Source organism: Antechinus flavipes, chromosome 3, assembly GCF_016432865.1.
Source record: "Antechinus flavipes isolate AdamAnt ecotype Samford, QLD, Australia chromosome 3, AdamAnt_v2, whole genome shotgun sequence".
NCBI classification, from domain to species: domain Eukaryota; kingdom Metazoa; phylum Chordata; class Mammalia; order Dasyuromorphia; family Dasyuridae; genus Antechinus; species Antechinus flavipes.
In genome coordinates this window covers 485,451,098-485,523,186 of record NC_067400.1, presented here as the reverse complement: position 1 = coordinate 485,523,186, position 72,089 = coordinate 485,451,098, and positions in this window count along the sequence as shown.

The following is a 72,089-nucleotide window of genomic DNA, read 5'->3' as shown; positions in this document are numbered from 1 at the left end:
ATGAAAAGTCCATGAATGTGTATACTGCATACATTTTTAGACTTTTAAAATAGACTAATAGATTTTGCCGATTTTTTTTGGCATATCATAGGCTTATTTCTTTTTTCTTCAAAAATATAATTTTTTATATGGATGGGTCTTTTGGATGGAGATGGGAAGAGACATTGTGCATAAAATATGCACAATAAAAAATTAAAGATAGCAAAACAATTTTATTTTAAAAAATAATGCCTTCTCAAAAGTCCATACCATTGTCTATTCTGTGAAAGAGAGAAAACAATGGCAAAATAGGAAGATATCTGCCAGAATGATATATGGCAAAGACTCAGTGCATTCTGGGTCTAGTACAGTAGCTGGGAAGACCTGGCAGAAACTCTGAAGTACTAATTAAATGGACTCTGGCAGTACCACTAACTGTTCTAACACATCACTTCGTGTGAGGCTGCTGTTCTTGAGGCTAAGCAATAGATTGCACTGCTTGGAGCTCTAAGCTTGTTTTATTTTAAATAACAATCAGCTTGACAAAAAGATGGAATTAGTAGAGGTTGTTCTTCATCTTCTAATACCACAAAAAGGCAAGTTATAACAGAACAAGTCAGAAATACCAATACCCCATCTGCTAGAAACATGTCCTATGCCTTGACTAAAGTAGGCAGCTCTTAGGTGTTAGGTAATTTTTTCAAGTTACAAAAAAGGCAAAAATCAGTCCCTTTCTGTATTATCAGAAAGGGGAAGTTGTCAGCAGCTTTGGGGACCAAGAAAAGCTTCCTGCAAAAGGTCAGGCTTTAATTGAGTCTTGAAGGACATTAAGGTAACAAAGAGAAAGGGTAAGTAAAACATTCATATGTGGGGATCAGACAATGGACACAAATGGAAGAAGAAGATGGAGTGTCCTTTACAGTTGAAAATGGACCATTGTAGCTGGATTATAGAATTTATGGATGGCACAAGGTATAAACAGGTTAGAAGGGTTGAAAGGGATCAGGGTGAGACAAGATTTAGGTGCTAAATCAAGCATAGTTGATGGTAGAAGAAATAGAGTACCACTGGAGTTAATTGATCAGGGCAGTGGCATGGTCAAATTTTTGTTTTAAAGAGTGTCTTGGAAGCTGAATGGAGGATTGAAGTAGGGACAGACGAGGCAGGGAGACCAATTAAAAGTTTAGATGATTGATGATGAGTTTCTGAACTAAAGTTGTGTTGTGTGAATTAGGAGGAGGGCTCATTTAAGAGAGAGGTTGTGAAAATAAAGATGACAAGGTTTGGTGCTAGATTGGATGTATGGGATAAATAAGAGTGAGAAGTCAAAGATTACATTGAAGTTGTTGTCTGGTTAATGAGGGAGATAGTGGTGCTCTTCACAATAATAAGGAAGCTAGAAGAGGAGAGGATCTTGAGGAGGAGGAAGAAGATACTGGATTTAGTTTGGACTTGTTGAATTTGAGATGCCTACACAATAGCCAGGATATTTAGATCTATGAGTCATCTGTTCAAAGATACTAACTGATGAGATCATTAAGTGAGATAGTATAGCACAGAAATAGAAAAGAGGCTCAGAATAGGAGGAATGATCCATGTTTGGAGGGCATGACACAGTTGTAGAACCAGCGAAGGATTCTGAAGATTGGATGGTTTGATAAGGAGAAGAGGCAGGAGAGAGAAATGTCATGAAAACCTAGAGAAAAGAGTAACCAGAAGACTTATGAATCATAAATGTACATAAAGTAGATTAAAGACACTAATCATTTTATGCTGTAATGATATTAAATAGTAATAAATAATAATAATGTCCCATCTGTTACTAGAAGCATGCCATGGCTATTTTCAGTGAGCTTGCAGAAGGCTATCATACATACCAATCTTTTTATTTAATTACAAAAAGCAGTTGTTTTATCTATCTATGCAGTAGCTGCTAGAACATGAAACATAAACATAAAGCAACTAGATATCTACTTCTTTTAGGGTAATTTCTTTCTTTACTTTTCCAAAGTTACATGTAAAAACAATTTTAACCTTCATTTTTAAAACTTTGAGTTCCAAATTCTCTTTCTCCCATCTCTCTTCATTTTGAATGCAAGCAATTCAATATAGTTTAAATATATATATATATATAGTTATGCAAAACATTTCCATAATAGTCATGTTGTAAAAGAAACATAGGCCAAAAAAATAAGCCTCAAGAAAAATACAATTTAAAAAAGGTTTTAAAATTCTTCTCTGGGTTCTTCAGATTTGTCTTGGGTCATTGTATTATTGAGAATAGCTATGTCATTCATAGTTGATTATCTTACAATATTGGTATTATTTTGTACATAGTACACTTCATTTTGTATTAGCTCATGGAAGTCTTTCCAAGTTTTTCTGAGAAGAGAATTTTGCTTATCATTTCTTTTAGTGCAATACTTTTCCAGCATAATCACACATCACAATTTATTCAACCATTCCCCAATTGATAGATATCCCCATCATTTCCAATTCTTTATTCAGAAGAGCTGCTACAAATATATTTTTTACATATAGGTCCTTTTCCTTTTTTAAATTTCTTTTGAGATTACCTAGTAGTTATTGCTAGGTCAAAGGGTATTTATTGATTTATAGTCCTTTGGACATAGTTCCAAATTGCTCAGAATGGTTGGATCAGTTCTCAACTCCACCAACAGTGCATTAATGTCTTATTTTCCCCTCATCCCCTCCAACATTTGTCATTTTCAACCTATCTAATAGGTATGTGTAAGCCAATCTATCTATACCAATCTAATAGGTATGTGTAAGTACTTCAAAATTGTTTTAATGTGTATTTCTTCAATCAATAGTGGGCTAGAGAATTTTTTCACATGGCTATAGATAGCTATGATTATTTCATCTGAAAACTGTTTGTATCTTTTATCCTTTACAATTGGGGAATTACTTTTATTTTTACAAATTTCATTCAGCAATTCTGATGAATGTGGCCATCTTCAACAAGGAGATGAACCAAATCAGTTCCAATAGAGCAGTAATGAATTGAACCAGCTACACCCAATGAAAGAACTCTGGGAAATGAGTGTGAACCACTACATAGAATTCCCAATCCCTCTATTTTTGTCCACCTGCATTTTTGATTTCCTTCACAGGTTAATTGTACATTATTTCAAAGTCCAATTCTTCTTTTGTGGCAAAATAACTGTATGGACATGTATACATACATTGTATTTAACATAACTTTAACATATTTAACATGTTTTGGTTTACCTGCCATCTGGGGGAGGGGTGGGGGGAAGGAAGGGAAAAATTGGAACAAAAGGTTTTACAATTGAGAATGCTGAAAAATTATCCATGCATATGTCTTGTAAATAAAAAGCTATTAAAAAAAAAACAAATTTGATTCAGTTCTCTATATGTTTGAGAAATAAGGCCTTTATCAGAGAAATGATTCAAAATTCTTTTCAGTTAATCTTGCTATCTCGTTCCTGTTTATTCTATTCTCTCTCTCTTTTCACTGTGTCCCTCCTCAAAAGTGTTTTGCTTTTGACCACCCTCTTCACAATTCTGTTTTTCCTTCTATCATTGCCCTGCTCCCCCTTATTCCCTATCCTTCAGATAGATTTTTATACCCAAGTGAGTGTGTATATTACTATCTCTTTGAGCCAATTCTGATGGGAGGAAGGTTCACTAACTCTCCCTTATTTCCCCCCCTCCCCCTCCACTGAAAAAAAAGATTTTCTTTGCCTTTTTTATGTGTAATAATTTATCCCATATGGCTTATCCCTTACTCTTTCTCTCAATATATTCCCTTCTCACCCTTTAATTTTACATTTTTAGATTTCTTTCTTTCACATTCAATTAACACTTGTGCCATCTATCTATCTATCTATCTATCTAGCATTCTTATGAGTTAAATATGTCATCTTCCCATGTAGGAAAGTAAACAATTTAATCTTATTAAGTCCCCTATGACTTCTCTTTCCTATTTACTTTTTTATGCTTCTCTAGAATCTTGTATTTAAAAACCAAATTTTCTCTTCAGCTTTTGTCTTTTCATCAAGAATGCTTGAAAATCTTTTATTTCATTGAATTTCCATTTTCTCTCCCGGAAGCATTATATTCAGTTTTGCTGGGGAAGTGATTCTTGGTTATAATTCTACCTCCTTCCTTTGCCCTCTGGAATTATCATATTTCAAGTCCTCCTATCCTTTATTGTAGAAGTTGTTAAATCTTGTGTTATCCTGACTATGGCTCCATTATATTAACATTGTTTCTTAATGGCTGCTTGCAATATTTTCTCCTTGACCTGGGAGCTCTGGAATTTGGCTATCATATTCCTGGGAGTTTTCATTTGGGGATCTTTTTCAGGAGGTGATTAGAGGTTCTTTCAATTTGTATTTTATTTCCTGGTTCTAGAATATCAGGGCAGTTTTTCTTGACAATTTCTTAAAAGATGATGCCTATACTTTATTTTTTTTTTGATTATGCATTTCAGGTAATTTTAAAATTATCTCTCCTAGATCTATTTTCCCGGTCAGTTTTTCTGGTGATATTTTTCACATTATCTTTTATTTTTTCATTCTTTTGGTTTTGTTTTATTGTCTCTTGATTTCTCATAAAATAATTATGTTCAATTCTAATTTTGAAAGAATTATTTTCTTCAGTAAGCTTTATGTGCCTCCTTTTCCCTTTGTCCAATTTTATTTTTAAAGTACTTGTTTTCTTTAGTAGATTTTTTTTTCATTTGGCCAATTCAACTTGTTAAGGAATTTTTTTCTTCGTGAATTGTTATGCCTCTCTCAGGCTTTTTGAACTATGTTTACCATGTGGCCTTGTCTGTTTTTTAAGACATTATTTTCTTTATTATTTGTTTACATGTGTGTATGTATATGTCTTCTTTACCAAGCTATTGCCTTGTTTTTCATGATTTTTTTGCATCACATTCATTTCTCTTCCCAACTTTTCCTCTACCTCTCTTACTTGAATTTCAAAATCCCTTTTGGCTCTTCCACCACCTTGGAAATCTTGGAGGTAGGAACTTTGATTTTGCTATGGAACTTTGACTTTGTTATCTTCTGACTGTATATTTCGATCTTCCTTGTCACCATAGTAACTTTCTGTGTCAGAAATGTTTGCTCATTTTTCATTGACTTTTAAAATAAGGCTCTCCTTCCAGGTTGGAGGGTGCAGTGTCCCAAACTTCAGGGTATTTGTGCAGCTGTTTTCCTGAGACATTTCTAGGAATCTGTAAGTTTTAGTTCTTCCAAACTGGTAGATCTAAGAAGTGTATTTACTGTTCTCCTGGTCTCTGATCTGGTCTGTGAGCAACCACAAACATTTTTTATGTTGGAACTGTGAGCAGAGTCACTGTTCCTCTGTGGCTACAAGCTATGCTATTGTATGCTAATTCTCCTCCTTACCCTGGAATAGACATCTAGGTATCTGAGTATGGGCAAAGCAACAGAATCCTACCTAAGTTCTAGTGAAAGGAACTCCATAATCTTCCTCTGACCAGTTGTTCTACCTCTTTACCCTCGTGGACTAAGAACTCTATGAGCAAGCTCACTTGAACTGGACTGGCGAATCTGTTAGACTGAGATCCACTTTCACCTAGGTGTGACAAACCTTTTCTAGTAAGAAAAAGATAGTAACCTTCTAAATTTGTCTTTGGCATCTGTGGACTGAGAGTCTGGAGACTACCACTGCTGTTGCTGATTCAGTTTCTCTAAAACCTGTTCTTCTTTTGCTGGGGCTGTGGCCAGACTGATGAGACCTGCACAGGACTGTGTTCCACTCTCACTCTGGTGTGACAGACTTTTCATGCTAACCTTCCAAGTTGTCCTAGGCTGGAAAATTGTTTCACTCCTTCTTTTTGTAAATTCTGCTGCTCTAGAATTTGTTTAGAGTCATTATTTAAAGGTATTTGGAGGAGTTTGGGGGACAGCTTGGGTAATTCTTTGCTCTTACTCTGCCATCTTTGCCTCCCTTTTGCCTTTAGAATATCTACTGAACAAAATGATAATGAGATAATAAAAATAATCATACCAATAAGCAGCTAGTAATTGTTGTTCACTTGTGTCCCACTTTTTGTGACTCCATTCAGGGTTTTCTTGGCAGAGATACTAGAGTAGTTTGCCATTTCCTTTGCCAGCTCATTTTTACAGATGAGGAAACTTAGGAAAATAGGATTTAAGTAACTTGCTCAGTCACATTGCTAGTAAGTGTCTGATTCTTGATTTGAACTCAGAAATATGGCTCTTCCTGACTCCAAAGTCTGATGCTGTATTCAAATAAATAGCTAGGTGATGTAGTTAATAGAGTGCTGGGTCTGGAATCAGGATGACCTAAATTCAAATCCAACCTTAGTCACTAGATTAGTGATCTTGGACAACCCACCTAACTTCTATCTCCCTTAATTTCCTCAAATATAAAATTGGGATAATAATAGCACTCGCAGGGTTGTTGTGAGGAGCAAATGAGATAATATCTGTATATGTACATTGTACATAATAGCTTACTAATAAATTAAAATTTTTCTTCCTAATAAAAATAGATGTTGCCATGCCATATATGTGTAATCTCAGAGTCACATAGGAAAACAATTAAATGTTCAAAATATAGTTTTAATCAGAAAAAAATCAAAATCATGTATGAATAGGATGATGTGCAGCTCATCCCAGTCATCTTGTCTGACCCTGGCTTTGAACTGATAATGCTTTCAATGAGCCTGCAGAAGATGAGCTTAAATTCTAATGTATTTATTCAACTACAAAAAGCTGTTATTTTTACCACCTGTGTAATAGGACCTTAAATGTAAAAGAAAAATAGCAGGATAGCAAGTTGTCTCAAGACCTTTCTATCTGAATTTCATTGCGCAAAATGAGAATTTTTTTTAATAATAATAATAATATCATGAAATATATATGTATAAATAATATATATGTTTCTTTAAGCTTTGCAAAGCATTTTTCATACATTTTCTCTCCTGTGCAAGTTGGTTTGTTACCAAAAATGGTCTGAATAAATCACTGAGAATGATGAGAATAAGATAGAAGCAGCCAAATAAATGAAGGGTTTTATTATAGAAAACTGGATCCCCATGTAACTATTAGCCCTAGTCTATGTGCCTGACATATAGTCCCAGGAAAACCCCAAACATAAATAGAATTGAATGCAATCCCAGTTTTTGAGGGTTTTTTTTAGGCCCAATGCCTGAGTTGGCTTAGGCTGCCCGTGGCTGTGTGGGCATCTTTTCTTCATGACTGTTCTGGACAGCCTTGCTTCCTTGGCAACCACTGCTGTTTTCTGATCAGAACATTCCTATCTTCAGCACAAACTATGTTTCCTTTGTAGTCTTCACAGTAAAATATATCAAACTGATTGGGGGGGTGGGGTGGGACGGTGGAAAACCTTAGTGCAAACCCAGCATTTTTGGTAAAGAATTTATGTCAAGTTTCAACCATGAACACATTTTTATAGATGAAGAAACCTTCAAAAATAGGGGTTAAAATATAACTTGACAGAGACTTAAGTGGAGTACCATAAAAGGGTCTGTTGTGTAATCATAATGGCAGAGTAACTCTTGGTCAAACGTTATCAGAGTTCACAGGTTTTTTCCTCTTACTGCCTTGTAAAAAAATCACAGCATGGTACTTGATTTCAAGCAAGTATATAAATATTATATTTACAAATGCCACCATTTTTGTGGTCTCATTTCATACCTGACTCTTCACATTAGGAAAGACATCTTTCTGTGAATTTTTAAACACACTAAAATTTCCTTTCTTTTTAGGGTTCTTTCAGTTTCTACAATTAAAACCTGCTCAGAACTCAGTTCTTATAACAGAAACCTGCATTTTGATTCTGAGTAAAAATTATTTTCATATGGTCTTGTTCCTTTCACTTATTTAAAATTACATATTTATATGCACACACAAAAATCTATATACATAAATATATGTTTTATATAGGGGATATAAAATACATATTTATAATATATACAAGAGGGAGAGATGAAGGGAGAGAAAGAGAGAGAAATAGAAGAGAGAGACAGATAAAGAGAAAGAGACAGAAAGACAGAGAAACTGAGATTTTCTCTTAGGCCCAAATGGAGAGAGTCACCAGTGGATTGGAGGGTACTGCTGGCTTTTTAGATGATCATTTTCATCTTTCTATGCCCATTGAATATGTCTTCCCAAAGATCTGCTCTCTTGTCCAGAGAGTTAGGGCAGAAATGACTCCAGTTCCAGTTATAACCATACTTGAGTACAAATACATTTAAAATATACTTTCCCCTAGAGGTTCACGTTTCACTGTGTGTAAAAGAACGGGAGTTTTAGTGCTCATTCTAACCAGGATCGCCTATTAAACTGTTTAAACTGCATATGAGAAAAATAAAATTAAATAAAAAGGACATGAAAACTCAAATTGGCAGAATATGAATAATAAACATCTCTAAATCAGAAGTGGTCATAAAAATCACATCTTCAACTTGTTCTAATAATAATGTTAATAGTACCCTCCTCCCCCAAACCTTGACACTTTTTTTGATTTGTTTTAAATACCATGAAGCTCATGTTGGGGGTTTTCCTGGAAGCCAGCTCAGACAGTGCCATGCTGACCTTGCTTAGCTAATCTCCCCCCAACCCTATTCTTGTGGGTTATGGAGAGGACAAGCTTTATTTTCCTTTGTTTGGTGGAAACTGAACCACGGAGATGTTAAATGAGCTGACTCTGCCCAGGCAGTCCCCTTTATCTCCTCTCACAGCAGACCCCAAAGCCTTGCTTCATGGGTCTGGAATCTCCTTCCCCCTGCTTCCAAAGCCACCTGTCTCTCCTCCTTAAATTTGGATTCATGCAGAAGGCTTCCCAGACTAGGAGGCTTAGGTGAAATCTCTCACCTCCCACCAGCTTCTGTCTAGCAATCAGATTTCCCTCACACAGACGTACTTTTTTGAGTCTTGTAAAAACTCTTCGGAGGGGAGGGGGGCATATGGAAAAAAAAAAAAGAAGGAAAAAACCTTCTAAAAGATTTATTAGAAAAGGCTGGGAACAAGTTGGTGCCCAATTTGACAGAGAATGTATGCAGGGTTGGTGTATGATTTTGTGCTGCTGCCCCAGATGACAGGAGTCCTGTCCCACTGCTATTCTGCCAAGAGCCTAGCCGTGCCACAGAATGTGCAAGGCTGGCAAGGTAAATGATTTAAAGAAAGCAACGTGGGGAAGGCGCAGCTAGCTGTGTTCTGAAAAGAGCAAAGTGTTGGAGCAGATGAGAAGCTGCTCAGAGAAATGACTGGGAGGTTTGTGTTTGAGAGGAGGAATGTGATTAGTAAAACAGGAAAGAGGATTCACCTTGGGAGGGAGAGTCTGGGATACCCAGCTGCTGGAATGGGTCAGGGGTTACCCGGGAGGAGGGAGGGAAGGTTTACACCAGTTGTACCTCGGCAGTAACTCTCTGGAAGAGGAAGGGAGGGCGGGAAGGGTACATTAATGACATTCTCAGATGATACGACTTTGGGAAGTATTCCTGATAACTACAAGATAGAGTGGAGCAAAGAGAGATGATAAATGAGGAGGGAGTATTGAAAGAGGGGAAAAAAGCAAATATAAAATGAATAAAATCAGACAAAGATTCCAGATGCCTACTAATTTGAAAGGTGGTATATTACATGTTTGGAAGGATAATTTATGACAAGAGAAATTTAGAAACCAATAATGCTGTAAGACACACAATGCTTGTAGGCCTCCTGATTATGGGTTGGCTTTTTGGTGACCCAGCTTTAGGCCTGTAATCATTAACTAGATCCCAATTCTAAATCCTTTAGTCCTGTGATCTTCTTTTTTCCCCTTTCTCCACAAAAGTAGAACTAGATTAAAAATAATTATAATATTCCAGTGAAGTTTTCCCAGTTCCTTAATTTAATTAAACATGCATTTTTTAAGCCCCTGCTATATGCAAAGAAGCTTGTAGGTGGTGTGGTATAATATATAAAATACTGATCTGAAATCAGGGCAATCTGAATTCAAAATTGACCTTTGTCATTTACTGCCTGTTTCATTAACTTCTCTGAACCTATTTCCTTTTCTCTAATATGGAGTTTATAATATCCATGAGTAGCTGGGTGGTATAGTAAATAGAGTGCTGACCCTGGAGTCAAGGAAACTCATCTTCTGGAGTTCAAACCTGGCTTCCAGACACTACCTGTGTGATTCCAGAAAAGTCACTTAACCCTATTTGCCTCAGTTTCCTCATCTGTAAAATGAACTGGAGAAGGAAATGGTAAGCTACTTTGGAATTTTTGTCAAGAAAACTCCAAATGCAGTCATGAAATGAAGACATGACTGAAATTACCAAAGTACAATAGCAATAGTGTCCATGCTATCTTCCTCATAGTGGGAATAGAAAAAAAGAATTATAATATATCAGTAAAGTTTTCCCAGTCTCTTAATTCAATTATTTATTAAGCATCTGCTATATGCGAAGAAGGGAGCTTGTGGGTGATTATTTCAACTGAAATAAAGTATATAAAATAGTATGTCAATATTGTAAAATTTAGGACTCAATCCTTAATCTCCTTAAATGCAGTATGTGAGGACTGAGTGAGGATTCAATATTAAACAATAAATGTCCATTTCAAGAAAATCTATGTAATATATACTAAACACAATTTTCAAAGCTGCCCTGCTCTTCTTTGCTCCTTTTTGATTTTCTTTTGTTCTCTGTTGTACACTTTTTATCTTATTCATTTTATTCTTCCTTCACCCTACCACTCTAAAGAAGGCTATAATTAAGCATGGAAATTATATCTATATCTATATCTATCTATCTATCTAATTATATATATATATATAGACTCATCTGTTTCTCTAAAGGTGGATAGCATCTTTTCCAGCTCTAACTCAACTTCAGTACAGCTGTCAAGGTGATTTTCCTAAAGGGCAGGTCTGATCATATCATTTCTTTATTCTATAAACTCCAATAGCAACTTATTACTCTAAGGATCAAATACAAACTCCACTGTTTCGCACTCAAAGTCTAGCATAACCTGACCCCAACCTACCTTTCTGGGCCCATTACACAATATTCCCTTTCATGCACACTATGTTCCAGGCAAACTAGCCTTTTCTATTATTCTCGTACTTAGCTTACCATCTCAAATCTCCTTGCTTTTGAATTGGCTCTCCTCCATACACGAATTCACTCCCTCCTGATCTCTGCTTTTTAGAATACCTCAGTTCCTATAAGGCTCAGTTGAATCCTCTCATTTCTTTGTTTTTCTCCCCCTTCCAAGTGTTTCAGTTCTATCTGACTTTTAGTAAGCTCCTTTGGGTTTTCTTGACAAGGATGGTGGAACAGTTTGCCATTTCCTTCTCTAGTTTATTTTACAGATGAGGAAATTGAGGCAAACAGAATTTAGTGACTTGTCCAAGATCACATAGCTAGTAAGTACTTGAGATCACACTTGAATTCCAGCCTGGAGCTCTATCCACAATGACAACTAGCTGCCTCATTTATTTTCTATATGCCCAGTATATATGAACATATCTCAAGCAGACAGATGATAGGTTCTTTTAAGAATAGCACTGTTTCATTTTTTGTCCTACCCTTAGTGTTTGGACAACACCTGGCACATATTATGCAGTGAGAGAGCAGGTTCCAATAGATATAAATTAACAAAAGACTGGATTTGTTTCTTAAAGGAAGGGGCTTTATTTTCACTAAGCAACATCAGGGAACAGGTTGGTTTAGGAGCTTGCCTGTGATGGATATTTAAGAGCAAAGATTGTCTCCTCCCAAGGGAGGATTGGTTCTAACAAGGCTCTACTGAGACCCCAGAGTCTGAGATATTTAGTACAATCTAAACTTTCTAGATGAGACTGAGTGTACAACAGCATCTTGTTTTTCTACCCTCTGCAATTAGTTGCCCATGAAGGAACTAACAAAGGCCCTTCTGGAGTCTGTTCCATATTATTTTGTTGTTGTTAGTTATTTGTCATTCTCTATAATAATCCCTTTTGGTATATTTTTTTTTGGAAAGGGGCTACTGCAGTAGTCCATATTGATGATAAGAATAGCCAGTACAAACAGTTGTGGAGTAGGAAAGGCCTCTGGCAGAAGGTAGGACTTGGTCTAAGATTTAATAAGAGTAGAGAGTTCAGAAGGCAGAGATAAGAAAAAAGAGCATCCTAGAGATAGGGGACAGCCAAAGACAAGGTTTGGAGGTAGGTGATGAGGTATTTGGTCCAAGGAAGAATAACTTGGTTAATTTTATTTTATCGTAGAGTATGTAAATGAGAGTAAATTTTAAAATTGAGAAAGTCAGAAAAAGCCAGCTTGTGGAGAACATTAAATGCTAAAAAGAGGAATTTCTATTTGACCCTGGAGTTAATAGAGAGACATTGAAGTTTACAAAGGAGGCTGACTTGGTCAGCTTTGTGGGTTAAGAAAATCACTTTGACAGTTGAATGAAAAACTGATTGGAGTGGGGAGACACTCGGGGCAAGTGTAAACATACACACACATATAGATAGATAGATAGATAGATAGATAGATAGATAGATCATTCATATAGAAATAATAGTGGGAATTGTTGGGATCACCAAAAGAAATCATGTAGAAGGAGAATAAAAGAGGACCCAGAATAGAAACTTTGGGGTATTTATAGGTTGTCGGTGTGACTTGGTTGGAGAACCAACAAAGGAGATATAAAAAGGACAGATAGATAAGAGGAGAATCAGGAGAAGAGAGTGCCTTGAAAATCTAACAAAGAAAGACTATCTAGGAGGTGAGAGTGATCGAGTGTCAAAGGCAAATGAGAGACCAAGAAGGTTGGGAATTAAGAAAAGTCTTTTTGATTTTGAAATTAAAAAATAATTGATAATTTTAAAAGAGTAGTTTGATGAGATGGGATGACTAATTGAAATGGATTTTAAAAGGATAGGAAGGGGCACTAGATGGCACAGTGGATAGAGCACCAGCCCTGAAGTCAAGAGGACCTGAGTTCAAACACTTAATACCAAGTCACTTAACCCCAATTGCCTCTGGGGAAAAAAAAAAAAACAGTAGGAGGAATAGAAATGGAAGCACTTATTGAAGGTAGCTCACAGGGAGAATATTATAGAAGGGGAGGGGGGGATGGTAGCTAGTGAGGATGATCAGATGAAATGAAGTTATTTTCTCTGTGTTTTAACACTGACAAAAATATCAATGAGTTTGTAGGTAATTGTAGGGAGGGAGATATTGAAGTTTAGAGAGTCTGTGGAGATGAAAGAGGGGATTCTTTACTGGGGAAGACAGGAAATGGGATCAAGGGTATCTGTTAAAAGGCTCATCTTGGCAAGAAAGGCCAGCATTTGAAAAAGTCATTGGATTTGGAGAGTAGGTTGCCAATCATTTTTAAGAAGGTATTTTCAGTAGAGTAGTTGGCATATGAACCAGATTCCAAATCACAGATTCTCATAGTCAAAATAGACATTACGACATATTTGGTTTAGTATATATCTGAATTAAAATTCATTTTACATAATTCCACCCAAAAGCACAATTCTTTAGATGTAACCTGAATATGGTCAGTTACAGGATAACTATTATTCTAGAAATTATACATTTTTATTAAGCCTAAGATTGCATTAATTTCTGGGGCTACCCTATTGTAGATTTTCCCAAACTTGCAATTTATGCAGTAATTGAATTGTCACTATAAAATTTCATCTTCTTAAGTTCTTTTTAATTGTTGAGATTTTGGGGGGTTCTTGAATTTGTCATCTAATATGTTAAAGAAGAGAAAAGAGGGTAGAGATATCAGAAGAGGAAGAAATAGAAGTATAGGGAACAGATAACTCTTTTATAAAATTAGTTAAGTATCTAGAGAAGAACTAATAGAGTCTGAATGCAGATCAAAGCATATTATTTTCACTTTTGTGTGTGTGTGTGTGTGTCTTTTTCTTTTATCTGCTTCTTTCATAGAATGACAAATCTTAGGGAGCGGGATGGTGAGGAAGCAAGAAAGAAAATTTGGAACTCAAAATTTTTCAAAAGTGAATGTTAAAGTCTGTCTTTACATGCAATTAAAAAATAAAATATTGTTAAAAATGAAAAATATATAGATATTAAAATTTTTAATAAAGGGGAAGAATTGCTTAGTCAATCAATGAGCATATATTAAGTATTCATTGTGTGTCTATTACTTTGCTGAAGTCAGAAATGGGGCAATATTGGTTAAAAGTCAAGTGGAGGCTTTGCTTTGTTTTTTGAAAATTAGTAGGCTTAAAATGTTTGTGGTAGCCCTGTTTTTAGTGTCTAGAAACTGGAAAATGAATGGATGCCCATCAATTGGAGAATGGTTGGGTAAATTGTGGTGTATGAACACTATGGAATATTATTGTTCTGTAAGAAATGACCAGCAGGATGAATACAGAGAGGCTTGGAGAGACTTACATGAGCTGATGCTAAGTGAAATGAGCAAAACCAGGAGATCATTATACACCTTAACAATGATACTGTTTGAGGATGTATTCTGATGGAAGTGGATTTCTTCGACAAAGAGAAGATCTAACTCAGTTTCAATTGGTCAATGATGGACAGAAGCAGCTACACCCAAAGAAAGAACACTGGGAAATGAATGTAAACTGTTTGCATTTTTGTTTTTCTCCCCGGGTTATTTTTACCTTCTGAATCCAATTCTTCCTATACAAGAGAACTGTTCGGTTCTGCACACATATATTGTATCTAGGATATGCTCTGACATATTTAACATTTACAGGACTGCTTGCCATCTGGGGGAGGGGATAGAGGAAGGGAGGGATAAAGTCGGAACAGAAGTGAGTGCAAGGGATAATGTTGTAAAGAATTTTTTTCAAAATAAATGAATCTTCTCAGTAAAAAATAGAGCACTCTTTAAAAAACAAAGAAAATCAGTAGGCTTGGTCATGTTTGTAGACAAATTAGAATAAGAAAGTGAAGAAAGAAATTGAGAGACAGAGGGAGAGAGAGAGAGAGAGAGATAGGAGGAGAGACAAAGAAAGAAAATGAGGGAGAAAGTGACAAAGACAAATAGAGAAAGAGAAAAAAGGAAGAAGAGATGATGATGATGATGTTGAACTTTAGAGCAGGGTTTTATAACAGGCTGAAAGGAATGGGTTCAAGATAAAGGTCTTAATGAGCCAGTAGCTAGACGCTTCTTTTGTTATGAGAGGAAAGGAAGACAGCTTAGTTTTCAGGAATCTAGGTAAGGGATAAGGTGGGAATAGAAGAGAGGATGACCAAGTTTTTAAATGAGTTTTCCTCAAAAAAAGTTCAGATTATATCATATGCTATTAAGTGTAGAAGATGGAACATTCATAAAGATAACTAAAAAGAAGAAAAATGATTTGAAATTGTTGGCTTGAGAAATGAGATCAAATATGCAATCCTTCCCCTATGTTAACCATCAAAGTTCATTGAAAAAAGCGTAACCCTTTCATTATAGTTTAATGATAAAATTTCTGAACCAAACTGAGCCATGATAGAGTCTGCAGTATTCTAACTAGAAACCTCCTTTCACATGAACTCCAATCTATTGATCCTTGGATCTGGTTAATCAGTCAGTACTGAATCCATCTAACATTTTGCCTATGTATTATGGAATGGAACAACAGACTTTTGAAAGTGTCATTTAAATTTAGACATATAGTACCTAGAATAGTCTAATTAGTCTAGTAACTTTATCAAAATGTTAGCTTGAGTTACTAGATCTACCCCTTTTAAAGTACTCACAAACCATCTTTTAATGATCCATTCTTGTTTGCTGGAGATGAACATCAAACTCACTGATAATCAATTTCTGAAAACCGCTCTTCCCCCTGTTGTAAATTAGGATATTAGTTCGTCTCCACTCCCATGTATTTCTTCTATTCCCTGTCATATCTCAAGAGCTATCTTGAGGCCAGATCATAGAGGGAATTCAAAGCTAGATTCCAAAGCAGAATGTGAGTTCTCTGGGAAAAGGGCATGTTTAGTTATTTTGTTTTTGTACACTCAGTACAAAGCATTATTATTATTTTTAATTTAAAAGGTATTTATATTTATTGGATTGGGACTTTCTCCTGTAGACTATGGATAACCAATCTTTATGGTCAGTTTTGGACTTAAAGGAAATTTGGCAAAAGAATCATAAATGAGTAATTTATGATAAGTGTTTTTTATTACTTCCTTACTTTGATGAGCCTGTGACCTCATTCATCCAAGTATTCCCTTTAGAAATGTGGTATCCTTACCCATCCTGTTCTGCTCTTCCCCACGTTTTCCCATGAATTCCCCAAAGGTATCCACACAGGGTACTGAAAGGCTTGTTAAAGATTTTTGAATGGAAACATTGAATATGTGGGCATATAGAATATAGATCAGTTATCCTTCACCTCATTGCATGATTGACTTATTTTCTTTTCCAGTCATATAGCTCTCTCATGACAACCTTTGTGTTCCTTTTTCCAATTGTTGCTTTGGTGGTGGTGTGTTGTATCCTATTTATATTACTGTATACCTCTTTATGATCTTTGTATGATCCTCATCTTCAATTCTTTGGATACCATGATATTCTATGACTCACAGTCTCATAGCATTGCCAAAAAATATTGTGAGTGAAAACATGAGCCTTTGTTTCAGGGAGAAGCTTGGGGTCATTGAAATCGCATTATAATTTTCCAAAGACACCACAACCTACTCTTCTATTCAATTCTGGATTTCAGCTTATTGTCTGTGCAGTCTTTATACATGATAAATACACTGAAAGAGCTGTTTTATGTTGTCAATAAATCTTTTATTACAAAACCTTGAATTTATATAAAGGGAAGGTTTAAAAGTCTGAAATAATACATGTTGGGTCAGGTGAATGAGAAAAGAAAGAGGGAAAGGGGGAAAGAAATGTTTGGGGCAAAGGATTTAGTTCTCAGTTATCAAAGCAGAGATGCTTGATACAACTATGTCTCTCTTGGCAGAGGGGACCAGGTACCAGCATTTCAGGGTCAGTGGTCTTCAGGTCATGAAAGGGAAAAGAATGGATTTCAGCAACAGGGCATTGTGAGAGGCTACCCTCTGATTTGGTACATCAAGCTTCCTGTCACTTGTAGCTACTCTAAGGGTGAATAAGATTATTTATTTAGATCTAAAACTTTAAAAAACCATTTAGCCCAACTCCATTATTTTACATGAGGAAAGTGAATCCCTTAAGAGGTTTCTCTTGCCTAGAAAAACAGAAATATTAAGTGTCTGAGGGTGGATCTTTTGACTCCAAGTACGGCCCTGTATTCATTACACCATACTACCTGGGTTGCAATCATTTTTGTGCTAGCAAAAAGCTTAGCCCAGTGCTAGAACAAAATAGGTACTTAATAGATGCTTATTGACTGATTGACAAAAGCACATCTTGTGGCAGCTGCAGGATATGTTTTATACGTAAGAAAGTGAACTCTTGATGTTGTGTCTCTGATATCATCAGCAGGGAAATACTAGTTACTGGCTAATGCAAGTATGGGGTATAGAAATTTCCATGAAAAGGCAGAATGATGAGTAAATGAGCAGAAATGAATCTTATTAGTTTCAGAGAGATCCATATGCTCCAGGTTGTTATGGGTTATTACCATGGGCATGCAGAGAGATCTGATTGTACCTGTGTATGCCAGAAGAGCAGTTTATTAGGCAGCAAGTAAGCACTTATTAAGCATCTATTATGTATTTCAGAATCCAAAAAGAGACAAAAGGTAGGGCTTGTCTTCAAGGAACTCACAATCTAATGAACACTAGTTCATGCACACCTCTGATTATTACAAAAGGCAATGGGAGCATAATTCACTGTCTGAAGATTGAGTAAAGAAAAGACAAATAGCAAAGGTCATATAATTCACTGCTTAACCAATTTACCAGCCTGCAAAATGGAGGGGATAATCTCCAATAGTAACTCTTTTTAATGATGTGAGATTTCATTGATCAGTATCTTAAAGTGCATAAAGAAATACTTTTAGAAGTACTATTATTCTATACCATTAAACACAAACTTGGACTGACTTTAGTAATGTAATTATTAGAAAAAGGTAGAAGGATAAGGGAATTTTAGAAGGCAGATTTTGAAGAAAGAAACATTTGTAAAAATGATTTTTGAATGAACGCACTATCTAAGTAACATCAAGAAGGAAAAAAATATCTTAGACTTGAGGAAGAATCCTTTCTGTCAGGGGAAAAAAGAATGAGTAAAGTAATGACTTAAGAATATCCATGACATTTTCATCATTTAGGTTTTCTCTAACCCCCTGGACAAAATACTTGAAGTAAGACTATAGAGAAACATTTCTTACAAGCAGAGGGATAGAATAGACAACTTAGTAGCTTCTTTTCTGTCTCTAATTTCTCTGAGACAGCCAGAGGAAACCTGAGGGAACCTGGAGGAATTAACAAGCAAGAAATCAGCAAAGTGACTGTTGTCAAGAGAGGGTTCATAGAGACAAATGGATCTGTTTTGGACAGCACAAATATTCTGAGGAAATGTAATTAAGTTCCAGGCCAAAATGAGATGGGTATAGAGAGGGAATGAAATTTTCATAGCAAATATTGTCTGTGTAAAACCAGTCTTGTTTTGATACCAATTAAAAGTGATAAAAATTATGAATCAATATTTGCATAAGGTGCAGTCTTTTAGAAATAATACCATTTTTCTTGATGAATAGAGAAGTAACCTCTAATATGTGCAATTTAAATTTAATTTATCCAGGGGGACAATTATCATTAAAATTTAACTTTACATAGCCGAAATCTTTTTTTTTTTTTTTTTTTTTTTGGTGGGGGAAGAGTTTGAGGAGAAGGGGAAAAAAGGTACCTCTAAATCATAATTTCATTAGATTCTGGATTTCTGTCTTTAGAAATTCTATTGCTCTTTCCTAACTTTTGGTCTTAAGGCCCTAGGCTATGGAGAGGTTAATGACTTGCCCTTGGTCACACAGTCATTTTGTGTGTGAGGCAGGACTGGAAGCTAACTCATTCTGACTCTAAACTCAGTGCACTATCCATTGTGCCAAGAGTTTACTACTGATTCCTGCCTTGACCATCTGCCAGAACCAGGGATACACCATCTGCTCTGCTGCCCCTGCCCCTCCATACCAGTCACTAGATCAGGTCCAAAGACCTACCTTCCTCCCACTCTGTCATCTAAATCAACACCAGACTGACCTATGGCAAAGGTGACCTGGCTAAATTTTGGAGGGTGAGTGTCCCATCCATTATTTTTCATATCTCTACTACTCTTGCCTCAAGTCTTTGCCTTAACCTCTTGACCATCATGCAGAATGAATGACTTTCCTTCAGCTTTGTCCTTCTCCTTCTGCATCTTCTCAGAGACCATTTTGCCTTTGCTATGTAAGGGTATACAATCTACTACTTTATGGATCAAAACTCTATTTCCTATCCCTTCAAACCCAGCTCTGACCGTTCCCCTCACACTCTGCATGGAAAGCCCTATCTCTTATACTTAACATAGTGCAGTCACCAGTAGGTGCTTTAAAAGATAATTTAAATTGAACAGATCAAATTATAGGAGATGTCAAACTACTGCTGTTCCTCTGCTTCTTCTACCCCTCTTTCCCCCAACCTCCCAAGGCTAGAGGAAAGATAATTGAAATTTAAAAGGAGGAAATATTTATGTTCTTCCACATAAACACAGCAGTAGATTGCCAGTGTCCTATCAAGCTATTGTTGTTGTTATTCATCCTTTTAACTCGAAGAGGACCAATGACATCATGATGTTAGGGTCAAGGTACAGTGTGTCCTCCTGCGGCTGATCAATCCAATAGGAGCTTTGGAGGCCTACTATGAGTCAGGCAGAAATAGTCCATATGAACATTTGAGATAGAGATATTTCTAAATTTGCCCATGAAGCTAAAGGACAAGCTAAAAGAATTCTATCAGCAGCATTAAACTAAGATCATCTGGTGATATTTTTAGCAATTCTACAGGTTGTTCCCAGGCTGGGAAAAATGAACAATTCTGGATCTCTGTTGCTATAGAGTGTATGAGCATTTGATTTAGGAGGTTGCCAAGATAGAAAATAAAGTACTTACTATAATTAACATTCTATTATAACATATTTTTTTTTACAAGTTAATGGTATGGATGACAGTAGAGTTATTGAAAAATGTATCAAAGACAAAGATGTATCACAGATATTTCAAGATATGTAGATTAAAGCAGAATATGGACCAACCATTTATGGAACAAACCTTCTATACACTGGCATAGCTCATTCTTGCCTTTAGCATTTCTGAAATGTGAAGGGCACTTGATTCATATTGCTTCGCAGTTTTTTAAAAAGATTATTTGTTGACTTAATTGACTACATTGAATATTTTTCATTATAATCCAGGGAATCAGGTCAGTATTTTCCTCATTAGAGACAAGTAGAAAAATAAGGAGACAGGGGGATTCGAGCTAGGTCATCTAGCAGCATAGAATGTAAAGTTGAAGACTAGAATCTTAAAAATTTGTCCGTTTCTGAATTATAGTTATTCACCATTCTGTGCAGAAATTGGTACTAATACAGAGAGTTCTCTATCATGTACAAAGGACAAAGTGGTCTTAGATCTTAGAGATTCAGGACATAAAGTAAATCACCAGATGTCTTTTTCTCTTTCTCTCTCTCTCTCTTTTTTATTTATGAGTAATCACACCCAAGAACAAATGTGAAGTCTCAGAAAGCAAATTAGACATTCTTTTCCTTAGACTCTAGACTTTCTGAGGTGGAGAGTCTGGGAGCACATATGCCAAATCACAGGAACAACAGGCAACCAAGGAACCATGGAGACAGTCAAAAAAGAAAGAAATGATTTTTAAAAAGATGCCTCTGCTAAATCAGAAGTAGGAGAATAGAACTCAGTTTAGAAATGCTTTGATAAGGATATCACAGGATCCCAGATTTAAAGCAGAAAGACAAGTAATTTAATAATTTTATATGTGAGGAAACTGAGGCTGAAAAAAGTCAAATGATTTTTCTAAGGTCACAACAGTAGTAAATCAAAAAATCAGAATTTAAAATTGATATGAATTGTTGGGAAGAGCAAAATATTTCATCTAAGTTCTTATGAAATATTGATCTTAATATAATCTAGGAAAGTATTATGAGGGGTTAAATAATATCAAAAAGGAAAAAAGATGATTTCATATAATTTGACAGATATTGAAGTTATATCTCTGTTGAGATTAATATAGATATCCTTGATGGGTTGGAAATATGCCATTAAATTTTTTCTTATACATCATGATAATTGTGGAAATATGTATAGAAATGTTTAACATGTTTAACATATGTCAGATTACTTGCTGTCTAGGGGAGGAGGTGGGGGTAAGGGAGTAAGAAAAAATTTGAAACACAAGGTTTTGCAAGAGGGAATGTTAAAAACTATCTTTGCATATATTTTGAAAATAAAAAAAATGTTATTTAAAAAAGGGAAATAAACCATCAGAGCCCTCTCAAAATATTAATGAGAAATACTTGCAGATAGAAAACTCCTTGATTATTAGTTTAATTTTCTAGAAATGGAGAAAACTTTTCAAGACCATTTTCAAAAGAGGAGGTAAATGGCAATGTCCTGTGTCTCCAGAAAGGTTCCCTTACCTCAGAATCCTTCTTTTCTTTGTGTTCCATTTTATTTTAGTTGTACATCTGTGTTAGAACAATTCAGTATCTCACCAGCTGGATTTCATAGCAACTTTATGTTTAACAAATGTTAGTTTTCCAATTTTATTGTTATAAGAAGCAGCATGGTATAGTGCAAAGTGTGTCATGAAGATGTTCTTTTTCCAGCCCCATTAGGCTGTTCATTTGTGGGCAAATACCTTAATTTCTGGGGGCCTTAGTTTCTTCATGGTGATGATAGGATCACATATTTAAGTCAAGTCAAAAAGTACTTCTTAAGAACGTACTATGTGTCAGGAACTGTATGAAACCCCCAAAAATACAAAGAAAGGCAAAAGGGAGTCACTATCTTCAAGGAGCTCATCTCCAAACAATTTAGAGATATAAAGGATATTAGAGATCATGTCTTCCAACCTTTAAAATTTTACCAGTGAGACAAATTGAGACGCAGATTCAAGGGCTAGAATTCAAATTCTGGCCCTCTAATTCTAGATACAGTTTTCTTTCCATTGTGCCAAAGCTTATAATACTTTCCTCGTGGGTTATTGCAAGGATCATATGAGATAATTCATGGCAAGTATTTTGTAAAATTTAAAGTCCTATATAAATGTCAGTTACCTATAATGGTACAAATCTGGGCAATGCATAACTTTTGTGAGCCTTAGTTTCCTCAGTGTGTAAAATTGGGATAGTGATAATTGCACTATCTACCAGTGTTGAATTAAATAATGACAACTTTTATATAGTGTTTTAAGATTTGCAAAGAGCTTTGCCTATATTATTTCATTTTATCTTCTTGTAACAATTCTGAGAGATAGGTGCTATCATTATCTTCATTTTTCAGATAATGAAACTGAGGCAAAAAGACATTAAGTGACTTGCCCAGAGTCATAGAGCTAGTGAACATCTGAGGCTGGGTTTGAATTCAAATCTTCTTGATTCCAATGATCTATTGTACCACCTCGCTGTCTTTTACAACATCATATACATAATTTTGTAATTATAAAATCCATATATCCATTCAAGATAATATAACTATATAGTTATTGATAAGCTTACCATCTTGTTTATGTCAGCATGAATCAAACTTCCTAAAAATAAGAACTATATAAAAATGGAGTGGATAGTTTTAAGATATAGTGAACCTCATTAAGGGGAGTGAGTGTAGGTTTTCAAGTGGAAGTTGGATGACCACTTGTTGGTAATAAAGAGGAAGTTTATGTTTTAAACAATAATAAAAATAGCATTTTCATCTAGCCTACTATGTTCCAGATACTATGCTAAATACTTAGAAAAATTATCTCATTTAATTTTCATAATAACCAAGATTGGCAAGTGCTAATAGATCTTTCCAAAGGTCACAGAGCTAGTAAATATCTAAGCCTGGGTTTGAACTCATACCTTCCTGACTCTAGTCTTAGTCCTATATTCACTGTGCTACCTAGCTGCCAAATCAATAATAGATAATGAAGTTCCCCCTCTACCACTAAAATTCTTTGATAAAGACATTTGATAAAGCATGTTCAAATCTTTATGTGATATAGTATCCCACAAAATTCAATGAGATTTTTCTTTGTCCCACAATGAATTTTATAATGTAAATGAGATAAATATAAGAAATGTTAACCAAATTACTATCCAGTAGTTCTTGGGTGCATAAAGCAATTGAGAACCAAAAGGAGATCATCTAGGATGACCCCTGGGTTCCTGAGGGTAGAGGGACCTGTCCAAGGTCACACAGGTAGAGAGTATTGGAGCCAAAAGCTGAATCCAGCTCTTCTCTTCCAAATCCATTTTCAAGAGCCAAACTTAAAACACAATTTACATTTATGTTGACAAATTACATATAGGTATGTATATTTATCTTAGGGAATACTGTCAACTGGAAAGAGCAATAAGCAATATACATTTTGTATTAGTTATAGATACTCAGACCAAGATTAAATTACATAATAGTAAAATTTACTACAAAAGATGGAATATATTTGAAGCGTTTAGAAAATGCATATGGAAAGTAGATGCACCTAGGGGAAGTTAAGACTCAGTGCATTCAATAATAAGATTTAAAGCTGTCACATAATCAAGCGAGCACAGGTGCCCAGGGTAATCTGAACCTTACCTAGTAGATGCTCAATAAATAATAAGAAAAACTTTTTTTTGTGCAGCAAGATCATTGTATAAATATGTATGTCTATATTCGATTTACATATATTTTTACCATGTTTAACATATATTGGATTACTTGCCATCTAGGGGAGGGGGTAAAGGGAAGGAGGGCAGAATTGAAACACAAGGTTTTGCTAAAGTCAGTGGTGAAAAATTATCCTTGCATATGTTTTGAAAATAAAAAGCTTCAATAAAAAAGTAAGAAAAACTGAAAATAATAATGAAACTACTGTGTCAAACTGATACCCATATTGTTTCAGATTATATATTCAATTCAGTTCGTTTATGATAGACTAAGAGTAAGAGTTGGTAAGGAAATAATTTAGTTCAAAGCAGAATGATACAATGGAACGGAATAAGAGTACATGAGTTCAAATTCCACCTGTAGGATCTAAGTCACTTAACTGCCTTAGACTTTAGGATTCTCATCTGTAAAATGACAGCTTGGATGGATGTAGAAGGGCCTTTGAAGATCCTAATAAGTTCTTACCTTAGCAGGTATTCCTTTAATCCATTCAATAGATTGTAAGTTCCTTGAGAGTAGGAACTGTCTTTTTCTTCTTTTTTGTATATTCAGTACTAATTACAGTGCCTGGCATATAATAATTGCTCAGTAAATATTTATTGATTGATTTGTAATGAGGGTTTGTTGCATGCATAAATAACCTAAACTGGTGTCATCCATGTGAAAAATGTTTGCTTCTAGGACATCAGAGGACTGGAGCACACATGAACTTTCTTTGTAGACCTACCTATCCCCTGATTGAGAGAATCCTTTTTCCTTTAATTACAGAGAAGAAACTTGGCTGAGTTCAGCTTGAGTCAGTAACTCAGGTGGTTTTCTCTACATTGTTTTCTGAGGACAAATGGTTCTACTTACAAGTAATATTATGTGGTAAGGGGAGAGGGCCTGGGGCCATCTATTCTAGCTGCCTCTTAAGACATGTGGCCCCAAGAAACCTAGCCTGAGGTTTTAGCATATTTTTATTCATTCTTTTCAGGTTTAGATGCAAAAAGTAGATTCTTTCACTAGCTTGAGTTAGTGGGGAAGTGGGAGTCCAGGAACTGAGCAGGTTTTATAGCCAATTTAGCATTGAGGACCAGGGCACCAAAAGTCCAATGGGGTTTTAGATTTGAACACCATGGGTCTAATCCTGTATAGAATCTGAGCCAAGTTATAAATCGAATCCTTTTTTGGGCCCCAGAAGTAGTTAAAGTGAGGATTATACCTCTGAGGTTTTAGGTAAGAAATGTTTGTACTTGGGTTTTGCTATATCTTAGAAGTAATTATCTGTTTATAAAAACTAATCCAAACTTAAGTGTTTAAATGGAAGTAGGTTCTCTGGGCCCCTAAAATGGGGAAGGGGAACACAATCAGTAAAAACTCAACTGATGACAGAGAAGAGAGAATTCATCCTTAACCCCCTAAGAAGTACTAAAGAACCTTAGTCAGGAGAGGTTGTAAAATGTAACAGACCTAGTCCTCAGAGAGTGGGGCCAGAGAAACACTTGTTACACATTCAAGAAACATTTACTGAACCATTGAGGATAGATACTAGGATAAGAACATTCACAATCTCTGTCACCAAAGAGTAAAAAAGCTCTCTTACAAATATGAATGCTCACACATGAGATTACAAGGTAGAGGGTAATAGGGGCAAAAGAAAAGGCCAGGAAAGGATATGCTCCAGAAAATTTGAAAAGGGCCATAATACTTTCAGCTGGAAAGATAACATAAAGCTTTCATTGGGGAAGATGCAGCTGAGCTGAGCTGAGCCTTGAAGGAAAACAATTTCAACAGGCAGAGCTGAGGAGTGAGTAGGTTCCAGGCATGGAGAAGGGCCTGAGAGAATACAGGATGACAGTTGGCCCCAAGGCCATGAGATGAGCCAGAGATTCAATTCAGTTTAATCCAACAAACATTTATTGAATGGCTACTATGCATGAGGCTGTGTGCTGAGTGCTGTGACCTCGACACTGGAAGCCAGAACTTAGTTTACAGCCAAAGTCTAGGCAGCTGAATGACCAATGGCAGCTAGCCTGCTTTTCACAATGCTGTGACTGAAGCACATGGAAAAACTTAATTCTGGATGGAGGCCGCCTAAACTACACTTGGCTGAGACACCTCTGGTCATATGGTGAAAACTCTGGCCAAAGGAAAACAAGTCCTGAGGTATAACTCCTAGGAAACAGGTTTCCTTAGTTTCTCTTTCAGTAGATACTATAGATAGTCATCCAAACAATGAACTAATAGGTTTTGTGAAATATTGAATTTAGATACTATAGTTGTACAGATGACTTCAGTGTAGAGCTCAACCCTGCTGAATGCTTTCATCATGATACTATGGAAAGAATATCTGATTGGGAGTCAGAAGAACTGGGTTTGGATTCTAACTTTGCCATCAGAATTCTATGTGTGTGATCCTGGATCAATGGCTTGACATCTCTGGAGTACAGTTTTCTCATCTGTAAAACAAAAATATTGAATTAGTTCACCTCCAATGTCTTCTTGAACTTTCAATTTTTAATCCTATGACTGATCTGAGTTTGAATTTTAGCTAAAGACATATACTTGTATGTTTAGTTTCCTCATCTGTAGAATGAAAAAAAAATAGTATTAGATAGCTCTCTCAGGTCCTTTTCAGATATAAATCTGTACTAACAAAATTCAAAATTTTTATCTTTGTCTGTTGTCTGGTAGAGATACTTAGGTACAACTACAGTTCTGAGACCAAAAAACTGTAGAAAATATTTGGCCAAAATGCTAGGATCAGTATCTTATTTGAAATCAAGTCAGGGAAACTCTAGCCAAATACTGAAATACTGCCAGTCTCCCTATGCTGAGAATGGAGTGTGTGTGTGTGTGTGTGTGTGTGTGTGTGTGTGTGTGTGTTTCAGCTTTATGAATAAATGGATTGCAGTTGAGCAGTTAATGGTTCTTGGGTCATAATGCCCATGAAAGCAATCCAGAGAGTTCAGCTAGGAATAGAATGCTCATGCAATTAAGGGAATTTGTCTGGGGATCTATCTATTCTGAGAATATACTCAAAAGAAGAGAGTTAAAGAGAAAAAGTCAATAAAAGAAATTCTTACTTTTTAAGTTTTCAATTCACAACATTTTTCCAGACTAAGTAGGTGACTCAACAGTCAAAAACATTTATGAGTGGGCTTCTTTCTTAATACCCAGAGAATTAAAGTTAACATGGTTCCAGCTCCCATGAAATTTATAAATTAATGGGGGTGAATTTGTTGTACGTTTATTTCGAACTAAGAATTGTTACCCTGACCTTATAAGGGCTAACTGGACTTATTCAAGTAAACTCACATATATGCCCACCTATACAATCAAACTTTAGAAATGTAACTCTCCCCTCCAACTAATAATAAGATTATAAATTTAGAGTTAGAAGGAATTATAAAAAGGGGGGGTCCTTTTATAGATGATGAAATTGAGGGTAGGAAACATTAAATTAACTTGTCCATGGTCACATAGGAAATAAGTAGCAGTCAGGATCTGAATTCAGCCCTCTTAACTCCAAATTCAGTATTCTTTCCATTATACCAAATTGCTTCTCCAGATAAAGAGATGTACTTTAGTATAATAAAAAATAAAAATAACTGACACTTATATAGCACATTATGGCTTACAGAATACTTTATATTCCTTATCTCATTACTTCCTAACACTTGTAGGGAGATAGGGAAGTTTTTTACTGGCCAAAATAAAAATATCAAAACAACAGGGACATGCTGCTGACAGATATGCAAAATAAAGGCAGGAATAAAGACTTTGTGGGTGTAGAATCTTGCCTCCTTAGTTGACTTTTTATAGTTTAAGCTTGAAAGAATCTTGGTAATGTCTAACCCTAAGATAGAGAGATATCTGAAACAGAGGGCTTTTATTCCTGCTTTCCTTATGCTATTCCAACAGGGCATCAAAAAAGACTATTTTAGCCTGCTAGCAGCTGCCTGACTTGGCTTTTGTTAGATATGTGCTATATGGCTCAAAAATAGTATTCCTTATCAAGAAGATGTACTAATCACTATAGCCTAGTATATGGGAGCTGACATGACCATTGGGTGGCCTTGAAGACAGAAAGATTTGGGAGCAATTCTTAGTGGAGACTGCTGGCCTGGCAGCCACTAAGCATCACTTGCTAATAGATGCAAGCCAGAGGAGCAACACTGACTCCAAGCTACCCATGTAGTAGTCACGATGAGCTCAGAGGGACCAGTGGAACAATAACAAGTAGTTAGTTGGTCCAGTGTGGCTAATGCTTATACATATGGTCACATAGCTAGTAGAGATTAAATTCCAATTCCAATCCTTTGATAGGAAATATATGACTTTTTTGAGGCAATTGGGGTTGAGTAACTTGCCCAAGTTCACACAGTTACTAAGTATCTGAGACCAAATTAGCTCTCTGCCAAAGAGTTGGTGCTCTGTCCACTGTGCTACCTAAACACCCTGCTCTTAACAGAGAAGCATCAGCATTAAACATGCTCTTAGTATAATCAGATGAAGTATAGGAAAATTGAATATCGCAGTGTGATATTATATTAGGATCATAGGTTTGAGCTGGTTGAGCCTTCTCACTTTACAGATGAGGGAATGGATGCTTAAAGGCATTTGTGTAAGATAATGCAGGTTAGTAAGAGGCAGAGAAAGGATTTGAATGTGGCTCTCCTCCAAATTTAGGGCTTTGTTTTTTAACTATACCACAAATCAGTGAGCTTATCATAAACAAAAGATCATAGCCCCTCCCTCCCAATTTAAATATCCAAACCCAATAAATTATTTATTATTTTGGATTGGTTATAACATTTTAATGTGTCTTTATCATTTTACAACTTTCAAAGGATGATGGATCATTTTAAATACCAAAATCAAGGGGAAAAGGAAGGGAACAAGGCTTTCTTAAATACCTACTTTGTGCTTGGCAAGGCTTTATTAAATACCTACTGTGTGTTTGGCACTATGTTAAGCACTATACAAATATTATCTTATTTGATCCTAGCAACAAATCTGGTTGGTAGATGCTATTATTATTCCCATTTTACACACTAGAAAACTGAGGCAGACAGAAGTTGAGTAATTTGCCCAAGTTCACATAGGTAAGTATCTGCAGTTGCATTTGAATACAAGTTTTCCTGATTCCAAGTTCAACACTCTATTCATTGCAAACTTTACAAGCCATTTTAGTTTCTTCATTTACTACCTTTTTTTAAAACGACCATATACAAAGCTCTGAAGTATGCCTCCCTGGGGCCTCAGATAGATTACTCCTGGTTGAATCTTTTCAGGCAAATTAGCTTTCCTGACTGATAGTGACAAAATTGTATGGATAATATCTCTTTTCTGATCTGTGTGGTCTCTATTTAAGTAAATGAATGAAAAAAAAAAAACTTGTTAGGTACTTCTTATGTATCAAGTACTTTGCTAAGTGCTGGGTATCTAGATAGAACAAGACAGTCCTTGTTCTCAGGAAGATCACATTCTATATGGGGAAGATAGCATATGAAAGGGAGTTCAGCTGGATGAAAAGGACCAGTAGTCCTTAGGGTGCATCAGCAGGTCAGCTGGCAATTCCCAGTGACTTGAAAGGTATATCAGCCAGACAGATGGCAAGACATCTTACCATAAAGATTAGAATTGCTGACTTCCTGTTCTCCAAATTAGTGTGACTACATCCATAATCACTGGGAAGTGGGGGTTGGGTCTAAGGATTAGAGGAGAACAGGGCTCTTTCTTTTTCTGCCATCACTTTTGTAGAGGGTAGGTAACTGTCTGAATATTATTCTGACATTTTGGTTCCTAATTATTATTTCATTAGTATTTATTATTTATAGAACACCAGAAGGCAACATAATATTTCCCACCATTTGCCATCATTAAAGTCCATACCAACAAGAAATTACTGTCAAAAATTAGAAATAATAACACAAACTATCACAAACCCAGATATGGGGACAAGAACAGGGGTTGGGGTTAGGGTGGTATTTAAGGAGTGTGAAGTGCTCTGCTTGTCAGTGTTTATTATAAACTGAATATTAAATTAAATTTAAAAATGCATGAAATATTGATTCTACAATTTGCTAAATAACTTCACTGCAAAATTAAGCATTATATAAATAGTACTCCATTCCTACAGCATATTTCCTGTGTTGTTTACCTTCTTAATAAAGAGTACAGGGGAGAAATCTTTCCATTCCAGTGTGATGTTTTCATTATTTGATTAGAATTTAAACTTAGAAAAAATATTTGCTGATTTCTTTTTCAAGGCAGTTCTAATAACTTTTACTGAGAAGATGAAGGGAAGACGACTTACACAAATTGGAAAAATCAATTAGCAGTGAAGATTGGAACTTGGTGAAGACTTATTTGGCAGAGATCAGAGGGGAAATGACGAGAAGGCTTGAAAATCATTAATATATAAAGATAAAGTCTAAGATATGATGAGATATTGTCATTTAATGTGAGAGAATTTAGTCAGAGAATGAAGGGTGAAAGACTGTCTTACTTTTGTTGAACAGCATCATTTCATAAAAACTGAGACCATTCCAATTTTCAACAAGGCAGTCACCTGTCTCCCCCACTCTATCATCAGTGAATGTCAGTAATCAAAAGAGGAAAATTTGTTTGAAGTTCAAAGGACAACATAAGTAAAGGTTTACAAGAATATTCAATTGGAGACACAATTTGCAGGAGAGGAGAACATAAGCATGGAGATGAGTCATCCCACACCAGCCTGAATTTCATAGAAATCATGGGACAAATGGCAAAATAATTTTTTTATAACTTCTGGGCTTTATTTATGAGTGAGTTTTGTTGAAATCTTATCAAATAGTGATTTGGTTAATTAACAAGGATGTTTAGAGATCCAAGTGAGGTTGCATGCAGTAGTGTACAGAAAGTTGGCATTGATGTCATTTTGTGACTGGGCAAATCACTTAACCTCTTGGTACCCCAGGCATCTATAAGGCCCTAAGACTCAAGAAGGCTAGTCTTCATCGGCAGAAGATGGTTGTTAAGAGTTTTGGAATGATGACTTCATGGCTTAAAAAGTATTCAGGAGTATATATATTCTTGTAAAGATTGGGCTATTCTCTCCCCTTCTTCTTAATGTCTCTTGTAAAGACAGATATGTAGAAGTATACTTGATGGAGAGTCTGGGAAAGTCGGATATTGGTTGACTTGAAAAAGGTATTTTTACAAAGACTTAAAGCACTGGGCTACAGATCTCTGTTCTATTACAAGGAAATTCAAAGCTTGGAAGTGTGTCAGGATAATGATTAAATAAACATACATATACTAAATAAACATATCAAATATACATATAATCATGTGCTTTTGTATAGCACATTCTAACATTTTCAAAGTCCTTCTGCATTTTTGATATTGTATTGTGTAGATCTTGTTTAGAGATTTGTAGGAGAAAATACACTAGAATTCCACAGAATGAGAAGGCATGGATGATCCGTAATCAATACTGACTGAGGGCATCTCCACATCAATAGATCCAGAGGTAGTAATTAAGCATAGCCCATGTTTTGAAAAGTCACATTTTAGACTCTTATCTATGTAAGTTAGGGCAGGCATTTTTATACACATATGCATCCAAGAGAAAGTCAGCCAGGCCAATTTTGGAATCAACAAAAACTGGGTTCATTTTTGCCTCTGGAAAATAGCAAATCTGTTTGTTATCTGCAGATAGATCAAAGAGAGCACAGGAAGATTTGAATTCAAATTCAGCATCAGACCCTTCCTCCTTGCATAATTTTAGGTGAATCACTTTTCTTAACTGTAAAATGATGATAATAAAAGCATTTTCTCAGAGGAATTGTTGTGAAGATCAAAAAGATAGCATCAAAGTATCTGACACATAGTAGATACTTAACAAAAGTTACTCATTCCTTTCCCCTCTATTGTAACTGTGTCTACAGGCAAGTTATCTTCTAGGAAACTTGTTCAGGAAACTTTCTGTGATTATTTAGGATTTATAGCAAGAGGATTTGAAGCAGCTTGCAAAATTTAACCTAATAGAAAATAAGACAATTCAGGATAATGAAAATGAGTATTATTATTAATGATAATATCATTTAAAAGCAGCAGAGGGAATAGATGTTACTAGACATCTGAGATGAATACCTGCTGCTATTATTTATTACATTTGGGGGTTAAATTCATCTTTAGATCTTGTTTTGTGACTCTGATATTTCCTTTGTGATTCTGGGCAAATCACTTGTGTCAGTTCTCCAGGCAAAGCTAAAACTTTAAGGTTAAGGATGACTGGCCTGCTTTAGCAGAAGAAAGTGGCTGTTTTAATTAGAGGTCCAAAATAAGCAATGGCAAAAGAAAATCACCCCAATTGTAGAAACAAACTCTTCCCTGGAATTCAATTCAAGGATGAATGTATTGCTTGAAATCCTGTGACCTAAAGAACTTCAGGTAACATAGTAATTTATAAAAGTCAGAGAAACTCTTCCAAAAGAAACTTTTTAAAATAAAATTTGAAAACACAATCTTGTGAAGTAATTCCCATGAAGGCATTTCTAGAGGGCATTGAGAAGACAGGGTCCAGATAATTTGTTTTCTACTGATATCACTTAATACAGGCTAGAGATGGGGAGAATATAGAAGAAAGAATACATAATATATCCATTAGATTGTCTCTCTCCAATATTGAATGTGTAATTGAGTCTTTGGCAAGCACTGGATGATGATAAGTTTATGATTATCTGAATTATAGTGTCTGAGGTAGACATATATTGTTGGTTCAAGTAAAAATTATTTTAATAGCATTATGTTTTTTCCCCTTAATTATATGTAGAGACAATTTTTAACATTCATTTTTGCAAGATTTTGAATTCCAAATTTTTCTCTCTTCCTTTCCTGGAATGGTAAGAAATTTAAAATAAATTATATATGTACAATCATGCAAAATATATTTCCATATAAATCACAGTAGGGAAAGAGGAAACAGACCAAAAGGGGGAAAAGCACAAAAAATAAAGGAAGTGGAAAAAAAAAATATGCTTCAATCTGCATTTGTACTTGTCTTGGATCCCTATGTTGCTGAGAAGAGCTGAGTAATTCATAGTTGGTCATCACGTGATGTTGATGTTACTGTGTACAATATTTTCCTGGTTCTGCTCATTTCACTTTGGATCAATTTGCACAAGTTTTTTTATTAATATAAATGACCATATCGATAACCAAATTAATAAAAACCAGATGATCATCTCAACAGATGCAGAAAAAGCATTTGATAAACTCCAACATCCATTCCTATTAAAAACACTTGAGAGTATAGGAATAAATGGACTTTTTCTTAAAATAATCAGTAGCATCTATTTAAAACCATCAGTAAGCCTCATATGTAATGGGGATAAACTGGAACCATTCCCAATAAGATCAGGAGTGAAACAAGGTTGCCCATTATCACCATTACTATTCAATATTGTATTAGAAATGCTAGCTTTGGCAATAAGATTTGAGAAAGAGATTAAAGGAATTAGAGTAGGTAATGAGGAAACCAAATTATCACTCTTTGCTGATTATATGATGGTATATAGTTATAGATGGCATATAGATATAGATGGTATATAGAGAACCTCACAGATTCTACTAAAAAGCTATTAGAAATAATCCACCCCTTTAGCAAAGTTGCAGGATACAAAATAAACCCACACAAGTCATCAGCATTCTTATATATCACCAACAAAATCCAACAGTTAAAGTTACAAAGAGAAATTCCATTTAAAGTAAATTTACTTTACTTTACTGATACTATATCAGTATAGTATAAAATATTTGGGAATCTATCTGCCAGGGGAAAATCAGGAACTATATGAGCAAAACTACAAAATACTTTGCACACAAATGAAGTCAGATCTAACCAATTGGAAAAATATTAAATGCTCTTGGATAGGGCGAGCAAATATAATAAAGATGAAACTACTATCTAAACTAATCTATTTATTTAGCGCTATCCCAATCAGACTCCCAAAAAACTATTTTAATGACCTAGAAAAAATAACAACAAAGTTTATATGGAAAAACAAAAGGTCAAGAATCTCAAAGGAACTAATGAAAAAAAAAAATCAAACGAAGGTGGCCTAGCTGTAGCAGATCTAAAATTATATTATAAAGCAGTGGTTACCAAAACCATTTGGTATTGGCTAAGAAATAGACTAGTTGATCAATGGAATAGGTTAGGTTCAAGGAACAAAATAGTCAATAACTTTAATAATCTAGTGTTTGACAAACCCAAAGATCCCAGCTTTTGGAATAAAAATTCACTGTTTGACAAAAACTGCTGGGAAAATTGGAAATTAGTATGGCAGAAACTAGGCACTGACCCACATTTAACACCATATACCAAGATAAGGTCAAAATGGGTTCATGACCTAGGCATAAAAAAATGAGATTATAAATAAATTAGAAGAAAGTAGGATAGTTTACCTCTCAGACCTGTGGAGGAGGAAATAATTTATGACCAAAGAAGAACTAGAGATCATTATTGGTCACAAAATAGAAAATTTTGATTATATCAAATTGAAAAGTTTTTGTACAAACAAAACTAATGCAGACAAGATTAGAAGGGAAGCAATAAACTGGGAAAACATTTTTACAGTCAGAGATTCTGATAAAGGCCTTATTTCCAAAATATATAGAGAATTGACTCTAATTTATAAGAAATCAAGCCATTCTCCAATTGATAAATGGTCAAAGAATATGTATAGACAATTCTCAGGTGAAGAAATTGAAACTACTTCTAGCCATATGAAAAAATGCTCTAAGTCATTATTAATCAGAGAAATGCAGATTAAGACAACTCTGAGAGACCACTACACACTTGTCAGATTGACTAGATTGGCCCTGTCATTACAGGGAAAGATAATGCGGAATGTTGGAGGGGATGTGGGAAAACTGGGACACTGATACATTGTTGGTGGAATTGTAAATAAATCCAGCCATTCTGGAGAGTGATTTGGAACTATGCTCAAAAAGTTATCAAACTGTGCATACCCTTTGATTCAGCAGTGTTACTACTGGGCATATATCCTAAAGAGATCTTTAAAAAGGGAAAGGGACCTGTCTGTGCAAAAATGTTTGTGGCAGGCTTTTTGTAGTGGCTAGAAACTAGAAATTGAATGGATACCTATCAATTGGAGAATAGTTGAATAAGTTGTGGTGTATGAATGTTATGGAAGAATATTGTTCTGTAAGAAATGACCAGCAGGAGTGAAATGAGCAGGACCAGGAGATCATTATATATTTCAACAACAATACTATATGATGATCAATTCTGATGGATGTGGCCTTCTTCAGTAATTAGATGAACCAAATCAGTTCCAATAGAGCAGCTACACCCAGCAAAAGAACTCTGGGAGATGATTATAAACCACTACATAGAATTCTCAATCCCTCTATTTTTGTCCACCTGTACTTTTGATTTCCTTCACAGGTTAATTGTATACTATTTCAAAGTCCAATTCTTTTTGTACAGCAAAATAACTGTTTGGACATGTATACATACATTATATTTAACTTACACTTTAACATATTTAACATGTATTGGTCAACCTGCTATCTGGGGGAGGTTTGGGGGGGAAGGAGAGAAAAAAATGGAACAAAAGGTTTTGTAATTGTCAATGCTGAAAAATTACACATGCATATGTGTTGTAAATAAAAAGCTATAATAAAATTTTTTTAAAAAAATTGTACGTTTTTCCAGGATTTTTCTAAAATCTGCCTGCTCATCATTTCTTATTGCACAGTAGTATTCATTATATCACTACATCGTAAGTTGGTTAGCCATTCGCCATTAATGGTCATTCCCTCAACTTCTGATTTTTTGCCATCACAAAAAGAATGGCTATAAATATTTTTGTACATGTGGATCCTTTTCCCTTTTTTATGGTCAGTATAGATCTGATGTCAATTTAGAACACTGACTTGTTTCCCAGCTTTCTGCCTTCTAATCTTGATTACATTAGTGTTGTTTGTGCAAAATGTTTTAAATTTAATGTAATCAAAATAATTTATTTTACATTTAGTAATATCATAAATTCTTCACCTCTTCATAGATCTGAGGGACAGACTATATCTTAGTCTCCTAATTTGCTTATGGTTTCTCCCTTTATATCTAAATAATGTACTCATTGTGACATTATCTTCACACACAATGTAAGATATTGGTCTATACCTAGTTTGTACCACATTCTTTTCTACTTTCCCCAGCAGTTTTTTTTTTTTTTTTGGGTCAAATACTGAATTTTCAGCCCAGGGGTGAGGGTCTTATCAAACAGTAGATTACTATAGTCATTTACCACAGTGTCTTTTGTACCTTATTTATTCCACTAATCTACTACTCTATTTCTTAGCCAGTAGCAGATAGTTTTGATGATTACTGCTCTTTAATATAGTTTAGAAATTGTCTGAAGAAAATCACTCTTAAAAATTAGTTTAGATGAAATGGAAAAAGAAAACGACTCTTGAAAAACAGTATTTGTGAAATGGAAAAAAACCCAATGAACAAAACAATTTATTTAAAAGTTCAATTGGCCAAATGCAAAAGTAGACAAAAAAGCTAACTGAAGAAAATAATTGACTAAAAATTAAGAATTAAACAAATGGAAGTGAATGACTCAATGAAGAAGCCTCAAAAATAAATCAAACAAAACCAAAAAAATGAGAAAAGTAGAAGAAAATGTAAAATGCCTTATTGGAAAAAGGGAAGGGAAAAAAAAAACCTATGTTTTTTGAAGGTTAAAATATTTATATCCCTATATGGGAAGATGATATGCTTAACTCTTGAGAAATATATCTTAGGGAGATACTTAGAAGATATACGTATAATTTGACTTCACTGTGATGATATGTGTGTGTGTGTGTGTGTGTGTGTGTGTGTGTGTGTGTGTATGTGTGTGTGTGTAAAACTAGGGGTGGAACAAAGAATTATACTGGAAGAAGAGGGAAGGGGAAGTAAAATGGGGTAAATTATATCACATGAAGAGGCAAAAAAAGACCTATTATAGTTGAGGGAACTAAGGGTAGAGATGAGCATTATGTATACCTTAATCTCACTGGATTTGGCTCAAAGAGAGAATATCAGACATATTTAGTTTAATATAGAAACTTCTCTCATCCTATAGACAAATAGAAGGAGAAAGAGGAAAGGAAAGGGAGAGGTAGTAGAAGGGAGAACAGAAGTAAAAGAAGAAGGGATAAGAAAGGGAAGGAGAGCTGTAAAAAAGGAGGGCAGATTGAGGCAAATGATGGTCAGAAGCAAAACACTGGTGAGGAGGGAAAGGGGAAAGGAAAGAGAAAAGAATAATTTGGGGGTACGAAATTTATTGGCATACAGTTGAGCAAAATAGCTCTTAATTATTGCTCTAATTTCCTTTTCATAATGGAAAGTTCACCCTTTTCATTTTTGATACTAGCAATTTGATTTTCTTGTTTCTTTTTTCTAATCAAATTAACTAAATGTTTATTTTGTTTTTTTTATAAAACCAACTCTTAGTTTTGTTTATTAGTTCAATAGTTTTCTTATTTTCAGTTTTATTAATCTCCCCTTTTATTTTCAGAATTTTAAATATGGCATTTAATTGGGGGATTTTAATTTGTTCATTTTCCAGCCTTTTTATTTGTATACCCAATTCATTGATCTTCTCTTTCTCTATTTTATTCAAGTAAGCATTCAGATATGTAAAATTTCATGTAAGAACTGCTTTGGCTGCAATCCATAAATTTTGGTATGTTGTCTCATACCAAGGTATGGCATCCAAGTTCCTAGAGGAGAAGTTAAGAGAGCTACAAGAAGAAATAAACAGCAAAATTATATTAGTAAGGGATCTCAACTTTGCTCTATCAGAATTAGATAAATTGAACCACAAAATAATTAACAAAGAAGTTAAGGAAACAAATAGAATTTTAGAAAAGTTAGGTATGATAGATTTTTGGAGAAAACTGAATGGGAACAGAAAGGAATATATTTTTTCTTGTCAGTACAAGGAACCTACACAAAAAATTGATCATGTATTAGGACATAAAACCCTCAAAAATCAAATGCAGAAAGACAGAAATAGTAATTGCATCTTTTCCAGATCATGATGCAATAAAAGTCACATATAATAAAGTTACATGTAATAAAAGGTCAGGAAAAATTAATTGGAATTCCTAAAGAATGAGAGGGTGAAACAACAAATTATAGACACAGTTGATAATCTCATCCAAGAGAATGACAATAATGAGACAACATACCAAAATTTATGGATTGAAGCCAAAGCAGTTCTTACATGAAATTTTACATATCTGAATGCTTACTTGAATAAAATAGAGAAAGAGAAGATCAATGAATTGGGTATGCAAATAAAAAGGCTGGAAAATGAACAAATTAAAATCCCCCAATTAAATGCCATATTTAAAATTCTGAAAATAAAAGGGGAGATTAATAAAATCAAAAATAAGGAAACTATTGAACTAATAAACAAAACTAAGAGTTGGTTTTATGAAAAAACCTAAAATAAACATTTAGTTAATTTGATTAGAAAAAACAAAGAAGAAAATCAAATTGCTAGTATCAAAAATGAAAAGGATGAACTTTCCATTATGAAAAGGAAATTAGAGCAATAATTAAGAGCTATTTTGCTCAACTGTATGCCGATAAATCTAATAAATGAAATGGATGAATGCTTACAAAAATATAGATTTCCTAGATTAACAGAGTCCCATTTTAGAGAAAGAAATTGAATAAGTTATTAATCAACTCCCTAAGAAAAAATCTCCAGAACCAGATGGATTTATAAGTGAATTCTACTAAACATTTAGAGAACAAGTAATTCCATTACTATGCAAACTTTTTGGGAAAGTAAAAAAAAGAAAAAAATCCTCCCAAATTCCTTTTATGACACAAACAATTTCTAAACCAGGTAGGATCAAAACAGAGAAAGAAAATTAAAGATCAATTTCCCTAATGAATATTGATGCAAAAATCTTAAATAAATTATTTGCAACGAGATTACAGAAAGTTATCACTAGGATAATATATCATGACCAAATAGAATTCATAACAGGAATGCAGGGCTGATTCAATACGAGGAAAACTATTAGCATAATTGACTATATCAGTAATCAAACTAACAGAAATCATATGATTGTCTTAATAGATGTAGAAAAAACATTCCTATTAAAAACCCATTCCTATCAAAAACACTAGAGAATATAGGAATAAATACAGTTTTCCTTAAAATGATCAGTAGCATCTATCTAAAACCATCAGTAAACATCATGTGTAATGGGGATAACATAGAAGCATTGCCATTTAGATCCAGGGTGAAACAAGGTTGCTCATTATCACTACTACTATCAATATTGTATCATAAATGTTAACTCTAGCAATGAGAAGAAAAATAAATTAAAGTTATTAGAGTAGATAATGAGGAAACCAAATTATCATTTCTTGTAGATAATATGATGATATATTTAGAGAATCCTAGAGAATCAACTAAAAACTACTAGAAACTACTAACAACTTTAGTAAAATTGCAAGACACAAAATAAATTTACATAAACCATCAGCATTTCTATATGTTACCAATAAGGTCCAGCAATGAGATATGAGAAATTCCTTTTAAAATAACTTTAGATAATATAAAGTATTTGGGAATATACCTGCCAAGACAAAGTCAGGAACTGTACGAACACAATTATAAAACATTTTCCACAAAAATAAAGTCAGATCTATATAATTGTAAAATATCGATTGTTCATGGCTAGGCTGAGCTAATATAATAAAAATGATAATTGTACCTAAATTAATCTACCTTTGTAGTGCCATACCAATCAAACTGCCAAGAAACTACTTTACAGACCTAGAAAAAATGATAACAGGACTTCCGGTTAAGATGGCGGAGAGGAGGCTCACAGCTGCATAAGCTCCGCGCTTTCTCTCACTATCCACTTCATTACAAGCCTCTGAATCAATGCTTGACTGAAAAAAACCCACATATAGTTACCAAGAGAAGCCATCCTTGAGATTCGCCAAGAAAGGTCTGTCTTTACTGGAGGGCTGGGACGGTTTTAGATCGGGCACAGGCGGCGGGCAGCGGCAGTGAGAGCACGGGAGCAGACTGGAGAGGGGGTGGGGAGTGATCACAGCCGTCTCTGCGGGGAGAGCTTTGCTACAGGTTTGGATACTTTGCTCCGGCAGCAAGTCAGCAGCCCAGCAGAGAAGCTAAAAACACCGGGGCTGAAGAATACAACCCCAAACAGCTGGAGTCTCTCGGGACCTGGCTGCCCCCCCCCTTCCCCCCGCCACAGTGACTCAGCACGCTCTGGGATCTCAGAGCCCACGCACACACAGTCCTGCTAGTGCCTCACTGCTGCCCCCTGCAGTCTGTAGAGGAAGCTCGATAACACACCCAGCCACCCCCAAAGAAAGACTCCAGTTTTTTCTGTTTTTCTTTGGTAGTTTGTCTCTGATTATTAGACAGAATGAGCAAGAAGCTGAAGAGGACTTTAACCCTTGACAGCTTCTATACAGATAGAGAGCAGACTCTAAATCCTGAGGAGACTAAAAACAGACAGTCCCCAGGTGAATCCCCAAAGGAGGAGATCATCTGTTCCTCAGCACAGATGAACCTCATAGAAGTGATTAAAAAGGCTCTCACAAGGGAGCTAGAAGAAAAATGGGAAAAGGAGAGGGAGGCTTGGCAAAAGAGCCTGGAGAAGTCAGTTAAAGAGAGAGTGGATAAAGAAGTAAAATCCTTGAAAAATAGGATTGGTGAACTGGAAACAGAAAACAGCTCTCTAAAAAACAAAATTGGCGAAATGGAAAAAAATTCCACAGAACAAAAGAACTCAATTGGACAATTAGAAAAAGATTTTAAAAAAGTGAGTGAAGAAAATACTTCACTGAAAATCAGAATTGAACAAGTGGAATTGAATGACTCGAGGAGACAAGAAGAATCAGTCAAGCAAATCCAAAAAAATCAAACAATGGAGAAAAATGTGAAATACCTTCTGGGAAGACAACAGACCTGGAAAACAGATCCAGGAGAGACAATCTGAGAATCATTGGACTCCCAGAAAAACATGATGAAAAAAAGAGCCTGGACACTGTCTTCCAGGAAATTATCAAAGAGAACTGCCCAGAAGTCATAGGAACAGAGGAAAAAATAAACATTGAAAGGATTCATCGATCACCCACTGAAAGGGATCCTAAAATCAAAACACCAAGGAATATAGTGGCCAAATGCCAGAACCCTCAGATGAAGGAAAAAATATTGCAAGCGGCTAGAAAAACCCAATTCAAGTATCAAGGAGCCACAATAAGGATCACCCAGGATCTGGCAGCATCCACATTAAAAGATCGAAGGGCCTGGAATATGATATTCCGAAAGGCTAAGGAACTTGGTATGCAACCAAAAATAACTTACCCAGCGAGAATGAGCATCTTTTTCCAGGGAAGAAGATGGACATTCAACGAAGTAAGCGAATTTCATCTATTTCTGATGAAAAAGCCAGAACTTAACAAAAAGTTTGATCTACAAATATAGAACTCAAGAGAAATCTAAAAAGGTAAAGATTAATCTTGGGAACTATATTTTGACTATATAGATGTATAAAGAATACATGTATACCTTGTTCTAGAAATTGATGTGGAAAGGACATTGTACCAGAAAAAGGGTAAAGTGGGGGTAGTACATCTCATGAAGAGGCATAGGAAACCTATTATATCTGAGAGAAAGAATGGAGGGGGATGAATATAGTGGGTATCTTACTGCCTTCAGAATTGGCTTTAAGTGAAAAATCTTAAGACATATTCAATCTATGGTGAAACTTCTCCCACCTCATTGAAAAGTGAGAAGGGAAAAGTGAAAAGGGAAGGAATAAGCTAAGCGGAAGGGAATATGGGAACTGGGAGGGAAAGGGGTAAGATAGGGGGAGGAACTCTAAGGGGGGGGAGGGATACTAAAAAGGGAGGCTGTGAGAAGCAAGTGGTGCTCACAAGCTTAATACTGGAAGGGGGGGAAAGGGGAAAGAAGGGAGAAAAGCATAAACCGGGGTTAACAAGATGGCAAGTAATACAGAATTGGTCATTCTAACCATAAATGTGAACGGGGTAAACTCCCCCATAAAGAGGAAGCGGTTAGCAGAATGGATTAAAAGCCAGAATCCTACAATATGTTGTTTACAGGAAACACACCTGAAGCGGGGAGATACATGCAGGTTAAAGGTAAAAGGTTGGAGCAAAATCTACTATGCTTCAGGTGAAGTCAAAAAAGCAGGGGTAGCCATCCTGATCTCAGATCAAGCTAAAGCAAAAATTGATCTAATTAAAAGAGATAAGGAAGGACACTATATCTTGCTAAAGGGTAGCATGGATAATGAAGCACTATCTATATTAAACATATATGCACCAAGTGGGGTAGCATCTAAATTCTTAAAAGAGAAACTAAGAGAGCTGCAAGAAGAAATAGACAGTAAAACTATAATAGTGGGAGATCTTAACCTTGCACTCTCAGAATTAGATAAATCAAACCACAAAATAAATAAGAAAGAAGTCAAAGAGGTAAACAGAATACTAGAAAAGTTAGATATGATAGATCTCTGGAGAAAATGTAATGGAGACAGAAAGGAATACACTTTCTTTTCAGCAGTTCATGGAACCTATACAAAAATTGACCATATATTAGGACATAAAAACCTCAAACTCAAATGCAGTAAGGCAGAAATAGTAAATGCATCCTTTTCAGACCACGATGCAATGAAAATTACATTCAACAAAAAACCAGGGGGAAGTAGACCAAAAAATAATTGGAAACTAAATAATCTCATACTAAAGAATGATTGGGTGAAACAGCAAATCATAGACATAATTAATAACTTCACCCAAGAAAACGATAATAATGAGACATCATACCAAAATGTATGGGATGCAGCCAAAGCGGTAATAAGGGGAAATTTCATATCTCTAGAGGCCTATTTGTATAAAATAGAGAAAGAGAAGGTCAATGAATTGGGTTTGCAATTAAAAATGCTAGAAAAGGAACAAATTAAAAACCCCCAGTCAAACACTAAACTTGAAATTCTAAAAGTAAAAGGTGAGATCAATAAAATTGAAAGTAAAAAAACTATTGAATTGATTAATAAAACTAAGAGTTGGTTCTATGAAAAAACCAACAAAATAGACAAACCCTTAGTAAATCTGATTAAAAAAAGGAAAGAGGAAAATCAAATTGTTAGTCTTAAAAATGAAAAGGGAGAACTCACCAGTAACGAAGAGGAAATTAGAGCAATAATTAGGAGTTACTTTGCTCAACTTTATGCCAATAAATTCGACAACTTAAATGAAATAGAAAAATACCTCCAAAAATATAGCTTGCCCAAACTAACAGAGGAAGAAGTAAATATCCTAAACAGTCCCATCTCAGAAAAAGAAATAGAACAAACTATCAATCAACTCCCTAAGAAAAAATCCCCAGGACCAGATGGATTTACATGTGAATTCTACCAAACATTTAAAGAACAATTAACTCCAATGTTATATAAACTATTTGAAAAAATAGGGATTGAAGGAGTCCTACCAAACTCCTTTTATGACACAGACATGGTACTGATACCTAAACCAGGTAGGCTGAAAACAGAGAAAGAAAATTATAGACCAATCTCCCTAATGAATATTGATGCTAAAATCTTAAATAAAATATTAGCAAAAAGATTACAGAAAATCGTCACCAGGATAATACACTATGACCAAGTAGGATTTATACCAGGAATGCAGGGCTGGTTCAATATTAGGAAAACTATTAGCATAATTGACTATATCAATAACCAAACAAACAAAAACCATATGATCATCTCAATAGATGCAGAAAAAGCATTTGATAAAATCCAACATCCATTCCTAATAAAAACACTTGAGAGCATAGGAATAAATGGACTTTTCCTTAAAATAGTCAGGAGCATATATTTAAAACCATCAGTAAGCATCATATGCAATGGAGAAAAACTGGAACCTTTCCCAGTAAGATCTGGAGTGAAGCAAGGTTGCCCTCTATCACCATTATTATTTAATATCATATTAGAAACACTAGCCTCCGCAATAAGAGTCGAGAAAGATATTAAAGGAATTAGAGTAGGCAATGAAGAAACCAAACTATCACTCTTTGCAGATGATATGATGGTATACCTAGAGAACCCCAGAGATTCTACTAAAAAGCTATTAGAAATAATTCATAATTTTAGCAAAGTAGCTGGCTACAAAATAAATCCCCATAAATCCTCAGCATTTTTATACATCTCCAACAAAACTCAACAGCAAGAGATACAAAGAGAAATTCCATTCAGAATAACTGTTGATACCATAAAATATTTGGGAATCTATCTACCAAAGGAAAGTCAGGAATTATATGAGCAAAATTATAAAAAAGTCTCCACACAAATAAAGTCAGACTTAAATAATTGGAAAAATATTAAGTGCTCTTGGATCGGCCGAGCGAACATAATAAAGATGACAATACTCCCTAAACTAATCTATTTATTTAGTGCTATACCAATCAGACTTCCAAGAAAATATTTTAATGATCTAGAAAAAATAACAACAAAATTCATATGGAACAATAAAAAGTCGAGAATCTCAAGGGAATTAATGAAAAAAAAAATCAAATGAAGGTGGCCTTGCTGTACCTGATCTAAAATTATATTATAAAGCAGCAGTCACCAAAACCATTTGGTATTGGCTAAGAAATAGATTAGTGGATCAATGGAAAAGGCTAGGTTCACAAGACAGAATAGTCAACTATAGAAATCTAGTGTTTGACAAACCCAAAGCCCCTAACTTCTGGGAAAAGAATTCATTATTTGATAAAAACTGCTGGGATAATTGGAAATTAGTATGGCAGAAATTAGGCATGGACCCACACTTAACACCATATACCAAGATAAGATCAAAATGGGTCTATGACCTAGGCATAAAGAACGAGATTATAAATAAATTAGAGGAACATAGAATAGTTTATCTCTCAGACTTGTGGAGGAGAAAGAAATTTGTGACCAAAGATGAACTAGAGACCATTACTGATCACAAAATAGAAAATTTTGATTACATCAAATTAAAAAGCCTTTGTACAAATAAAACTAATGCAAACAAGATTAGAAGGGAAGCAACAAACTGGGAAAACATCTTCACAGTTAAAGGTTCTGATAAAGGCCTCATTTCTAAAATATATAGAGAACTGACTCAAATTTATAAGAAATCAAGCCATTCTCCAATTGATAAATGGTCAAAGGATATGAACAGACAATTTTCAGAGGATGAAATTGAAACTATTACCACTCATATGAAAGAGTGTTCCAAATCATTATTGATCAGAGAAATGCAAATTAAGACAACTCTGAGATACCACTACACACCTGTCAGATTGGCTAAGATGACAGGAAAAAATAATGATGAATGTTGGAGGGGATGCGGGAAAACTGGCACACTAATGCATTGTTGGTGGAGTTGTGAACGAATCCAACCATTCTGGAGAGCAATCTGGAATTATGCCCAAAAAATTATCAAATTGTGCATACCCTTTGATCCAGCAGTGTTTCTATTGGGCTTATATCCCAAAGAAATACTAAAGAAGGGAAAGGGACCTGTATGTGCCAAAATGTTTGTAGCAGCCCTATTTGTAGTGGCTAGAAACTGGAAAATGAATGGATGCCCATCAATTGGAGAATGGCTGGGTAAATTGTGGTATATGAATGTTATGGAATATTATTGTTCTGTAAGAAATGACCAGCAGGATGAATACAGAGAGGACTGGCGAGACTTACATGAACTGATGCTAAGTGAAATGAGCAGAACCAGGAGATCATTATACACTTCGACAACGATATTGTATGAGGACATATTTTGATGGAAGTGGATTTCTTTGACAAAGAGACCTAACTAAGTTTCAATTGATAAATGACGGACATAAGCAGCTACACCCAAAGAACGAACACTGGGAAACAAATGTGAACTATCTGCATTTTAGTTTTTCTTCCCGGGTTATTTATACCTTCTGAATCCAATTCTCCCTATGCAACAAGAGAACTGTTCGGTTCTGCAAACATATATTGTATCTAGGATATACTGCAACATATCCAACATATAAAGGACTGCTTGCCATCTAGGGGAGGGGGAAAAAAAATCGGAAAAAAAACGAGTGCAAGGAATAATGTTGTCATTATAAAGTAATCATTAAATAATAAAAAAAAAAAGAAATCTAGTAGTGAATGAGAAAAAAAAAGACAAAAGATTAAATGGGCCAAGAGAAGGACTTGGTGGACAGGGAGATTTTTGTGGGGGTTTTTTTGTATGTATTTATTCATTTGTTTCTTTGTTTTATTCTGCATTTATTTATTATATTTAACAATTACACATAAAAAAAGAAAAAATGATAACAAAATTCAAATGGAAAAACAAAAAGGTCAAAAATTTTAATGCAATTATTGAAGAAATGAAAATGAATGTATCCTAACTGTATTATTATATTACAGTATTATATGTATAGCTGTATATTCTAAAACAGTGGCCATCAAAACTATTTGGTATGAGCTAAGAAATAGAGTAGTGTGTCATTGGAATAGGTTAGGTTCACAAAATACAGTAGTCAATGACTATATTTAAAGACCCCAGATTCTGGGATAAGAACTCACTATTTGACAAACTTAACATCCTATATCAAGATAAGATAGAAATGGGTTCATGATTTAGATATAATAAGTGACACTATAAGCAAATTAGAAGAACATAGATAGTCTACCTCTCAGATCCATGGAGAATGAAAGAAGTTATGGCCAAAAAAAAGAACTAGAGTACAGTATAAAATGCAAAATGGATAATTTTGATCATGTTAAATCAAAAAGTTTTGTACAAACAAAGCCAATGCAGGCAAGAGTAGAAGGGAAGCAGAAAACCAGGAAAAAAAAAAAAGAAACATCCAAGGGTTCTGATAAAGGCCTCATTTCTAAAGTATATAGAGAATTGCCTCAAATTTATAAGAATACCAGCCATTCTCCAACTGATAAATAGTCAAAGAATATGAACAGACATTTTTTTAGACAAGGAAAGTAAAATCATTTCTAGTCATATGAAAAAATGCTTTCAATCATTATTGATCATAGAAATTCAAATTAAGACAATTCTGAGGCACTACTGCATACCTCTCAAATGTAAGGCTGAAATTACAGGAAAACATAATAATAAATGTTGGAGGGGTTGTGGGAAAACTAGGACACTAATACATTGTTGGTGGAATTGTGAACCAATCCAATCATTCTGGAAAGCAATATGAAACTATACCCAAAAGGCTATCAAACTTGCATACCCTTTGATCCAACAGTGTCTTTATTAGGCCTGTATCCCAAAGAAATCATAAAAAAGGAAAAGAACCTACATATATAAAAATGTTTGTAGTAGCCCTTTTTTTGTAGTGTGACAAGGACCTGGAAACTGAGTGAATGCCCAACAGTTGGGGGATGGCTGAATAAGTTATGATATATGAATATAATGGAATATTATTTTTCTGTAAGAAAAGGTCAGCAGGAGGATTTCAGAAAGACCTGGAGATACATGAACTGATGCTTAAGTGAAATGAGTATAACTAAGAGAAAATTGTATACAGCAATAAGATTATACAATGATTACTTCTGATAGACATGGCCCTTTTCAACAATGAAGTGATTCAGGTTAGTTCCAATGATCTTGTGATAAACAGAGCCAACTGCACTCAGAGAAAGTACTGTGGGGACTGAATGTGGATCACAACATATTATTTTCACCTTTTTTGTTATTGTTTCTTTGCTTTTTGTTTTCTTCCTCATTTTTCCCTTTTTGATCTGATTTTTCTTGTGCAACATGATAATTGTGGAAATATATATATAGAAGAATTGTATATGTTTAACATATATTGGATTACTTGCTGTCTAGGGGAAGGGAGGGAGAGAAATTTGGAACAAAGTTTTGCAGAGATGAATGTTGAAAACTATTTTGGCATGTATTTTGAAAATAAATAGCTATTATTTTAAAAAGAATTTGGATGCTATACTACTAGGTTCATATATGTTCAGTATTGATATCACTTCATTGTATATGATAACTTTTATACCTTCATTAGTTCTTTTAGTTAGATTTATTTTTGCTTTTGTTTTGTCTGAGACTGGGACTGGTATTGTTGTTTTTTTTTTTTTTTCTTCAGCTGAAGCATAATAAATTTTCTTCCAGGCCCTTATCTTTACTCTATGTGTGTCTCTCTGTTCAAGTGCTTAGAAATGAGATATTTTTGTATTCTGGTTTGTGCACTTACATTTTATGGGAAATTTCATTCCATTCACATTCACAGTTATACCTACTGTGTATTTTTCTCCATTATATTTTTCTTCCTGTTTGTTATCTCTTTTCACTCTTTCCCTTCTCACCTATGTTTGCTTCTGTCTATTGACTTCCCCAATATTCCCTCTCTTCTCTCAATCTTCCCCATCTTGCCTCCAATTCAATTTCCTTAGTTTCTGCTTCCCTGTTAGGTAAGACAGAAGTCTATTTTCAATTGATTATGAATATTTTTACTTTTTTTAGCCAATTCTAATGAGAATAAGGTCCAAGTGATGCCCATCATTTACCCTCTCACTTTCCCTTTTAATGAAATGTGTCTTTCCTGCCTCTTCTTGTAAAATAATTTACCCCATTCTTTCTTTCCCTTCCTTTTATATCCAGTATATTTCTTTTTTCTTATCAATTAATTAATTTTATATTATTCTCTCAAATTCACCTTTTACCCTCTATTGACATATACATCTATTTGTGCTACTAATGATAAATTTCTTACAAATTACAAGTATCATGTTCCCAAATAGTGAGTGATATAATTTAGACCAATTGAATCCCTTATGTTTTCTTTTCTCTTTTCCCCTTGAAATATTATGCTCAGTTTTGTTGGATAGGTGACACTTGGTTGTAGTCCTAGTTCTTGCATAGTTCCTGCCTAGTAGTGCCTAGAAACATGACTTCTAATCCTTTAATGTTGTAGTTGTTATGACTTGTATAAACATGACTGTGGCTCCCTGACATTTTAACTGGTTTTTTTTTCTGTCTATTTGCAATAGGTTTCCTTGATCTAAAAGTTCTGAAATTTGGCTATTATGTTTTTGGAGTTTTCATTTTGCATTCTCTTTCTGGAAGTGATTGGTGTATTCTTTCAATGTCTATTTTGCCCTCTGGTTCCAGAATATCAGTTTCTTTTGATAATTTCTGAGCATGATGTCCAGATCCTTTTTTTTTTAATCATGACTTTAGGTTGCCCAATGATTCTTATATTATCTCTCCAGGATCTATTTTCCAGGTGTGTGTGTGTGTGTGTGTTTTTTTTTTTTCCGATGATGTATTTTACATTTTCTTTTAATTCTTTAATTCTTTTGATTTTGTTTGATTGATTCTCAGTGTCTTATAAAATCATTAGCTTCCAATTGCCCAATTCTGATTTTAAGAGGTTATTTAACTCTGCTAGCTTTTGTACCTTTTTATTTTCTATTTATCCAGTTCTACTTTTTTAAGGAACTGTTCCCCCCCCCCAAGCCATTTATTATAATTTTCATGCATCACTCTCATTTATTTTCCCAATTTTTTTTACCTTTTTATTTGATTTTTAAATTTTTTGAGCTCTTCCATGAATTCTTTCTAGCCTTGAGACTATTTTCCACTTTTCTTTGTAGTTTTGCTCATAGGTGTTGTAACATAATTGTTCTCTTTTGAGTTTATGTCTTGATTTCCCCAAAATCATAACAATGTTTCAGTTGTCAGGTTCCTTCAAAAAAATTTTTTTTGTTTATCTTTTCCAGAATTTTTCTTTACTTTTAAATTTGGACTCTGGTCTCATGTTGCCCTGAGCCCCAGGGGAGATCCTCATATCTGGTGCAGATCTGATGGAGTGTTAGGTGGCTGATATTGCTGGAGGATGTAAATATCTGAGGGATTACCTGGTGCTGGGCTGAGGCACATGGGAAAGAGGGTTCTCATGCTAGTGACTTCCCATGTCTTGAGGTTCTTGGGGGAGGTTCCTGGCATTGGTGTTTGCCCGTGTGGGGAGTATGGATATTGGTTTCTGCCTGTTTGCCTGGGAATATGCTGAGGCAAGTGGGAGGTTTTGGCACTGACTTCTACCTGTTCAACAGCCTGTACTTGGTTACATGGGCATCCTGATGCTAGTTGGTTTAAGCATGCTATGCAGTCCGGTGTGTGCTGGGATCCTGAGGTATGCTGGATGGGTCCTGGTGTTGGAATCTGCGTGTTTGCCTGGGACTATGCTGAAGTACATGGCTGCTCCAGGTACTGGTGTTTACCAGTTTGACTAGTTAAGCTAAGGTACTTGAACCAGTGCTGGTTGAAGTACACTGACGAGTCCCTGTGCTTCCCAGCACTGGGGTTCACAATCTCCTACTGATTTACTGAGGTTGGGTTTGGTGCTGGCTTGCTTGAATGCTTCCTGTCCTGTATTATACTCCCCTTTTATCCAGTGAGACAGAGCTTTCCTGCAGACCATCCAAGTTTCTTGGACTAGAAAGTTTTTTCATCCTGGCTTTTGGCTGGTCCTGAAATTCCAAGATTTGTTTTGAGGTGCTTTTTTGTAGTTATTTGGAGGTGAATATGGGTAAGGTGAACATGACTTCTTGCTTTCTCTGTCATCTTGGGTTCTGGAAGTGAACCAAATAATTTACATTTAGATATGAAGAAGGAAGAGATGATTCTGTTATGAAGGTTCATGAAGAGCTTGCTTTCCCACCCAAAGAAAAGCTATTAAAAATGCCATGGACAACAAAAGTTTGACCTGGTGCTGGTTAACAGTCTGGACTTTTATGCTATATAGTATGAGAAGGTAGCTATTAGGAACATCATTTTGCAGATGAGAAAACTGAGACACTAAGAGGTAAAGTGATATCTCTGAAATCCCACAATTATGTAGTCACAAAGGTCCTTTGCTGCCCAGTAGGAATATTTCCTTTAAACCTTGTTGTCTAAAATGCTGAATACTTATGTAACTCATATCACAGAGTGCCATGTAATATAAGGGCTAGACTTTGGAAGATTTCTCATTTTTCTAATTCATTAACTCCACCTAGAAAATCTGGGAAACCTACTATGTGACACTTAGCACTAAAAAAATTCAAAAATTCAAAGAATAAAAGTTGTTGTTTAGGGCAACGAAAACATATGGAATTGAAAATTTATGGAAATGCATTGTCCATCAGTGAGCAAGCCTGTCCAATCATCTGTGACATAAGAGAAAACATTCAGGATTTGAACTTAGACTTCAGATTTGAATCTTGGCTCTGCCCCTTATAAGCTGAAAGACTAAGGTGAAGTCTTTCTACTTCTTGAAAACTTGGTTTCTTCATCTGTAAAATGAAGAAGTGGAAATGGATGACCTGTATAGTTCCTTCTAGCCCTAAACCAATGCTCTGTATAACCTATTTCTTCAGTCATTTACAATCATGGATTCGGTAGGAGGGCTCCAAGCAGATTTGATTCTAGAAATTGGCGCAATTCCTTCTGAGTCCCTTTTTGCACTTCCCATTGTAGTTCCTCCTGGGGCCTTTCTTAATGCTGTTCTGTCTGCATGTTCTTCGGGACTTAGCTCTTGAGACTGCTAACTTTTTCCAGAGAAAGATCCTGCTCTGATGTGTGAAGGAATGATCTTAGCTTTCTTGTCTTATCAGGAGACACGGTTCTCTCTATGTTACAACTTCTTGCAATGTCAGACAAAAGGGTTCCTCTCCAGATTTTCTCCATTCTTCTCTGGTTCCTGCCAGCCTCTGACCTCACAGAAATTTTTCCAGTGATCAGGAGAACATCAAGTGTCCTTTTCATTTCCAAGCTGGTCTCTGTCACCTGTACCAGGTTGGGGTATTGTGACCTCAAAATATGAGGACTTCTTTCCATCACCACTCCCAGTATCAGTTGCCCAAACAAGCACTGCTCATAGATATAGAAACTTGATAAACCATGCTAATTTATTAAATTAAATTAATTAATTAAAAAGTTCTTATTATATGTTTCCCTTAGGTCCTTTTCAGTTTTTTCTCTGTGAGTTTCAGATAGACAATTTTAAATTACATGGATGTATTTCCCAATTTGCCTAAGGTGATGGTGGGCAATGCAAGAGGGAAATCATTCTTCCTGCAGCTATGTCATGAATGGAGGGAAGAAAATTAATAAATAAAAACAAACCTGCTTTTGATGCACAATGTCTGTGCTATGCTCCTCCCACTGTTCAAGGCCATTCCTTGACAGCTCTGAAACACTTCACAAGTCAGGTCTATTCTCCTTCCCCAGTTTTATTCCACACTATTCCTTTTCATGCATTCCTTGTATTTTAGCCATTTTAAAATGATTTCATCCTATTCACCCCCACTTCCATCTATTCTTGCAAACAATTCCCTTAGACTTAGAATACATTGTGTCCCTGTCTGTTAAAAATCCTTCTCTTCTTCCAAGAACCAACTTGATGGGGTGAGGTGGGGGGGGTAATCCTCTATGAAACATTCTTTACAGGGAACTATTCCCTTCTTCCTATAATTCATTGTACTCTATATATCTTTTATTACTTGTAAAGAATAGTATTATGGGACAGACAGCAAGGAGATAAAGCTGGATTTGAAGTCAGGAAGACCTGATTTCAAATCCTGCCTCAGATACATATTAACTTTGGGAATCTGAGCAAGTCATTTAAATTCTCTGAGTCTCAGTTTCTTCATCTATAAAATGAGAAGACTATACTCCATGACCTCTAAGGACCTTCTGTCTCTATATCTATGATTCTGTGATCAATGGATCAGACTGATTATAGATCTCATTTCTTTTCCTGTGATTGGATAATAGCCATTTGCATCTATGTGTTATCTCACAATTAGAATGTAAGATCTGGAAGTCAAGAACTGTGTCATGTATTATCCCTGAATCCCCCAACCTACTTAGCACATTGTGTCACCATTTTTCTTTTCTTTACCAGATCTATGATTTTATGAAAAGCAGCAAGCACCTACTTTGTTCCTTAGGGTCTTAGAAAGTAGCCTGGAAATACTAAGGTCAAATGCTTTACCAGTTTGAATCAGAAATGGGACTTAATAAAGAACTTTCTAACTTCCAAAGCATCTCCCTCCCTATTCCATGTGGCATCTCATGTATTGCATAATAGGTACTTAATAATTGTTTGTTGAGATAAACTAAATGAATGGGATAAGGTGATTTCTCTATGATAATTAAGATTCTGATACAGACTAGGGTGAGACTATAATGATTTGGTGTATGATAATTTAATTTCATATGTAAGGTCATAATTGAACATGAATATATCAACATTTGGGCAGCTTGGTGGTATGATAGAGCCAAACCTTGGAATCTTGGAGACTTATCCTTCTGAGTTATAACTCAGAAAGTTATAAATTGTGTGACTCTGGGCAAGTCACTTAACCCTGTTTGTCTCAGTTTCCTTATATGCAAAATGAACTTGAGAAGGAAATGGCAAATCATGCAAGTATTTTTGCCAAGAAAATCTCAAATAGGGTCTTAAAGAGTCAGATAGCATGAAAATTGACTAAATGACAACAATCTGTAAGTGATAGCTTCTCAGAAGTGGAACAGTGTCATATTCTCTGGGATCCAGTCTGAATTTGGGAATTAAAGTTAGTCATTTTGAAATATTTTGATATAGTGTCTTAGTCTCAAGGATGCTAAGCATCTGTTTTATTTTTCAGCTACATGCTAGTAAGGATTGTATTGTTTTAGCAGGTCAGATAATAGAGAACTGACATTGGACTCAATGAACACATTAGTAGAGATATATTTTGCATACATCTTAGGATAACTATCGTTCCAAACTCAATAAAAAGCACATTAGAAAACAAAAGCTTTACATAATCCAGATTTCCCCATGGACTAGATACTTCCTGAGTAAAAGATTCAGTTTGTTCATTTATACATGTATGTTCTGTTCAAGGCTTTTTCCAATCAAGTTCAAGTTAGAGCAGCTTCATCAATTAGCTCCCCAGGGAGAAACTCTTGAACTGCCAATGCTTCTGGGGTATTAAATTCAGTTTCAGAGAAAAGTTTTATATAGACACTATGAAACCTGGTTTCTTTGACATTTTACACACACACACACACACACACACACACACGATATATTATTTATTTCCAGTATTCTAAGGAATGGTGTTAAGATGCTCCTGATCTTCCTTCACCTCAAGAACCCAAGAGGATTTTCTGGTTACATTGCATATTTATAGTTGGCCTTGTATAGTAACTTGTCTGGGGCTGACATTCATTGATTCAGGCCTTCAAAATGTACAAGTCAAGGATATCCAGTTCTGGTTTTGCAATAATTATGTCACCATTGGGCTCAAAGTTGTAGGTGGGGAGGGATTTGCAATAGAATCAGAATTAAATTAAGAAGCAGTCTAGTGTCATGGAAAGTACATTTAATAGGAATTCTGAGAATGTTTATGTTATCCAGGGAGGCCTCAATTCAGTCTAACACTGGGGTTCTATTAGAATGCTATAATGGCTATGAAGAATCAGTGTGTTGATTCTATAAAGGCTCATTTGAAATAGATATCGGCTGGGAAAAAGTGATCTCTTCCATGACTCACACTGAACCTTAAGGGAGATCCCAGAGGATTCTGAAGGGATTCCATGGTCTGAATCAGTTGAATTCAATCTGTGGGTTTATTTTTTAAATGTCACTTTAGCCCTTAGGGCCTCAATTTCCTTTTCTGTAAAAAGAGGATGAACTAAGATTGTGGTCACTTATTTATTTCTGTGGAGGTCTCTGAAGGCTCTTGTTCCTCTTGCAGGTGGTACCTGCAGATATAGAATCAGGTTATTTTATGAAAGAACTGGCTCTATAAATATTGAATTCCCCTTTCCCTTGGTGCCCTTCAGCTTGCACATTAACTCTTTCAGACCACCTGAATGCCATTTAGTGTATTGCTGTTGCAGTGCCAATTACTCATGAGGATAAGTTCCAATTTTGTAAGGAGAAGCAGAAAGAAATGGGTCACAGTTGAATGATGACATGTTTAGTGCAGTGTGCCAGGTTTATAGAGGATAGATATTTCCCTATCATCAGCTAATAGCTATTGAGTACCCACTGGAGATGCAGCAAAGGAGGAGACACTTTTCTCCCCCACAGAGAAAACAACCTGAGTTGAAAGAACTTTGCATCTTCCTGATGTCCTGGAGCATCAATGAGAATACCTCAGGATCTCAGAAGGGAGGAAAGCCTGCATAGTTAGCAGGAAGCTTTCACCTCCTTTCTTTCCACTGCCTTGGCATTCTTGGCAAGGTGCCGCCTCTCCCTTCACTGCCATTGCTAGGAAAATTTCACTTACTCGGCCAACAAGTGCCTACTATTTTCCAGGTACTGTGCTAGAGATAATGAATACAAGTATAAAAAATGATATAGTCCCCTACTTGTCATAAGCTCACATTCTAATGGGGGTGACAAGTCAATGGGAAAATATATTCAGTATACATATAAAAATGACAAATACAAACATAGAAAAAAGTAGTTAAATTCAATGTAGAACAGATGGATCCTAGCAGTTGAAGGAATCAGGAAAATGTTATGTAGAAGCAGTTATTGTTCAGTTGTTTTAGTCCTGTCCAACCTCTTGAGACCCCATCTGGGGTTTTCTTGGCAAATATACTGGAATGATTTGTCATTTCCTTCTCCAGTTCATTTTACAGATGAGGAAACTGAGCAAATAGAGTTAATTGACTCGCCCAGGATCACAGAGACTCAGGCAGATTTCATCTCAGATTTTCCTGACTTCTGCACTAGAGCTCTATCTTTTGTGCCATTTAGCTGCCTGTCACAGTGCTATAGCTGAATATTGAAAGAAGAGAGACACTATGTGAGGCTCCACAATGGTACTTAAACTGAATATTGAGGGAAGGGTAGGATTGTATGAGGCAGAAGTAAGGGGAGGTAACATTCAAGACACATGGGAAAGTCAGTGCAAAGGCCTGGAGTTGGTGGGTGAGAAACAGAAAGAAGGTCAATCTGGTCAGATTATAGTATGTGAAAGAGAAAGTAATGTCCATTGGATCTGGAAAGCTCAAAAAAGCAGCTTCCATTGATCCTTCTTTATTATTATTAAGTTTTTTTTTATTTTTAAAACATATGCATGAATAATTTTTCAACATTAACCCTTGCAAAACCTTGTATTCCAATTTCCCTCTCTTCCCCCACCCCCTCCTCTAGATGGCAAGTAATCTATCTATTGATGCTTGAAGCAATTTCACTTGCCTTTTATTTTTGAAGAAGAGTTGATTTAATGACTTATCAGTGAATTTAATTTGTGAGGCAGAATTACACAGAGTTGTCAGCCAGAGTCATCAGAGTCCAGTGGCAGGACAAAAATTAAGATGATAGTCAATGGTCCAGGGTACAGGGAATGACCTCAGCATCTTTGGTGTCTGACCAAGTTCTGAGCTCTCCATGGTGCCTATTTTAGCCACTTTCCTAGTTCTTAGAACAAATTATTCTCATCTGCCCATTCCACTGGAGGAAGTCTTCACATATCTGTGGTAGACTTTACCCTAACTCAGTGACAAGTTGGAGTCTCATAGATTACCCTCAATCTGGTTTAGTTTGTTTGCTGAGACAATTTTTCTGTAGTGTGATTGCTGTGCATGATAAAGCTTCTAAGAGTCACAGGTGAAAATTGAGTGTCAAGTGGATGCATGAGCAGCCTCAAGAAGGATTCAGCAAACCCTAGTCTTCCTTGAACACCCCAAGTGCTCCCCTTGAAGCAATAAAAAGTCCCTGGGAGTTGGCCCAAGAGAGACCTAGTCACATGTTCAGATCAAAGCCTAAAGTTTTTTTTCCTTTCTTTTTCTTCTTTACTTTTTTTTTCCAATGAAAGGAAAAAAAATCAACAACAAAACAATGAGGTAGCATCTGAAGATAGGGAAAAAAATGTTCCTGCCTCTTCCCCTGGCATCCAGCTTCATTAGGAATATGCTCTTGATAAATGTTCCAGTTTGAAGATTGTACTCAGTGTATTACTGGTCTGCTAGAAAAATATCTGCAGCTGATCACTATATTACAGTGATATATGGGGGGGATAGTTGAGTTTCATAACTGGAACGCTCACTTGTTCTTGCTAAAACAAGATTTCTGTCACATAGAACTTTGGGACTCATAATTCCTAGAACAAGAAACATGGTTTTGAAAGAACTTCCTGGTAATAGTTTGAAGAAGCTTAAATTAAGGCAAGGTGCTAGGTTAATGCTGGTTTTCTTTGTGAGGGGAATATTGGGGCTACAATCTTATGGAAGTGGAAAGGAAGAGATTTACAGGGAAGGCATCATTCCAATAATGGATTGATTTTCTTTCAGTTTTCATTTACTTGCTATAATGTAGAAAACTGAAGGCTGAAAATAAAGAAACTGTAGTGTTCTAATGTGGTATAAAAAGGCAGTATATTTGGAAGCAAAGATGCTGAATTTAAAACAGTAGCTTCTACTTATTTGTCTTACATTTAGTAATTTTCTTAATCTCTCTGTGCCACAGTTTCCTCATATGTTGTTTGAGGGAAGGGGACTGTATAACCTCTATCAGTTTTCCAATGTGTAAAATTCAGAGAGAGCTGATTTTATTTGCTGAAGGAGGGTGGTGAGGAACAGCCTATAAATAAAATGGATTTCAAGAGTCTTATGAATATTATAATGGTATACAAATGCTTAAACAAATATATCAATATTGAGGATACATGTTGAAGAAGCCTAACATCTGACAATGTCACATTGTTTTATTATGATTAAAATTTTTACCTGGGTGTTTTCCTGTACAGGTGACATTTTCAATTGTGCCACAGAGAATAAAATAGCTCTAAGTGCAGTTCTGGGTTACTTAAAGAATTCTCCATGGAAGCAGACTTGGGAACATGTCTGACTTGTGTCATTCATTGCCTCATTTAGATTTTTAAAGTCTTTCAAAAATAGTTTATTTTTATGTACTCTCTTCTTTCATACAACCTTCCATACTATATCTTTGATCAAAGTTTCTTAATAATCCTTGAGTTTAGAAAACCTCCCAGAGGTTATTTTTGTCTGGTGTATTATTTCTCTTGTCAAATAATTAAAACCAGTCATAAAAGTGTGCAGTGTTTATGATTTTCATGTGCATCATGATGGGCTTGGGGTTCCAAGGAATTTAACCTGAAGATTTATATCTCATTGCCCACTCCACATCAGCTTCAGTTGGTCCTATCACATCAGATTAATCTTCCTGAAGAATAGCTATGATCATGCTTACTTTGCTCTAAAACCTGTGATGATTTTCCATCATCTCCTGAATTACATCTAAAATTCTAGACTTGGTTTTAAGATTTCCAAAAATAGATTGTAAGTCTACATTTCTAGTCTTTGCTCCCCAATGACTTTCTATATAATTTCACATTTCAATCAAACTGGATTACTTGCCATTCCTAAAATATTCTCTTCACAACTCTTTCTTACCCCCAGATTTGTGTTCATGCTTTTCCCCTGTTGGAATGTCCTCTTCCTCGTTTCTACTTTCTATACAATGAGATATAAATCCTTCAAAACCAAAGTCGAATACTACCTTTCCCCCAAAGCTCTTCCTAATCTTTCTAATGTAAGTGATCACATTTCTCTGAAATAACCACATTTCCTTTAAAAAAACTCATACAACATTCATGATATTGCCTAATATTATAACTATTTGTGTAGGCGATGCATTTCTCTTTCTTGACTGTGATCTCTTGAGGACAGAGACTCTGTATCCCCTGTAGATTCTTATATGTAGCAGATGCAGATGAAAGAGCATAATCCCAAACAGAACTAATTATAGAATTATAGTTTCACAGAAATAAGGGACCTTAAGGATGATCTAGTTCAACCCTTCCTTTTTCAAATAAGGATACTGAAGCCCAGAGGGATTAAATAACTTGTCTAAAATAATAGAGCAATAAATAGAAGAACTAGGACTTAAGCCCAGTTTATCTTCTGCCACCCAATACTGTGCTCTCATGACATATCTTACTGCATCTTAAGTCAAAATGTGTATTAGGGGTAGGGTGATGTGGGGGAGAAATGGTTATATATTTGCTGACCAAAAAATAAATTGGTTTATAACATTATCTAGGATTGAATTCCCTAAGGGTATAAAATAAGATATCCCTGAGATTCTTTAAAGAGCTATCACAAACTTTTAGCTATGTGGATGGCATCCAAAAACAATACTTATGTATAAAATCTTTCAACACTGGCTTTTCTAGCTCATTGTCTTCCAAGGCATATATTGCTTTCATCGAAAAAACATGATATTTGTGTAGAGTGTGACAATGTTTCCAGAATAACCATTCTTAACTCTCTTGGTTTCTCTGTGTAATTGAAAAGTCAGTATCCTGGATGCAGGGAAGTTTTTTTCACTCATGTAAAGTAACCCCAGGATAGAAAATTGCCCATTTTGCATGATTATAAAGTCGGGATAAGGGAATGGAGCCCGGTGAGACACAAACCATTGTATGACTCCAAACTTCTTCCCTTCCCTACTAAACTAAAAATAAAGAAAGAGGCAGGGGAGTTTAATTGTGTGTGTGTGTGTGTGTGTGTGTGTGTGTGTGTGTGTGTGTGTGTAATTACTTTGTGGGACTTGCTTTGGTTTTGCTCAAGTGTGGAACGAAGAGTCTATACTTTTTTATATTTCTAGTTGAAGATCAAAAAAGAAAAAGAACTGGAGAGATTTTTGTTTTTATTTTTTAAACAGATTTGTCTAGAACTGGTTACAAAACTAGATATTCTAGTTTGCAATATACCTGTCCTGTACAATTTGCCAGGGGAATGAGTGCTAATGACTTAGAAAGTCCAAGGTTAGCATGATTTCATGACTCATGGGTTTCACTAATCCAGAATCATCTAAGCAATTTTAATTCTGATAGAGAAACTAATCTATGGAGTGTGGTGTACATTCAAGGAGGACAAGCCCATTTGATATGAGAGGGATGCAGAGCCCTTTTCAGGGCTCTCATTCAATTTTGGTGTCTACCTCTCATAGAGCTCTCATCTGTGGCTCCAAGATAGTGTAGCATGGGCAATACTCACACCCTGTAAAACTGTCTTAGCAAGCAGGTAAATCAGGTTGAGGGTAACCAACAGGTCTCAAACTGTCAGGAAATTGGGGGTTGTCTATCCCAAGCTTGAGAAGACTTCCTCTGGTGGAAGAGAATAATCCATTCCAGTATTTATGAAGGTAGCAGAAATAGGGACTGTGGAACATTCAGAGATTGGTAAGACATTGAAGACATCCAGGTCACCTACTGAATCCTGGGCCACTACCCTTCAGCCGCTATTTTACCCAAATATCATGCTATCTTTGGTCCTCTTGAAAACAGAGTGAATAAGAGTAGCTAATTAACCAACAGACATTGGATGAAGTATGTGATATCAAGGATATTTATAATTTAATCCAAGAAATAGACTAATACCCATGACTAAATTGACTAATAATATAAGCTGAAGCATTGCATGTGATAATTGAGTATACAGGTAAGGTAGTATAGGTAAGTGTGCTATAGGTAAGTGGTATAGGTAAGGGTACTATAACCTGTAGAGATGTCAAAGAGTAGGTCCATTGGGGCAGATAGGTGGTGCCGTGAATAGAGCACCAGCCCTGTATTCAGGAGCATCTAAGTGCAAATCTGGCCCTTAATACTTCCTAGCTGTGTAACTGTGGGCAAGTCAAAACAAAACAAAACAAAAAAAGAGTAGGTCCATCATGGCTGAGTTTAAAATGGTTCATATTTAAATGTCATTGAAAATATTTAATAAAATAAACAAAAATACAATAAAACATAGATAATGGTAATGTCACTTTTTAAGCCAACTGGGATCTTTACCTTTAGATTAGTAGCCCCTATTTCTATTTGAATTTGATAACACTGAAATAGGAGAAACCACCAGCCTGGGGTGATCTAGAAAGGCATTAGGGAGAAAGTAAAATTTGAAAAGGTAAATAGAACTTCAATAGACAGATAGATGGTAATCTAGGGAAGGGAAGTGATTTGTTTTATATTTTACAGCCCATCCAGACATTTCTTGAAAGGAAAGAACAGAACAATTTGAATAGAATGAAGGATACAAATTCAAAGTAGGAAAGGAGGGAACTTATTTTTATAATTTTTATTTAGTAAATTTATTTATTTTTTAATACACATTTCTTTATAAATCTTGTTAGAGAGAAAAATCAGAGCAAAAGAGAAAAACCATGGGAGAGATTAAAAAAAAATAACAACAACAACAACAACAGAAAAAGAAGTGAACACAGCATGTGTTGATTTAAATTTCATCTCCTCAGTTATTTTTCTGTATGCAGATGACATTTTCTGTCTAAAGTCTACTGGGACTGCTTTGGATCACTGAACCACAGAGAAGAACCAAGTCTTTCATAGTTAATCATTGGACATTCTTACTGTTATTGTGTACAATTTATTCCTGGTTCTGCTTATTTCACTCAGCATCAGTTCATATAAATCTTTCCAGGCCTTTCTAAAATCAGCTTCTTCATCAATTTTTTAAAATAGAGCAATAACATTCCATTACCTTCATATAACTTGTTCAGCCATTCCCCAATTGATGGGCATCTACTCATTTCTCAATTCTTTGCTACTATGAAAGAGCTTCTATAAACATTTTGGCACATGTGGGTCCTTTCCCTTTTTTTTATTATTTCCTTGGAATACAGATCCAGTAATGGCACTGCTAGATCCAAGGGTATGCACAGTTTTTAGAGCCCTTTGGACATAATTCCAGATTGCTCTCCAGAATGTTTGGATTATTTCACAACTCCACTAGCAATGCATTAATGTCCCAGTTTTCCCACATTCCCTCCAACATTTATCATCTTTTCCTGTCATTTTAGCTAATCTGAGAGGTGTGAATGGTACCTCAGAGTTGTTTAATTTGCATTTTCTAATCAATAGTAATTTAGAACATTTTTTCATATGACTATGTGTAACGGGCTGAGGCTTGAGTTGATGCACTGAGGTCCCAAGCACGTGAGGCTAAATAGTAATTGGACCATACTCTATTAATATATATGCTTGGAGAAAAAATGGCCCCGCCCACTCTTTGTGCAAGTCCTGATGTGTTGTATAGGAAATGATGATTTTGGTGGGTGGAGGCAAGGGGGCGGAGAAGGAAGCAGAAAGAGAGACTGCTGGCTGGTGTCTTGACACAGCTGCTCGCATTGCTATCTTGACCCCCCTTCATCTCCGATTCCCCTTTCACCTGCAATCCCCCTTCACCTCTGCTGGCTGGCTTCCTGTTGCAGCTGCCCATATTGCTATCGCAAGACCCCGTCATCTCAAAAAGAATAAAGTTTGAAGATTTTTTCCTTAACCTGAATTCCTGACTCTGGCTGATTTTAAATATGCGGTCATCACAACTATAGATGGTTTTAATTTCTTTATCTGAAAATTGTCTATTTATATCGTTTGACCATTTATCAATTGAGGAATGACTTGTATTCTACAAATTTGACATAGTTCTTTATATATTTTAGAAATAAGACTTTATTAGAAATAATAGGTGTAAAGATTTTTTCTTTTGTACTTCTCTTTTAATCTTGTTTCTGTTGGTTTTATTTGTGCAAAACTTTTTTAATTTAATGTAATTAAAGTTGTCCATTTTGCCTTTTGGAATGTTTTCTAGTTCTTCTTTGATCATAAATTCCCAAAAGGAGGGAACTTGTGGTTGATTGTAGGCTTTACAGCTGGAAGGGGCATTAGAAATTTTCTCTGACCTTTTTCATTTTACAAATACAGGCATTATGTTAGGTAGTTTTTTTATTTTATTTTTACAAATAACTCACTCGACCAGGGAGATAAGAACTATTATTATCCTGATTTTACAGTTGAGGAAATAGAAACAAGAGGTTGAGTTATTTGCTTTGGGTGACAGTTAAAAAATGACTGAGGCTGTGTTTGAATTCAATTCTTTCAGACTCTAGGCCTAAAGCTCTATCCACTGTATCACCAGTGCCTCTAATAAGGATGAAGATGAAGTGGTTTAGTCCATAACTTTCATACACTCATCAGCTGACTTGACATCCAGGGCATTTCTATGGCTGTAAGCTCCCTCCCTGGAGGGTTCTAGTTTTGATACTACTACTCTCTTGATCTTAGAATAAGCCACTTTCTTTCCCTGTGCTTTGGTAAAAGTGTGTGTTTATGTGAAGAAAGAAAGAGTAACCTGAAAAGAAAATTTCTAGCAACACTGAATCCTTTTGTTCTTTGAACTAGGGTGTCTCGCTGAGCTCCTCTCATTTGCAGAATACCTACTGAATGCCAATGGGACACCAAAAAATAGACTCACTGCTGATGAGCTTACACTACCTCTATTAAAAAATGAATGTTGGCAGAAACCCAGAGCCATTTCAGGTTGGGCTTTTATATTGGAGAAACTTGGCTTTTTCTTCAGGCAATATTCACTTTGATTTGTAAACTTGACAGGACTTGGTTCAGGGAAATGAGGGGTGTTTAATTGTTAGAGAATCAGCAGCACTAGTTGGGATGGTCAGTGTCAGATGAGTGATGGCATTCATTCTTTTTTTTTTTTTTAAAGCTTTTTATTTTCAAAACATATGCACAGCTAGTTTTCAAAATTCACCCTTGCAGAATCTTGTGTTCCAAATTTTCTTCTTCCTTTCTCCTCATCCTCTCCCTTAGACTGCAAGTAATACAATGTATGTTAAACATGTGTGTCTTCTCTACATATTTTCACAATTATGCTGCACAAGAAAAATCAGATCAAAAAGGAAAAAAAATGAGATAGAAAACAAAATGCAAGCAAACAACAATAAAATAAATGAAAATACTATGTCATGAGTCACACTTAGTCCCCACAGTCTTCTTTTTGAGTACAGATGTGAATGGGACTGGATGAAGTTTTCTCAAAAACACTATGAGACTAGGCCTAAGGGTCTGCTGAGCCGGAAGATCAGGCTTTGGGCCCCAGGTTGTAGGAAGTTACAGGATCTCTAGGCCTAGAGGTCTCTAAAGGTCAGACCCTAAGTCAGCTACAGGAAGTGATGTGACCCACAGGAAGCAGACAACATTGGTGACCATATTTGTTATCTCCCTGCTACCTTGTTGTGAGCATCTAAAGATATATTTATAAAGCTTTTAGCAGTGTTTAGCACATAGTCATTACTTAATAAATGTTTATTCCCTCATCTTCTGAATCCCAGAAAAAAAAAGGAATCTGTTAAATTAATTCACAATGGGGTATACATTAATTAAAATTTTCCTTCTCTGGAAAGAGGATTTGTACCTAGAGTAGGCACCTGCGGGGTGCAGTATATAATTCAAAAGATTTAATTCAAATCAAAAAACATTTTTAAATGATTTTAAAATATAGACTTGTGAGATGGGGTAGAGAGCCAATGTACAGGGATGGGGAGGAAGGGAAATTTAGTCAAAATATAGTAATAATTTATAGTTTATGCCTAATGGTGAAATGAGGATTAGATGAGAGCATGTGCCTAAATGCTTTGTAAGATTTTAGCAAATGACCCGATTTAAGTATAAACTAGCAATCCAAGGGAACTTCTCTTAGGAGACATGAGCTAACTTTTACTGGTGACCATTTTATATGAAGCTAACTCCTGATTAGGTGACTCTTTAAATTATTCTTGCCTAGAATAAAGAATTCCCTAAATCCTTCTCTTAAAAGACCTTCCTTAGAGCTCTCCGGTAAACTTTCTGTAAACTATTCTCACACATCAAATTTTAAAGTCATTTTGATACTCTTCAGAATTCTTTTCTAGCTTTGTAACTCAGGGGAGTAAGAACCTATCCAGTTTTAATTGATGGTTTTCCTTCAGAAAATGCCTTAGCCTTCTTAACTCGGCCTATTCTTGAAATTAAATACTTCATTTCTAGTATAAATTAAATACTTCATTCTAATATAGTGGAAGGAGTTTGAGCTGGAAGGCTGACTATTTGAGAACTGGTCCTGATTCTGTTGTTTAGTCATTTTGCTTGTGACTAACCCTTCATGCCCCATTTGGAGTTTTCTAGGCAAAGATACAGGATTGGTCTGCCCTTCCCTTCTTTAGCCCATTTTACAAATGAGGAAAATGAGGCAAACTAGGTTAATAGTATCTGAAATGGAATTTGAACTTAGGTCTTTCTGATTCATGTGCATTACTCAGTGCGCCACCTAGGTATCCCTAGTTCTACTATTTATTATTTGTGTGACTCAGGGTAAATCATCTAATTTCTCATTTTCCTCATTTGTAAATATGATAATAATGCCTGCCCTTTCTAAATTACAGGATTGTTATAAGGAACATTTACACAGTTCCAGAGGAAGCTGGGTGGCTTATTGGACAGAACATGGGACTTGGAGTTAAAAATACCTAGTTTCACATCTGGCCTCAGAAATTTACTAGCTATGTGACTTGAGTCAAGTCCCTTAATCTCTATTTCACTTTCCTCAATTATAATTATAATAGCTATAATAGCTATTATAATTATAATAGGATCTACTTTTCAGAGTCAACAAGAGAATAAAATTAGATATTTGTAAAGTGCTTTACATACACTGAAACTCTTATAAACATCAGTTATTATTATTCAACAAATATTTATCAATTAATCAATTAATATCTTATAAATACCTATTATATGCTAGGCAGTGCATTGAATGCTGAAGTTAGGAAGCAATACTTGTCTATTTAAAGTGGCCCTTTTTATAGTGGGAATGAATTGTAAATTGAGTGGATGCCCATCAGTTAGAGAATGGCTGAATAAGTTATGGTTTTTGAAGATAATGGAATAGTATTGTTCTATAAGAAACAATGAGCAGGCTGATTTTTGGAAAAGTCTGGAAAGATTTACATGAACTGATGGTAAGTGAAATGAGCAGAAACAAGAGAACATTGAATACCATAGCAACAGGATTATGTGATGATCAGCTGTGGTGGACTTGGATCTTTTCAACAATGAAGTGATTCAAGGCAGTTCCAATAGATTTGGGATGGAAAATTCCATCTACATCCAGAGAGAGAACTATGGAGACTGAATGTGGGTTGAAGCATAGTGTTTTCACCTTTTTGTTGTTGTTGATTTGTTTGTTTTTTTCTTTCTCATGAGTTTTCCCCTTTTGATCTGTTTTTTTTTTTTCTTGTACAACACAACAAATGTGGAAATATATTTAAAAGAATTGCATACTGCCTGCCTTTTGGATTTCCTTCACAGGCTAATTGTACAATATTTCAGAGTCTGATTCTTTTTGTACAGCAAAATAACTGGTCATGTATACTTATTGTGTATCTAGTTTATATTTTAATATATTTAACATCTACTGGTCATCCTGCCATATAGGGAAGGGGGTGGGAGGAAGGAGGGGAAAAATTGTAACAAAAGGTTTGGCAATTGTCAATGTTGTAAAATTACCCATACATATAACTTGTAAATAAAAAGCTATGAAATTTAAAAAAAAAAGAAAGAAAAGAAAAAAGAATTGCACAAAGCCACAAAGGTGGCAGTGGATAGAGCACCAGCTCTGAAGTCAGGAGGACCTGAATTCAAATTTTGTCTCAAGAACTTAATACTTCCTGGCTGTGTGACCCTATCCAAGTCACTTAACCGCAATTGCCTCAACAACAAGAACAAAAGAATTGCACACATTTAACCTATATCAGATTGTTGCCTTGAGAAGAGGGCAAGTAAGGAAGGGAAGGAGAAAAAATTTGGAACACAAATTCTTACAAAATGAATGTTGAAAATTATCTTTACATATATTTGTGTTTTTTTCTTTTTCTTTTTCTTTTTTCTTTTTCTTTCTTTCTTTCTTTCTTTCTTTCTTTTTTTTTTTTTTTGCTGAGGTTAAGTTAACCCCACTTAACAGGGGTTAAGTGACTTGCCTGGGGTTACACAGCTCTTTACATATATTTGGAAAAAAAATACTATTGGAAAAAAAGCAGTCCTTGTCTTTCAGGAGTTTAATTCTTTGAAGGGGAGGTAAGTTGTTGACAAGTAAGAAATTCTAAAATAAATGCTAACTAAGAAATTGAAGGGTGATGGAGAAAGAGAGGTGTTTTAACTATGCTTTAAAGGAAGCTAGGGAATCTAAGAGGCAGAGGAGAAGTAGTCTATAGAAATGAAGTCATATACAAAAGAGATGTGAGGTATTATTATTATAACTTACATTTAGTACTTGAGGCTTAAAGAGCACTTTATCTACATCTCCTCGATTCTATCCTCACAACCACTGTGTGAGTGACACTGTTATCATCCCTGTGCTACAGAGAAGGAAGCAGGCTTAGAGAGATTTGTGTGATGTTCAGGGTCACACAGATAAAAAAGTATACCTCAAGTTGAAACTCCAAGGTCAGATTTCTCTATACTAGGTTATTCGACAATGGTATCTTTCAATTAAAGGGATTGAACCTTATATCAAATTACCTTTAGTAATTACTCCAACCTCTTAATTCCATTATATATACATATCTGACATATGATGCCATATGTGATATGTCAGTTTATATGACAAATAATGTTTTATTACATGTGATGTTCTGTTACAGAGGTAATTTTGTGGCATTTTTCCTGCAAGGTAAAAACTATTGCATATTGGTTTATCCACAATACGATGGAATTCAGGGATGGCAATGCTTGTTGGAGAATTTTGTTTTGTTTTGTCTTTGTATTTCTACTGTGTGACACACTGTAAGCAGTCAAGTCATACTAGATTCTGAGTCAGGAAAATCTGTATGCAGAGTCTATGCTCATAGAATTGCTAGCTGTATGATATTGGGCAAGTCACTTAATTTCTGTTTGCCTCTTTTATTGTCTAAAATAAGGGATAATAATAGTTACCTCTCAATGTTGTGAGGATGAAATGAGATTATATTTGTAAAACACTTTGCAAACTTTAGGGTGCTATATAAATATTTTATCATTATTATTATTATTATTGTTATTATTATTATGGCACTTAGTCTTACAAGATTGGGTGAGATTAGAGGTACCTCGAGATCTCTGGATAATAATGATAACTCACATTTACATAGAACTTTAAGTACTATGAATTACTTCTTTTTTCATAAAGCTCTGTGGAGTATTGCTATTATCCCCACTTTATAGGTGAGAAAACTAAGGTTATAGGAGATTAAGTGACTTTCCCATGTCTATGGAAAGGTAAGATTATTATTTCTCAAAAAAAATTTCATGTCATTGTTGAGTATATTAGTGCTTGCAGAACAACACTAAACCCAATAAAAAATAATTAAAAGACATGCACAGCCAATATTGTAGAATACATAAATTTCAACCTGGTGCTAGTATTTTACAAGATTTTAGTTATTAGCATGTGAAATTTAACTATTGTTCCCTATCAAAAAGTGCATGCTGGTGGAATAAAAATTGCACGGTATAATTTTTTAAAGGGAAATTCAAATATAAATGGACACAGTCAAAGCAAAACCTTCTGATTGGAAATTGGGCACATGCCAATTCTTTGGTTGTGAGAAAGATCCAAGGCTTAGGAAAAAAATTCAGCAAAGCCATAAAGCAGTATTTTTTTCTTTACAACTTTCATTTTGTTTCTTAAATTTATTTTGCCCATATTGGTCTTGATAATGTTTGATCCTGTCAAGTCCAGCTCAGTGACCTTCAAACCTACCATCTTAAACAGATGGAAGAATTTGCTAAGTTGTCTAGCAAAGACAAGCTTTATCAGGTGGTAAATTATATTATGTTGATTTTAGAGACACTGGGAACAGCAACAGTTGGCCTGGTTCAGTGCCAGTGGAAACTGCCATACTAAGAAGTCTAGCTCTCTTCCTGCCACAGGGGGGAAAAGAAAGAGGGTTCAAAAAAAGGGGAATATGAAGATGTGTTAACACTATCCAGGAACTTCAGGGGTCCTCAAACGATGGCCCCATAGGTCAGATGCAGCAGCTAAGGACGATTATCCCCCTCACCCAGGGCTATGAAGTTTCTTTATTTTAAGGCCTATTTGTTTTTACTATACTCCGGCCCTCCAACAGTCCAAGGGACAGTGAACTGGCTCCCTGTTTAAAAAATTTGAGTGCCCCTGCAATGCACCAGGAGAACTCGAGAACTATCATCAGCCCCAGCAATATAGATTGAAATCTAGGTTCAATAGGAGGATAAGTCATGACAAACCAATTAAAATGTCCTAAGAGAATTCTACTTATTTACTTTTGCTAAACCTTTGAACTTCACACCTAAAATTTTGAGACTACTCTGCTAATTAAGCTGGACAAGAAATAGAAATTACTTTGACAGATAATCTTAAAGGCTATTAACACCAAAGAGGAGGGTTTGGAGATATTTGAATTGAATTGCTCAATCAGGCAAAAAAAAAAAAATTCTAAACTGATCTAGAGAAGATTTTTTTTTTCGAAGTAGATAACTCTGTTTTGGCAGTGTCTTACGGGGAAAACTAGGAAGAAGGAAAGCAAATGATGGTGGATGATATTCTTATTTTAGGTTTGGATTAGGATGTGATTTTGTTGTTAGCTGTTTTAATTCTGTATGACTCTTCATGACCCCCATTTGGGTTTTCCTTGGCAAAGAAACTGGGTTCTTGAAAAAGAAAATTGAGGCAAACAAGGTTAAATGACTTTGCGCAGAATCACATAGCTAATAAATATCAGAGCCTAGATTTGAACTCAGGACAAAAAGATCTTCCTCACTCTGAGCCCAGTACTCTATCCACTATGCCACTTAGCTATCTGTACAGTATCATATATTCTAGTAATAATAATAATAATAATACAATGATAATAATAACTAGCATTTATATTGCACTTCAAATTTTTCCAAGCTTTTCACATGCATTGTTATAGCAATTCTATATTGTAGGTTTTATTATTATTGCCAATTTATATATGAGAAAATTGAGTGTCATGAGTGACTTGCCCAAGTTCACATAGCTAATAAGTATAAATGGCAGGGTTTAAATCTAGGTGAATTTTAAAGCAATTCCAATGGATCTGTGATGGAGAGAGCCATCTGCATCCAGAGAGAACTATGGAGACTGAATATGGATAAAAAGATAGTAATTTCACCTTTTGCTGTTATTTTGTTATTACTTTTTTTTCTTGTGTTTTTTTTTCTTTTTGATTGGATTTTTCTTATGTAGAATGCCAAATATGGAAATATGTTTAGAAGAATTGCACATTTAACCTATATTGGATTGCTTTTTGTCTAGGAGAGTGGAGGAAGAGAAGGAAAAAAAAATTGGAATGCAAAGTTTTGCAAATGTGAATGTTGAAAATTATCTTTGCATGCATTTGGAAAAATGAAAAGCTATATTTGACTCTAAGTCATTAGAATCATCATGGTACCAACACTAATGCTCCTTTTTCCAAGTGATTGAATAAGAGATAGTGTCTGAATTTATTAAGGTATGGCAGAAGTTTTCTACTTTTTTATTAATTCTCAATTGAACTGGGAATATACACTTTAGCATGTAGTTAACTTTACACACTGGGTAGGGAGACATTCCATGATGTCTCTACAAGACTAGAGGGGAAACTGTCTTTTGTCTTTTTTAGTATACATTTCTTTTATTGCTCAATACATCCCTTGGGTATTATCTCAAAAATTAGAAATTTTGATTTCTCCAATTTTTTTTTCCTCTTCATTTTTTTTCCCTCAGAGACAATGCTCCTGGATTGAGGTTATGCTCAGTTGGGGAGTTTCAGCAATGTTTGGAACACATCTACAACCAGGGCTTTTTACCTTCTTACCCAAGACTATTCTTAGAGTAGGTAGAAAAATTAATTTTAATAAGTGGGGAAAATGAGGCACAGAAAGTTTAAATGATCTCCCCAAAGTCATAAAGAAAGTAAGTGACAAAGCTTAGAGTCTTCTGATTTCAATTTAGTGGTCCTTTTGACATAGTTCTGATTTAAATGAATGCCCAAATATTTCCAAACAGAATCCTACAATTTGAGAAAGAATTCTTCTTACAGTTGATAACACCCATATAACCTCACCAAAAAGACACTTCAAGGCTATCAAGGAGCTAATTCCCTAACTAAAAATCCCAAGAGGACAGAATTAATTATCTATACACTCATAAAACATAGAGACTAATCTATGAGCCTTGTGGAGCCAGGGAGGTTTATAGAATTGGAAGTATTTGCTCTTGAGGTCAATTGATGTGTTGCTAGGGATTAACAATAGGGCAGCATTGAAAACCTGCATGGCTAGATCAAAGCAAGGGGATTTTTGAAAAAATATAAAATTCTTCTTTTCTCACCTACATTTGATTAAAAAGTAGATTGGATTGATATTCAGGAGAAGAGAAAAATTGTGGTTCTCTTTTGAGCAAAGGTATCAGACAAATGGTAAAGCAAAGATATAGAGAAGAAAAGAGAGCCAAGTTTTCCAAATATAGTGATTTCAGCTATAAACTTGAAGACAGTCCAGAAAGGATCAGTAGGCATTTAATTCCTTGATCTTTTCCGGTCTTTTCACTGACATAATGGCCATCCCTGAACAATGGTGAGATGTCCCAATCCCACCAAAATAAAATAAAACAAAACTTTGTTCTAATAATGGGAATTAGTTTCGTGTCTCTGATGTTATGCTTTTTAAAGCACAATTTCCTTGTCCATTTTCATTACTTTATTTAATTAATCAAACATTTAGTAAAAAAGATTCTAACATTTTTTTGGTCATTATTATACCTTGCACTTGATGGCAGATATGATGAGGTGTGAGAATTGAGAATAAGAGATCCCCTAACAGCAATGGGATCGATCCCCTTTGGCTGGTTGCAAGTTGTGAAAGAATTCTCAAACCCCAATAAATACAGGCATGAGGTTTGTGGCAAAAATGGTTTATTTACACTAAGAAAGCAGTATGCTAAGAAGACAGCTTTCTTAGTGGGCAAAGTCCTGTTAGGATTTTAGCAGAGATGGGTTTACTCTGAGAAGAAAATATCTTCATCAGTGGGCAAAACCCTGTTAGGACTTCTGCAAAGATGAGTTGACAAACCCTTGGTTATATCAGGTTAGTCTTGGCCTGGAGCTGGGGAGCCATTTGAGTGACTATTCCCCAGGTTAAGATTTCCAATTGAAGGAGATTACTTATCTTGAATGGGTGTGGCCCTTCCCAGAGGCCAGGAGGGTTGGAGAGTCAGGAGTACCTTTCCCCCAAAGGTTCCTTTCTGACCCTTCCCCCCAAAAGATCTC